We start from the raw sequence: 65,410 nt of genomic DNA, 5'->3' as shown, positions 1-65,410 counted from the left end.
CCTCATGTTTTACTCTTTTGTTGTAGATTTTGATGTATGTTATGATGATTTGAGCTTAATTTTAGTATTTATATGTGTAGAAATTGATTTGAAGTAAAATTGAGCAAATGCATACGAGTGGAAGTGTAAAGAGAAAAAAAAATGGAGTAGTGCAAATTTCGGCATCCAGGCCACTAACCAGCGGTGCCTAGAGCACCAAACTCAGTGAATAAAAGAAGAGAAGAATAGTCCAGTGCCCATTCCACTTACTATGAATTTCACATAATCCATATACTATGGTGCGTGATCATGTGTGATAGCAAAAAGATGCTAATCGTGGAATGCCTCCTTGATCTTTCCCCTATCTTCAACATGTTCATGGTTCTTCAACTTTGAAAAGTGATCAACTACTTGATTTTCTATGCCATTTTTATCTCCATCTCTAAAACAAATTCCTACAACAACAACCATCCCATTAGACTAGCTTTCGACTCTTTCTTAGAAAATAAATACATGAGCGTTGCACGATCGGTCTAGACTATGACTTTGGTTCCCACCAAACAGGATCATAATTTATCGAATGCCCATACAACTGCTAACAACTCCTTTTTTGCAGTTTTATAATTCATTTGTGCATCATCAAGGGTCTTACCAGCATAATATATGGAGTGAAATACCTTGTATTTTTCTTGGCCCAATACTGCTCCCATAGAAAGATCACTAGCATCACACATCGACTCAAATAACAAGAGCCGATCTGGTGCTACAATGATTGTTGCAGCTACGAATCATGACTTGAGACAAGCTTCATCAAAATTGAAAACTACATCTTTTTCCAGCAACCTGCACAAAGGAGTAGCAATTTTAGATAAATCTTTAATAAAATATCTATAAGAACCTACGTGTCTCAAAAAACTCTGAACACCCTTCACAAAAATTAGTGGTGGAAATATCTCAACCGCCTCAACCTTCACCTCATCTACTTCAATTCCATTCTCAGACACTCGATAGCCCAACACTATGCCTTCTTGCACCACGAAGTGATATTTTTTTCAATTTAGCACTAAGTTCATCTCTTCACACCTCGCTAGTACCTTCGCCAGATTTTTCAGGCAATTATTATAAGATGACCCAAAGACTGAAAATTTATCCATGAAAACTTCTATAATTTTCCACCTTATCGGTAAAAATAGCCATCATGCACATCTGAAAGTGATCGGTCCATTGCAAAGTCCGAATGATATCTTCTTAAAAGTAAAAGTACCATAAGAGCAGGTGAATGTCATTTTCTCTTGATCTTCCCAGATTTATATCAATCTATTCTACCCCAAATAAACATCTAGGAAATAATAATACTCGTGTCCTGCTAGCCTATCCAACATCTGATCAATAAAGGGAAGGGGAGAGTGATCCTTGCGCGTAGCTTTATTGAGCTTCCTATAATCAATACATACCCTCCAGCCCGTCACAGTTTGAGGGAGGATCTCATTCTGCTCGTTTGTCACAATAGTCATCCCACTATTCTTATGTGCACATTATACCTAACTCACCCGATTACTATACAAAATAGAAAGAATGATACCAACATCGAGCCATTTGATAATTTCTTTGTTCCTTACTTCCTTCATGATAGGATTTAGCCTTCTCTGTTATTTAATACTTGACATGTGCCAATATTCCAACAATATTTTATGCATACAATATGAAGGACTGATTCCCTTAATACATGTAGTGGTCCACCCTATAGTTGTCTTATGCTCTTATAGTACTTGCAACAACTTGTCCTCTTGCAACTAAGATATACTAGATGAAATGATGATTGGTATAGTTTCTGAATTTCCCAAGTAAGCATAGCGCAAGTATGATGGTAAGAGCATAAGCTCTAATTTTGGAGCTTCTTTAGTAGATGACTTGGGTGGTGCCAATGTCAATGATCTATCAATTTCTTCAAACCGTCCCAACCCATGAACATGTACATGTCATGTTACATACTTGCTCAATTTCCCCCACTAGCTCATCTTCACTTTTCTCTTCATCTCATAATAAAGATCTTCAAGGGGATTTACGGGAGTCATATATGGTATCACAATAGCGACATTATCCTCCACAACTGAAATCATGGCTAAGTATTCATCATGAGCTGGCAACTTTAGTGCTCTATACATATTGAATACTTCTACTCATTCATTCATATCATAGTAATCTGGCCTTCATAAACATTAATGGTGGTGCGACCAGTAGATAAAAATGATCGTCCCAAATGAGACTTCTTGATCAGGTTCATAATATAAAATAATGAAGTCAGTTGGAAATATGAATGACCCCACATGAACCAACACATCTTCGATCACACCTTCCAGATTATCTAGAGATCGATATGCCAACTGTAAGATCACTGTTCTAGGGAATACAGACAAGGGCATAACATTTGATACTTTCCCCAAGATAACACTAGTATCGCTCAACTACCTGCTTACCCATTGAAATCTGAATAGTGAAGCTCACTGGATCCTTCAACTTTTGTAGTAACTGCTTTGAGTTCTCGAAATACATTCTTCCTTGAGTGCTACAGTTCCGAACTCAGCTAACCTCCATTTATTTTCTACAATCTCCTTGATGTATTTTGCATATTTTGTCACTTCTTGCAAGATATCCACCAATATAATGTTGATTTTCACCTATTTTAGAATATCCAGGAACTTTTTGTATGCAACACTGTCCTTCACTTTTTGCAATCTCTAAGGGAAAGGCAGTGGTAATTAGCCACTGTAGGTTGTGGTGAATTTTCCACTGCCTCATTCTCTGACTTCTCTTGTACACTTGCAGTGTCTTATCTTCCACATGAGCTTGTTTCTTATTAAAGGTTACTTGCTTTCTCTTTTTAGATGGTACTTCCACAAATTCTGTCCCATTTCTCAACGTCACAACTAACATGAGCCTTAATAATCGCCTCAGTGTCACTAGTAAGTGTCCCAGCTGGCCGTGTCATGCCCCGAACCTGGGCCTGGACGAAACATGACACCCGATACCTGACTACATATGACCGAGCGAACCAACTGGCTGGCTGAATCAATATGTGATATCATAACATACTGAATGCCGAAGAATAAACTAACACATGCTGATATACTGAAAGTCTGAATGATATAAATCAAAGTACGAAAATATTAATATAAGTCTGAAACATATCTGTAGCCAATATTGCTTAACATGAAAAGCCTGCGACTCTGTCTAGCGCTTACTCTAGTCTATGAAGCTTCTAATGAAGTACTAAGGACACTAACTGTCTGTAAATACTAAAATACTATAAAGTAATGATAATGCCCCGAAAGAACTGGGGATCACCAAACAACTAGTACGAGAATCCTAGCGCTCTGAATCGTCAACCTGTAAATCATTACCTACATCGTGAGATGCAGGCCCTAGGCGAAAAGGGATGTCAGTACATTTGAATTGCACTGGTATATAAAGCAACTGAAAGAAAGAACTATAAATACTGACACTGAAACTGAACTGATAACTGATAACTAAGAATTAAACCTGTTGATACCCTATTTTGCCCTCATATTTTAAAGCATTCCATATACTTTCAAAATATCATTTTGTACTATTACGCAATTTATAGGGGTCATATAAGTATTTTCTATAATTTTTAAGGCTTTAAAATTGATTTTCTTGCATTTAAATTATTCAAATATTTATTAATTATCCCTTCAAATTATTTTAGGGTGACTTAATCATCCAATTTTATTATTTGCACCCACATTAATTTTATAATATTTTACTCCATTTTATGTAATTATATTTGCATTTGACCTATTATCTACATTATTTGCAATAATATCTTATATTCTCATAGTAATTACATTTCATTGTATTATTTATGTCTAAATAGCATCTTTATACTTTTATAACTCTGATTTATTATTTTTAAGTATTTAATGTATTAAATAATATTTTTATTTATTTAATAGCCATTTTATAATTTATTTTAATGAATTTTGTGTATTTTAAATTATAGCCCAATATAGGGCTAATTTTCGGACTAATTAAGGTCCAAATGAACAAGTCCATCCCTTATTTACCCCAGAAGCCCAAAACCAAATGACCCAATCGTTCTGCCCCATTAGCGACCCGTTTTACCCGACCCTAGCACCCTCTAATCTCGGTCGTTGATCTCAAATGATCAGCGACCCATAATAAACTCTCACTCTCCTTATATCCTTTACCCCTGAACCCTAGATACACTTCTCCGCCTCCGCCGCCTTCATACACTCTCTCCCTCCCTAAGACCAAACCCTAGCCAACCTGGGAGATCCTCCATCGCGCTTTTCTTATATGCATTCATACGCGGATCTTACTTACCTTCTTCTCGCCCAGTTATGGTAACTTTCGTTACCATTTCACTTATGGCAAGGCCAATTCTCTTAGATATAGCTTCGACCCTATGGATCTGGGTACGATTGTGTCTTTACACACTAAGAAAGAGGAAATATCCTCTTGATTATGACGTATCTCCGTTGATTCCTTCGTGATTAGGTCTTGTGGAAGATTTTCCCTAAATCCGATTCCAAATAGGGCTTGAAATTTTACCTCCTTTACTGGTTCAGGTGTGCATGAGATATATTCTTTCCTTTATTATGTTTGATTGGCTGATTTCCTTATTTGTTTGTTTAAATTTAACTACTATATAAACCCCTTCCCTAATTCCCATACGGACACTAATTACTATTATTCTCTCATTCTCATTCACTCTATACTATTCTGAAACTCTTGATTTTGGTCGGCTAAAAGCCAAGGCCACTGGAATCCGCCCTACTGACCTGCCTAGTGCGAGCACTGCTCGGGGCTCGTCTGAAGCTCCTGTGAACTCTGACGCATTGGGGTTTGGGGTCCTGTTGTTCTCTCTTTGCTATTGATTCTCGAGTTGTTACTGGCACTTGGTTTTCTCCTTTATTTGCTTGTTAAATCTGCAAACTGGTGAGTGCTTAGACTTTTGCAATTCTATTCTCTCCCTGTTTGTATTTATGCTTCTGTACATTTGTGTTACTTGAACTTTTGTGAACTAATATGACATTATGTCGACCTTGGCCTTGAAGTTCCCCTGTAACTCTGCATTTTATCAAAATTTGTACAATTTTGTATATGTTCATCTTGTGTATTCAATTCAGAAAACTTTTGACTTTTAAGCTCGTTTAGACTATCATGTTTATGTATGCTCGAATCCAATATTGGGTGATTGTTATAAGTTTTTTCTCATATTTAGCTTTGGGTTCTTGTACTGAAACTTCTAAGGAACTCGTCCTTGCCCAGAATTTGCCTTAACAAGTCTCTTTTCTATTGAATCCTTTATGTATGATCTATTGCTTTCCCTGATCTATGCCTACATGAACCTAATGTGTCAAATATTGTGTTAATATTTAGCCAAACATGTTGCTCTATTGTTGGTAACTCTGATGATTGTACTCCTCGACTTGTTAATCCCACACTATTTAGCAGTGCCTAAGACTTCTAGGGTAAATTTCAATGTTTAACTTCTTTTCTTATGTATGGTCAACTGGCATGAGTCCTGATGTCTGCATGTCCTATTAGCCTAGAGTCGATGTGTTCTTTTTCCCACCATGAGTCCTGATGTCTGCCTGTCCTGTTAGCCTACAATTGATGTGTTCTTTTACCTACCATGAGCTCTTTGGAATCTTTGTGCCATGACCAATGCTTAGAATGTTAAGTCTCATGTTCAACTAAGTAATATGTTTGCCAAACTGTACCCACTAGCATGTTGTTATGCTGTTTGTAACTACATTCTCATTAGGCTCTCATGTTAAAACCTTCATATGGAGATTGTATTCTACCTGCTTCTTATCTATGATTCGGCTAGACTGTCATCTAACTAGGTTGGTTCTAAATCATGCTTTACTCTTTGAAATGGTTTACTATCCTATGATGGCCAATCCTGTCACTATCAAATTTTGTTTCAGGAATTACAAAGCATAAATTTTCCTCATATGTGTCTTGTGTGTCTTTCAATTTAGCATGATCCTGTTTATATGTCTTGGCTAGAGCTGGTGATGGCTATTGCTCTAAGAAATAAGTGTTTAAGCTATTCTATGAGTATTTTGTCCCCTGTATAGCTAAATATGGCATCCATTTGGGTAATTAAGTTATTCGTTGGGCCTGGAATTGGACCATGTGTATTGTTGGACCTGGGCACTAGATTCAGGTGCACTCTAGTTGTCCTTGTGAGCCTGTGATTTGGGCCTGATGTTTGTCCAGAGAGTAAGGCTATTGAAGTCCTGGGGATATCCTTGGGTTACTTTTGTGTTGGGCCTATAAATGCTTTAGTGGGCTTGTATTTGTTTCAGTCTGTATTTTGTCATCTTCAAGTCAGTATTATTTCATTCTTGGGCCTGTAATAACTTGTAACAACGAACAATTGGGGATTAGTGAAAATGGGAGGGGGGGGGGGAACTGGGATAGGGAACTGGGATATTTATTAGAAAACATGCCAATAGGATCCTAATTGCTTTGTTTTCCATAACTCATTCTGTGAAACTATCTGTGTACATGCTATTCACTTAGAAAACATGAATTAAGGTTAAATGACTTGAAACGTTAGATAGCTTGCCTATAGGATCTAAAATTAGACTTGTTGCACTTAGATGTTATGCCTATAGGAGTTCGATACAAACAACTGAAAATGCATGCTTGTGCTACTTCTTTAAATTATGTGACTCACCTAGATACCATAGTTGTAGGCTCTCAACTTGAGTAAAAAAGCTGTTATTATCGCTATTCTCTTCTTCTCGTACTACCACTTAGACAACATGCCTATAGGAATAAATAAAACAACTGTATGTTCTCAATTACTTTGCTGCCCGAATATTATTGTCTAGATATCATGCCTATGTGATGTTACTACTCATTTAGAAATCATGTCTATAGGATCAAAGATGAATAACTATGCATTTTCAATGTGCTCACTGCCCAGTCGTAAGTCGCCTAGAGATCATTCCTATATGGTCTTAATAAACCATGTATTAAAATCAGCAGCTTGGTGGAAACAGTCTGCTTGTAGAATTCTATATCAACCCTTGAATCGATCAATCATATAGAATCATGTCTATAGGTCTTTCACCATTCAACATATTCAGACTTCAAATCTGCCCATCTACAGTCGCCTGTTTAATAATTTGGAATGTTGTTAGCCTAAGCTCATAACTGTCTGTGTGCATATGTATGTATATGAGGAGGCCAACTCGAGATCTTAATTGTTAACTATGTGCAGTCCTAATTGTTTTGGTTGTGTGCCTAGTTTTATCATTTTGAGCATCCTAAGGAAGTCTAGAACCGCCGTAGTAGTAGGTCCAAAGCCTCCTGGACCATAGGCATGGGACGGTTAAGGAACGCATAGGGCACACTTTAGAATTGAATTAGAACGCTTTTAGGTAAACAACTTTTAGATAGTAATTGGGTGGCAGGAGATAATAGTATGTGCTTGCTGAATAATATGATCAACCCTTACATCTAAGGGAGTTACGAAATATTATTTATATTGTACGGGGTGATTCTTTAGGCTGAAAAACTTAGGACCCCCACCCCCATAATTGATATCTATGTACCTATTTATGCAAAGTTAGACCAAACCAGGATATATCTTGTGACCCACTTCTTTACTTGTTCGAATCCCTTGTTGTAATTCATATGATCACATAGGATAATCCGCACAGAGTATAGAATTTGGCCGGGACCCATAGTTGTGGACCTCGAAGAGTGCCTAACCCCTTCTCTTTGAGGTAATTTGAGCCCTTACCCGATCTTTGGTGACACGGACTAGTTCAAACAGAGTTATTTACACCCTAACGCACCTCAAAATTGTTAGGTGACGACTCTTCTCTTTTAATACCCATTTAAAAGAATTATCACATGTCGAAATCCGCTTTCGTGAGAAAACGGTGTGCGACGGCATGGCGACTCTATTGGGGATATATTTAGGCTCTTACCATAATGAATTTTCGCTTGTGTGGATTGTTGGATCATTTGACTTCTTTCATCCCTTTTCCTACTCCCTTTATTTGCTTGAAATTGCTATATCATGGATTCCCCATCCCTTCTCCTCTATTTGCTTCATTTTATTATGTTCTCAATTTTTTTGTAAACTATGCTAACTTCTCTCCTCCGTCTTTCCTTTTTCCCTTCTTTCTCTTGTTTTTTTTATCGCTTTATTTACTACCCTTACGTGCTTTCACTATGCAAAATATCTGTCAACATGTTATTAAATTTACATATAATTGCATGCTTTCAACATCATACTCCACTCGTGCCTTCAACATAGCGACGCTTGATGAGTTTTAGCGCTTTCCTAAAACACCCTTTTTTAATTGGAAAGACTTATTAGCGGCAGACTAGTTGATCAGCGGTGTAGTCGACGGTCCTATGCCTTTCCCTCTTAAGTCATCCACTTGGGAGTATCCGTCTAGACCCTCTTAGAAACCTCACTCTGATTTAAAATGTACATACATCATGTTAAACCTAGTATGGATTAAGACGTCATCGACGCATTAATCTACTCAAACAAGCCTTATCCAAAGTCCAATAGGATTTCCACAATCCCAAAGGACGCAATCATGCTATGTGCATTACTTGGAAAAAATATTCCAACATGTTGACCGTTATTACATAAATAATCGAATCAGGAGGGGGAAAGGGCTAACTTTTATTTGTGTGCAGAAAATGAAGTATGAAATTCCCAGGTTTGGCAGAAATAGAAGGGATCGAGGGGCAGAAATACACCATCATCCCTATGACACTAGTTGAGATGTACCGAGCCTTGGATCGGTGTAAACATGGGTTTGGACATTTCGAGGGTTGCAATCTTCTACTACATGTTTGGCTGCTTGAGCATTTTCAGTTTGGAAATTACCGTTAGGAGCTCTTGCGTAGACCACTGAATGACTATATCGCCAGTAATTATCCAAAGAAGATGACATTTGCTTCGGATAGGTTTGCAAAGCCCGAGAATTCTGAAGGGTGGGTACGTTTCTTCCGTAATCTGACTAACGAACAAGTTCATTGGATGTTCGAGTGGTTTCCTAGTAGAGAGTTCATAATCAGATCCAAAGGGACCACTCGTCTGGTGTTGATTGAGTTTTGAGGCATTTACCCTTATGCTCCTATAAGGGTAATGAGGGAAGTTGGGAGGAAGCAGGTCATACCTCAGGTTTCGAATATGGTTCAGTATAAGGTAGGCTTCAAAGGTGACGTTATTCTATTCAGGTTCGAGGCCTAGCACATGTGGAACCAAAAGATCATTGTAGACAGAGAGACTATCGAACCAGACAAGTACCACACCGATCATATGTATTACTACCTTTCATGGTTGGAGGATGACATAACCGGGGACGTTAAACTAGGGGTCAATCTTAAATACACAATCATAGATGAGGTGGTTGAGGCTCAGGTAAAGTACAAGAGGATACACAAAAGAGTGTTCGAATATGAGGCCAAGCATTTGGAACAACATAAGATGGATATGGAGGCGATCAAAGAATGGAAAGAGATTGCGAATAAGTCGACAGAGAGGTTGGATCACCTAGAGCAAGGGTTGATAGAGCTGGAGGGAAATATGATAAATGGGCTTTGGGATTGCCAAGGTGAGGGCTACGATGAAGGAGGGAAGCTGGCAATGGCTTACTTTCTGCTCGACATGCGTGACCTGGGAAGTATGATTGATGGAGTTGAAAGAGCAAAGCATGGAGAAGGTTCTTCTGGGACCAAATAGATTAGAAGGAAATTTTCTTTATTGCTTTCTAGTTAGATTTCGTTAGATTTTGATGTAATAAGGCTTCATGCCCTTTGTGACTTCATATTATTATTTCGATTTAGTAAAGATTGGTTTGATTTATTTTTTGCATTAATGGAATGAGGCAGTGTTGGCATAAGTTTTCTCCAAGACTACTTGTCGCTTAGGCCTACCTCAGGCACAATGAGGTCCCCAAATTAGGACGCAAACTATTGCATGCCTTACGTGTTACTTGCTTAAATATTGCAAACACTCTTTTATTTCGTCCTACTGACTTGGTTACCTTTTGTTTTTCTTTCTTTTAATTATTCCCATTCCTAAAGGTTGGTTCGTGCATTCTGGCATCGTCAACATACCACACCAAATCCATAGGTCCTCCACCTAATGACCCCAAAAGCAAAAGTAAAAAAAAAAGATAAGATGGACAATTTGAGTAGTAATCGAAAAGACAACGCTACTATAGTAGAGAATGTTGAGACTTTAGACGGAAGAAGTATTTCAGGACAAAATGCGGTTAGAGCAGAAAGTCTTGGAGTTACAAGGCCAGCTTGAGCAGGTCCGAAATCTCGCAAACCTCTCCCTTACTTTAATTGTCCCTGACATCAACCATCAGAACACCACCACCCAAAATCAAACGCCACCCCAAAACACACAAACCCAAAATTCACCACCCTTAGCTCCACGAAATCCTCCCGCAACACATCAATATCACAACCCCACACCCCCTCAAAACCTTAACCCTCCACCATTAACACCCCTATTCAACAATACCATCACACGACTCAGTACCCACAAACAACTACTTATCATACCTGTCAAAACGTGCCACAACATACCCCCGATCCACCTCAAACCTCAATCAATGATCACCCATATACTCAAGTCCCAGGAACGTACCAAGGCAACCCGATATATGTGGAGACCTTACCACGTACCCCACAACAAACCCCTATACATACCCGAACCAACTGAGAAGGACCTGCTCATCCGAAATATGGCTGAATTGTTAAAAAAGTTGACAGGAAGAGTAGAGTGTCAAGGAGGAAAATGTGTCGAAGGGTTAAATTATGAAGATTTGTGTATCCAGCCAGACGTGAAACTACCGGAGGGTTATAAACCTCCTAAAATATTTGATGGCACTGGTGATCCCAAGGTGCATTTGAGGACTTATTGTGACAAATTTGTAGGAATGGGAAAGAGCGAACAAATTCGCATGAAGCTGTTCATGCGAAGTCTTACCGGGGATGGTTTATCCTGGTATATTCATCATAATCCAAAGAAGTGGGATAACTGGGTAAGTATGGCATCTGACTTCATGGATAGTTTCAGGTTCAACACAGAAAACGTGCCAAGCATTTTCTATATCCAGAACCTCAAGAAGAAGCCAACAGAGACCTTCCGTGAGTATGCTACTCGCTGGAATTAGAGTCCGCCATGGTGAGGCCTCCACTAGAAGAGCAACAAATGAACAAATTCTTTGTCAGAGCTTAGGATCCACAGTACTATGAAAGATTGATGGTTATAGAGAATTACAAGTTCTATGACATCATCAAGTTGGGAGAAAGAATAGAAGAGGGAATCAAGAGTGGTATGGTGGCTAAATTTGAGGCGCTTCAAGCTACCAATAAAACCTTACAGTCTGGGGGCATTTCGAAGAAGAAGGAAGCGGGTGCTGTGATGGTAGCCCAGGGCCCTAAGTCTCCCCTTACCTAGCAGACACCTCCACCAACATACCAACCCTCACCTGCCACCACTTACCACACCTACAAATACCCAGCCAACATACTACCATTCATCTCTTCCCCCCACCAAAACTACCCAAAACCCCGACCAAGCTTCGACCGTAGAACTCCCAGACAATACACCCCTATCGCCAAACCCATAGCCCAATTATATGAGAGACTGAAGGCCTCTGGTTATGTCACTCCCAATATTGCAACTGCTATTAAAAACCCTTCTCAGTAGGTCAACCCCAACAAGACTTGTGCCTACCATTCAAGCACGAAGGGACATACTATCGAGGATTACCGCATGTTGAAAGAAAAAATCCAGACACTGATTGACACCAAGGTTATATACGAGAATGACTCTACACTGAATGTCCATAATAACCCTCTTCCTGATCACAAGGGTGAGGGAGTGAATGTGATAGAAACTGATGAAGAATAGGACCAATAAGGATCCATCAGGCTTATCCGAGAGGGAGACACTCCCAAAACATCTCCTATCACACTTTCGCCGATTGTGGTGTAGACTAAGGCACCATTCGAGGTCGAGGTAGCTACGTCCTTTTGTCACACCCCAAACCTGGGGAAGCATGGCTGGCATCTGGTGTCGTACTGGCCTGAGCGAACCACTCTGTAACTCATGATTGTTCGACAAGAATGACTGCATAACTGATCAGTGTTAGCTGCCCAACCGGCCGTACCTCGGTGGTAAATGCATAACTGCCACACCGACCATAGCTCGGCGGTAAATACCTAACGTCCCAATCGGTCGTAGCTCGATGGTAAATACATGACTGCCTAACCGACCGTAGTTCGGTGGTAAATGCATGACTGCTCGATCGGCCGTAGCTCGGTGGTAAATGCATGACTGCCCGACCGGCTGTAGGTCGGTGGTAAAATATGTAACTGTCCAACCAGCCGTAGCTCAGTGGTAAATGCATGACTGTCTGACCGGCCGTAGCTCGTTGGTAAATGAAGATGCATGACTGCCTAACCGGCCGTAGCTCGGTGGTAAATAAAGATGCATATAACATTACACTATGAACATTAACATCTTTATCTTATGCCTCAATAGGGAATTAGAAACATACTTAGACATGCTTGAATATTATTTTACAGGAATGAATAATGTAGACATCCTTAACTTCTAAGAGTAGAACCACTTATAGAATAACATTACATTTTGTTACTTAGATCATGCCAAAAGAAGGAAGGATTAGCCTTAACATACCTTTATTATCAACTTCCTACTTGTATATGTGAACAATCTCCTATACGCCTCAATCTTGTATGCCAAAACTAGTCTTCTTCCACCTTACTTCACTACGAAGAAACCTCTAAATTGCTATCATCCGGAGGAAATCGATGTGGGTATAACATCTATGTCGTTCTTCACGTTTTGCTTCAGTGCAATGAGATATCTCTACCTCCACACCTTGTAGCTCAAATTTCTCAAGGGGACATGTTTCAAATCTATGTTGAGAAGAAGCAAATATGTATTTTCTCCATACTTGCTAAAATGTTGCTTGTGATAGCTATACATATATTTTCAAGACATAAGTGTATCCATCAAAAAGTAAATGTAATAGTTGTAGTTAGTGGACAGTGGGGTCCACCCTCATTTGCCACCACTTTGAAAATCATGATTTGTCCTATAGATGTCACCCCCTAATACATATTAGTCACCTAGTGCTTATGTTACCATTTCTGCGTTATGAACTGACACATTATGAATTATCATCTATTCCTTTAAGTAGGTTCCACATGAACGTAAGACTAATCTCTCTATTTGTAATTAGACACACTCCCTCCCGCGTAAATATTGTTAATTAATTACTTGTCCCTACACTACTTCAATATTAATCATTTTTAACACACATCCTTTACAAATTATCACCATCATATGGTATAACACTAGTCCATAAGCCCTGCACACCCCAGAATATTATTTTCAACCATCGTCGTCCCACTTTTAAGTCTAAAATCATTTCGGGACATTATATTCTTATACACCGTGCTCTTTATTTACATACTTGAATATGACCAAAATTCTTTGTGGCTCGGATCTTCTTACATATGTCGAGCGACTCAATCAATAGCCCGAAAGCATGGGGTATCATATTGACTTGATTTGTTGACCTCTAATCCTTACGACACTTCCTCAATACTTTCTAAACTTAGCATAACCATTTATAACCTCAAAAATAATCTTGTACTTGAATTTATGTCAATTATCTTAAGACAAATCCAACTTAGAAAAGTACGGGATCTAACACCTTCACTGTGATGGTAGCTTCACGTGAGTTATTCGTGCAATTATGAGGTTATTTTTAATTGTATTGGCACGTGTTGTCCGTGCAGTACGTGAGTTGTCCGTGCAGTTGTGATTGAAAGAGTAGGCACAAGATGCCATGCGATTATGATTCGTGATTTGGGACCTGTGATTTGTGATTATCGTATGTTAGTCTTGATACTTACAAGTTACCATTGTGGTGTACTAGTGATACGCTTCTACACATTTTTGTGCAGATCCAGGTACATTCGCCCGTGTCGGATGCCAGTGACAAACCAGCTATTTTGGAGACTTCAAGGCACACCTGCTTGATGCTCGCAGGCCTCAGGGTCACCTTCTGCTTTTAGCTGTATTACTGCTTATCTTGTGTTCAAAACATTATTGTATTTAGAGATTATTAGAGCACTCTCTGTAGAGCTTATGACTCGGTTCCACTAGGTTATGGGAAATTTTGACAGTTGTACTGTTTGGATTTTATTATGATAGATTAATAGTTTAATTTTATATCTAAGATACATATCTTGTTAACTCTCATTGTATTGTTGGCTTACCTAGTCTTAAAGACTAGGTGGCATCACGACATCCTAAGGTGGGAATTCGGGGTCGTGACAGTTCTGTTACTACTGGATTTTGGGAGACTATGAGGTAGATGATATGCCGTCCGCAGACCTTGAAGTTCTCTTTTATTATTTCTACTATTGTTGTTTGCTATTTAGATAGTTGTATTGAGAATTTGTCCTTGTATTTTGATGCTCAATAGTGCTCATGTACTCGTCGACACTAGATCATTGGGATGGTTGTAGATGTATTGTTGTTGTTTTCATCAGTTATTTAGCATATTTCAGCTATTGAGTTTATTAAATTGTGTTTATTCAAACTCGTTCTTATTGTGTGATTGTTGGCTTGCTTAGCAAATAGTATTAGGCGCCGTAGTTGCTCCGCTGGGAGTTTGGTCAAGACAAGTTGGTATCAGAGCACTAGGTTGCTTAGGTCTCACGAGTCATGAGAAAGTTTAGCAGAGTCTTGCGGATTGGTACGGAGACGTCTGTATCTATCTTTCAGAGGCTATCAAATGAGCCGAAGAAGCCATAACCAACTCATAAAGGAGTCAAACTTGAACATAAACCAAGTCTGGACCAATACTGTGGAACGCGGACAGCGATAGAAAAGGGCGGCCACAAAATTATCATCGCTGAGACGGCCATTATCCCGCGGACCGCGAAATAGAGATTCAGAGAGGCTGTTTTGAGCACTAAAATTGAGCGCTGAGAGCGGCAGAAAGACGCGACCGCGAAGTGACTGGCGCGGCCACGGTTGGAATTTAGCGGACAGCATTTGTCGAGGTTCAAAGACTTTGCAAGATGGGCATAAATGAAGAAGGCGGTCCGCGTCCAAATTACGCAGCCGCGAATGAATCTCACGCGGACGCGGTGAACATTACGCAGTCCGCGAAACGAAGATCTACTCAGGCCCAGATATGAAGAAACGCGGACTGCGCTCACTATTACGCGGCCGCGAAAGCCCAAGCGCGGACACGGTCAGAATTACGCATTCGCGAAACCTCCATGGGGGCATTTTTGTCCGAAATTTTCGGCCTAGTATAAATAGATCCTTTTATCAATTTTAGGTTAAGTTTTGTTTAGTAGAGCATGTGAACGGCTGGTTTTTCCCTTTTTTGGGCAATTTTAGAATAGATTTATCTTCAAACTTAAGATTTTCATCTTGTACTTTAATATTATGGCTTATATTTTATCTTTATCTTTGATTTCTGGTGTTATTATGAGTAGCTAGACCCAATATCTAGGGTTGTGACCCAACCCTAGTGTGGGTATTTAATGGGTCTTAAATTTTAGGGCTTAATTGTTTATGGGTTAGTGATATTTAGCCTATTTCATACTAAAATTATAAAATTAGTGGTTGCAAACACTAACTCATGCCTTTATGACTTAGGCTCTTCTTGAGAAAGAGGGACTAAGGCCTTATTTGTTTGCACTTAACGGAGGTCTGAATCTTAATCATTCAGATCTTACACATTAAGTGCGTTTGTTTTTAAAGCCTGAATCTTAATTATCCAGATCTTAATCATTAAGTGTGTTTGTTTTTTTAACTTCACAACCACTTAATGGATCTAAATAGGTTTGTATGATTAAGATCCATAATAGAGACTTAATTTCATTAAGAGGCTATCATCCATATTCATTATTAATTGTTGACACCGCCTACCATTATCAACTACCACCATGCCGCCACCACCATACTCAATTACCATCACCACCATCATCCTCAATCATAGCCTCCACCATAATCGACTACCACCACCCACCATCCGCACCACTCACACCACTATCATTCTCAACCACAAATACTCATCCACCTCAACTACCACAACTAACCACCCCATCAGCATCAACAATCATAACCAGCACTACCCATCATTATAAACTACCACCACCCACCACCTTCCTCAATCACAACTACCACCACCACCCGTCATTATTAACTATCACCACTCACCACTACCATCCTCAATCATAATCGCCACCACTACTAATCACCACTACCTACTACCCTGAACCACCACCATCAACCAAACCTACCACCAACTACCGCCTTTAGTCGGCATTCACAAGCACCACCGTTAGCCATCACTACCAACAACTACTATATTTTAAAGAAATTATATATTTATTGATAGAATATTAGATTATGTAGTATTTCATTTGAATTTTATGTTTATTAATTTTCAAATAAAGATAGATTTTATACATTCAGATATTAAAAATCAAATAGTTTTAATCATTTAGTATTCAGATCTTAATACACATCTTAATATTCAGATGTGTATTCAGATTTAGATGTCTTAATCTTAATACACATCTTGATATTCAAATGTGTATTCAGATTACGACGTCTTAATCTTTAAAAAAAACAAATGAGGCCTAAGTCTAGGAAAATTAGGCTAACAAGGAATTGGAGTGAACTCAAGAGATTGATAGCCCCAAGTAAAAGGTTAAACCTAGAGATAGTAATACCCGACTTGAGCCAATTTTACATGTATTGTATGAACACCCATTTGGGCTTGAGAAAGCCAAATCAGGCAAAGTCACTCAAACTACCGAGAGGTATAGAGTGAGCACTTATGTGTGATGGTTATATCACGACCCCAATCATAACAAGCTTGTCCTATATTCTTGATACCCATTAGATACTCACCTAGGCGGAAGTCACTTCCCTAGTGCCTTTTAACACTTGAAAGCTTTCACCAAAAATATTATACTTAGCTTACACTCAGCATACAATAGTATAAAATTAGAATAGAATCAATCACAACAATATTTGGAAGTGCAATTAGGAAGAACACGCACATCTAGATTAGTTAGATACCCAACTCCAAGCCAAATTAACTCCCTGTGGAAATCGATCCCGACCTCGTTGGGTAAAACTGCATCGACCATCCTCGCTGCTCTATAGTGGTGTAAGTTTGGCCTCGATCAAATCACACCCGGGTATGTACATGGTAAGGTTACACAGTGATTTGACGACTTTCGAACGACTCTTGGCATATTCGAGGACGAACGTATGTTTAAATGGGGGAGAATGTAACGACCCAATCGGTCGTTTTGAGCAGTTGCATTCCATTCAGCGGTTTGAAGTCTTTAGTAGCTTCATATGATATATTATGACTTGTAAATCGTCGGTTTTGGTTTTCAGGTGATTCGAGATTGATTTTGAAGAATGATTCTCAACTAAGAAGTTTTAAATTGGAAGAGTTGGCCAAGTTTGATTTTTGTGTATTTGACCACAGATCGAAGTTTTGATGATTCTGTTAGGTTCGGATGGTGATTTTGGACTTGGGCGTATGCCCGAATTTACATTTGGATGTTTCTAGAAGGTTTCGGTACTATTTGGCGAAAGTTGACAATTTGAAGTTTTGGAATGTTCATAAGTTTGACTGGGAGTTGACCTTGATGATATCGAATTTGGATTGTAGTTCCGGAAATTATAATAGCTTCGTTATGTCATTTGGGACTTTTGTGCAAAATTTGAGGTCATTCCGAGTTGATTTGATATGGTTCGGCACGAGTTTTTAAAGTTGAAAGTTCAAAAGTTCATTTAGTTTGATTTGAGGTGCGATTCATGGTTTTGATATTGTTATGTGTGATTTGAGGCCTCGAGTAGGTCCGTATTACGTTTTGAAACTTGTTGGTATGTTCGGACGGGGTCCTGAGGGGCTTGGGCGAGTTTCGGACGTGATTCGGATCAGTTCGGATGGTTTTGATATTGATGATTGCTGGTGTTTCTGTTGTTCTTCGCGATCGCGAAGTTGAGGACGCAATCGCGAAGTGACTCCTGGAGCTAGGTGTTTACTTCTTATTCGTGTTCACATCAGGATTAACGCGTTCGTGTAGAGTTAGTACTGATCTTCATCGCATTCGCATCTACTTCTATGCATTCACGTAGTGATTGGGCTGAGCTGGGCAAGATGATGGTTTCTTCTTCGCGTTCGCGACGTTGTTCCCGTGTTCGCATAGTTTTTTCAGCTTTGTGCATTGCGTTCGCGAGGATATTTCCGCGAACGCATAGTGTTAATTGTGGAAGCGTAATATTTGTGTATCGTGATCACGAGGGTACTACGGCGATCGTGTAGAGTACCACTGGGCAGTGCATATAAGTACTCTATTTCGGACCTATGAGTTATTTTATCACATTTTGAGTTGGGGAGCTCGGATTTGGGCGATTATGGAGGTGATTTTCACCACATGGAATGAGGTAAATGTTTTATACTTGACTTTGGTTATATTTCGTGAGTCCATCTTCATTTTTGGCATTTAATTGATGATTTTAAAAGAGAAATTGGGGGGTTTTGTCTAAACTTTCCTAAAGTGAATTTTTGAGTTTTGAACATTGAGTCGGAGTCGGATTTGAGTGAAATTAGTTTGGTTGGACTCGTAATTGAATAGGTTTTCGGAATTTGTGAGTTTTGTCGGGTTCCGAGGTGTGAGCCCGGGTTTGACCTTTTGGTAGACTTTGAGTAAATGAGTAAAAATTCGACCTTTATCATTTGGGATTGTTTCCTTAGGAATTATTTGATATGTTTGAGATGCTTTTGGCTAGTTTCGATCCGTTCAGAGGTTGATACGCGCGGGATAGAATTTCTAGAGTGTTGTTTGGCTTTCTCGGTATTGGATTTGGCTTATTCAAGGTAAGTAACATATCTAAACTTGGAATTTAGGGTATGTTTCCTTGTGAAACGTGTTGTTTGTGTTGTGTTGGGGTGACACACATGCTAGGTGACGGGCGTGTGGGCGTGCACCGTGGTAAACATGAACCGGGTTGATTATTGTACCGAGCTGCTATCCGGTGTTGTTTTATCTGTGAAATTCCTACTTGTTAGAGTAATTGAGCTTTGATTCATGCTAAAAATCATGTTTAGGCTATGTGCTTATTTGGTTGAGACCTAATGAGGTTGTTTATGTTGTTTTGAGTTATCTACATTAACTGCAATTATATACTCAGTCATGGTTCAACATTTGCATATCATATCTCAGTCTCTATTTATCATTCATTATTACATCGTATGTTATCATTGTTTGGGCTGAGTGGTATGAGATTGTGAGCCCTTGAGAGTTGAGAGGTTGATGACTGAGGTAAGCCTGAGAGCCATGTTGTGAGTATTATTGTGGATCGGGCTGCACGCCGCAGCAGGCCTTAATGGCTTATTTATTATTGTGGATCGGGTTGCACGCTGCAGCAGGCCTATAGGCTTTTGATTAGCGCTTGGGCAGGATCCGCCCCTTCAAAGTCTGACATACCAGTAGTGAGCGCAGGCACGGTGATATATATATACACGTGCTTTGGTGAGGGGCTTATGAGCCAGGACCCGTACAGTGCTGAGTGATTGTGTGTGTGTGTGGTGAAGTGGGCATTTGAGATAGACAGCTTGAGTATGTTTGAGGGTGAGAGTACCCGGGAATATCATCGTGAAATCATTCATATGACATGCATACTTGGCATATAGGCATAGAGATGCATTTTTCTCATGTTATACGGTATTGTAACATTCATGATTTGACATGTAGGCATTGAGATGTATATTCCTCATCCTAGACAGTATATGGTAATTGATGACTTCACATGCATATTGACATGTAGGTATAGAGATGTACTTTCGTTATGCTTTCTAATAATGAAATATATTATCTGTTGTTGAAAGTTTGGGAAAATCACAGTTTTCTTATATACTCATATTTTGGTGATTCCGGTGAAAGATTTGGGTTTTACTGTTATACCTGACAAACGTATCTATTTTTCTATAACTGCGAACGAGCTGAGCATAATATCTTTTGAGTTATTACTTGTACTACTTTCATTATATTGTTACGAGTTGTTTTTGGCTATTGGTGTTGGACTCTGACCATTTTTCGAGCTCGTCACTGCTTTCAACCTAAGGTTAGGTTTGTTACTTATTGAGTGTATGGAGTCGGTTGTACTCATACTACTCTTCTGCACCTTGCATGCATATTTTGGAGCTAGTGTTGCTGTGTATGGCGGGAGTTGGCATTGAAGATGCACCTGTGCTCCGATATAGTTGCCTCTTGTTCTTAGTAGCTTTAGATTTATAAATCTATTTATGTATATTTCGAACAGATGATGTATTTATTTCATACTAGCTTTGTAAATTCTAAGTCTTAGAAGCTCATGACTTGTACTACCAATCCTTGGGATTTTGTATAGAAAGCTCAGTTATTTTATTTATTGATTCCTGTTATCCTATTCGAGTTGTGTTGTCTATCATTTGGCTTACCTAGCGGGTTGGGTTAGGTGCCATCGCGACTAGCTGGACTTTGGGTCGTGACAGTTATTGGTGTTGGAGTTGTAAAAGTCGTTTCACATTTGGGTGAAGTTGTTAATTGTTATGGTATCTTCCCTTGTTGAGTATCCCCCATTCATCTTGTTGCTATTGAGATTACTGTACATATTGTGACTGAGCCATGGGCTAATTGTTGTGAAAATATTGGTATTGTTAATTTTGGCAAGTCGTGGCATATGGGAACTCATGGTGCGAGTTGTTATTGTGTTGTGACATTGATACGCATGCGGTGGTATAAGGATAGGGGTTGATGCGCATGCAGTGAGAAAAGGTGGGAACTTATATGTGTGTTGTTAGTAAGGGAATTACTTGAAGTCACGTAGTGAGATAAGGGGGCTAAAACGCGTGTAGCTATTTCGAAAAAAATAATTTTCAAAATTAAATGTAAGGATCACGCGGTGATATAGGACAGATTGTGATTGAAGTCGTGGAATGTGGAAACGATGTGGTACCTCGATTGTGATTCTTGTTGTACACTCTATGTTAAAGAGGCTTGTTGGTTGCACTGTTTTGTTATTTCCTTATTTGTTTCACTTGTAATTGTCCGTATTGATTTCTTGATTTTCTTAACATGTGTTCATTCATTGTTACCTTTTTTGCTTTAGATTTCGTTGCTAGCTTACATTTCGGAACTACTTTATTGTCATTTATTTTCTCGACTTCGATTATTTGACTGTATACCTTGTTCATTGTCTTTTATCCTAGTAGGTGTCTTGACCTGGCCTCGTCACTACTCTACCGAGGTTAGGATTGATACTTACTGGGTGCCGTTGTGGTGTACTCATACTATGCTTCTGCATATTTTTGTGCAGATCCAGATACATCATCCCGTTCCAGACGCCAACGATTGATTAGCTACTTTCAGAAACTTCAAGGTATATTTGCTCGACGTTCGCAGGCCTCGAAATCACATTTTGTTTTTAGATGTTCTACTGTTTATTTCCTGTTCCAAAATAGTATTGTATTCGAGACTATTCGTACATCCTTGTAGAGCTTATGACTCGGTTCCACCAGGTTTTGGGGAGTTGTTGACAGTTGTACTGTTGAGTTTTATTGTAATAGTTTAATGGTTTTAATTGAGGTTTTATTATTGTTTCTGTTATTTCTCAATGTATGTTAGGCTTACCTAGTCTTAGAGACTAGGTGCCATCACGACATCCTAAGATGAAAAATTGGGATCGTGACAACTAGTCTTGGATTTTCGATGAAAGATTTTTGTTCTCTGGTTAGAGGTTGTAATGAAGTGAAATCTGACGGTATTTTGTATGAGTTTTATATTATTGATATGGATTTTAAGCTATGGTCTGTATTCTTCCATAAAATAATTTTATGAGCCACATGTATCTTCACTCATAAATTGAGAATTTTGTGAGTAATAAATAGTTACCACTAAAGTGGTTTGTTTATTTGAACTCATGGTGTAATGACCCGGCCGGTCGTTTTGAGCATTTGCATTCCATTCAGTTGTTTGAAGTCTTGAGTAGCTCTGTATGATATATTATGACTTGTGTGAATCGTGGGTTTTGGTTTTCAAGTGATTCGGAATTGATTTGGAAGAATGAATCTCGTGTTAGAAGCTTTAAGTTGGAATAGTTGACCAAGTTTGACTTTTGTGTATTTGAGCCCGGATCAACATTTTGATGGTTCTATTAGGTTTGGATGGTGATTTTAGACTTGGGCATATGCCCCAATTTGCATTTGGATGTTTCTTGAAGGTTTTGGCATTAATTGGCAAAAGTTGGCAATTTGAAGGTTTGAAAAGTTCATAGGTTTGATCGGGAGTTGACTTTGATGATATCGGGTTCTGATTGTAGTTTTGGGAATTGGAATGGCTTCGTTATGTCATATGGGACTTGTGTGCAAAATTTGAGGTCATTCTGGGTTGATTTGATATGGTCCGGCACGAGTTTTGGAAGTTGAAAGTTCAAAAGTTCATAAAGTTTGATTTGAGGTGTGATTCGTGATTAATGTTGTTATGTGTGATTTGAAGCCTCGAGTAGGTCTGTGTTATGTTTTGGAACTTGTTGGCATTTTTGGACGGGGTCCCGAGGGGCTCGGGTGAGTTTCGGATGGATTTCGGATCATTTCGGAGCTCCATGCATAGCTGGTTTACTGTTGTTATCTGGTGTCACAGTTATTCTTCGCGATCGCGAAGATATAGACGCGATCGGCGTAGGCTAAATCTGGAACTGGGCACTTTCTTCATCGCGTTCGCATCTAGGAGACTGCGTTTGCGTAAGTTGTGGGGACTTGAGAATCGCGTTTGCATCAGTGGAATCGCGGTCGCGTAGTATTGAGCTGGGCAGCTAGGAGCTGGTGAATCCTCTTTCGTGTTCGCGTGGAGTTGGTCACGTTCGCGGATCGGTGGCATCTGTGGGCATCGCGTTCGCATGAGTAGACTCGCAAACGCGTAGAGTGTATCAGGGTACTGTGAGTTTTTCTTCTTCGCGATTGTGATGGTATTTCCGCGATCGCGATTCATATATCTGAGCAGTGATTATAAGTGCTCTATTTCGGGCCCTTGAGTCATTTTATTATATTTTGAGCTATAGAGCTCAGATTTGGACGATTTTGGAGGCGATTTTCACCACATGGATTGGGGTAAGTGTTTAGTATTCGGTTTTGATTTTATTCCATGATTTCATCTTCGATTTTGGCATTTGATTGATGATTTCAAAAGAAAAATTGGGAGTTTTTGTCTAAACTCTCCTAAAGTGAATTTTTGGGTTTTGAACATCTATTCGGAGTCGGATTTGAGTGAAATTGGTATGGTTGGACTCGTAATTGAATAGGTTATCAAAATTTGTAAGTTTTATCAGGTTTTGAAGTGCGGGTCCTAGTTTGACTTTTTAGTTGACTTTGAGTAATTGATTAAAGATTCGATCTTTATCGTTTGGGTTTGTCTCCTATGGCATTATATGATGTTTTTCAGTTGCTTTTGGCTAGTTTCGGGCCGTTCGGAGGTCGATTTGTGCGGGATGGAGCTTATAGAGTATTGTTTGGCTTGCTCGGCATTTGATTTGGCTTGTGTGAGGTAAGTATCTTATCTAAACTTGGTTAAGGCACTAGTTGCCTGAATTATTTGTGATAGCTACGTGCTATGGGTGCGCATACGTGTGGGGTTTGAGCCCATGTGCGAGCACCGGGGTAATTATTCATGCTCAGGATAGTGCTTAGGCTATGATATCCCTAGAGTTGACTGTTAAGCTTTAAGCTGTAATGTTTATCATATTTGTATCATTTTTGTGAACTATTTGAGCTATGTTTGAGATCACAAGTGGCAAGCAATTAGTAGCTACAGAATGTAATTAGCTAAATTATAACTACGACTTGCAATAAGCGATCAAACAATAGTCATTTCTGAAAACTCTCCATCTTACAATAATTAGAACTTGAAGGTTAATTAGCAATTCAAGTTTGAAAGTGGGTCATGTGGCCAAACATCCCAAGTAACAATATAGCAAAGGGGCCTTGGTGATGGAGCACCTTTGCACGAGAGAGGGCGAAACATAAGCTAGAATGCTCCAGGAGCCCATATGTATAAGCTTGATTCATCTAACAAAATTGCCAAATTTTGTATAGAAACAAAACTAGAATGCATATGAATGAACATTGATAACTGAAAAAGGAAATTCAAATTCTTAAGAACCTTCACATTTATCTGATATCTTCATTTAAATTTCAGGCCAAAATAACAATGGCAATCAAAAAGTATTCCAGCTTCTAGGGTGGGCATAATACCGGCCGAATCGAAAATTTCGATTTTTCGGTTTCGGTTATTCGGTCGGTATACGGTTTTAAAATTATTAAATTTCGGTTTTCGGTACGGTTTACGGTTTTGGTGTTTCGGCCAAAGTTATGAGACACGAGTTGAGAAAATCAGAAATATGGCTCATACTCACAGGATATTAATATATTAAGTTTGAACATACCTTTGCACTTTCAACCATCTTCATCCGAATCAACTGGTTAACGTTAATTAAAACTAAATCAGTAGCATATATTACATCTCACAATTTAATTTGGCTATGTTTTACCTGTTTCTTAAGAACATCCAAGCTCTTAGTATGCATAGGGGACTGTGGCAAGACACCATTTGAAGGAGGCAATCCAATCAAACCACATAGCAAAGTCTAAGGAGAAGTTTCAACACATGTCAATATTATTGCTCTTGATTATTAAAAGTTAAAACAGCAACAGAAAATGACGGATGATAGAGGATCCAATAATTAGCTGCTGCCTACTGAGGCGTAGAGTATGCAAGATTTCCAATGTTACAATGTAACAGAAAAGCAAGCAGTCTATGAGTCAACACATAAAAATTTTACACCGTAAATAACCGAAAAATTAAATCAAAAATAACCGAACCGAACTTTGAAAAAACCGCACCGAACCGTAAATACTTTGGTTTGGTTATTAATATTATAAAACCGAAAAACGATAAACCGAATCCGAACCGTAAATACTTTGGTTTGGTTTGGTTATTAATATTATAAAATCGAAAACCGATAAACCTAACCGTAATTTCATATTAACTGACCGAACCGACCGACGCCCACCCCTACCAGCTTCTACCTGTGAAGGAAACCTGGAGCACGGGGCTATGGAAACATATAATGACTTGGTCAGCGTTCAGGTTTTGCAATTTATATACCTAGCATACTTGGTCACCACACTTCAAAAAATTGGTTGAAGTCAAAACCTTACATGTTTATTACAATAAAAAAATTTAGCCACAAAATAACTAAATAACGAAGGCAAAAGTCTGTAAAAACTGATTGCAAAACTATCGAAACAAATATAAACCACAGATACAATCGCATAGAAAGCATGTCCTTGATCACTCATGCCTAAACTTCTAAGACGTAGATTTGGAATCATCTAATGACATGGCCGAATATAACTGCACGAGAAGCTGAAATCACCTTATCTGTGCTGGCGAGCAAAGCAAGCCAGACGCATCTGCTCCAACAACTGCAAGATCACAAACAGTACAAAGCTGCCCTTGCTGGGACGGTACAAAATGAGTACCACAGTAAGGACAAGTGACATCCTTCTGGCCCCGGTATATCGGGACATATGTTGCCCCACAGACGACAAAAGGATTTCTGAAATCATAATTTAACTGTGAAATATCTCGCATATTCTTCTCAGCTGCCTGCAGAACCTGGCGGGCTGTTCTGGCTTGGCTTTCATTGGTTGGATTTGTCTCCAAGAGTCTCCTAGCAAAGTTGGAGGCTGAGCTAAGATTTCCTGCCTTGTAGCAGATAGACATAGCATTCTGTAATGCGAGTCTCAAGTGAGGAATCTGCAGATTACAGTGTGTGAAATAGGCAGCCAGCTCCTGCTGACGAATGGGATTATCTTTCAATTCCTTTCTCTTAAGCTCCATTTGCAAACCCAAAACATACTCCTTCACTATGACAATCAGTTCCTTGACCTCATCCACTTCCCGCCTCGACTCAACCACAATCAGAGGAATGGTGTGAAGGATGCTCAAAAATAGTCTAAGAGCATCAGAAAATTTCCCACCAGTTGTCGCCTTATAAGCAGCTTTAAGTTTTTCCTCCAACTGAGAAAAATTGAATATAAGAGCAGGTGGACCTCGAACATTAGGACTAGCTGACTCGCTCCAGCCTCTCTCAATCGCCACAGAGATGACTGGCATTGAGGAGAAGGCAAGCAGATGAGTGTGGCTTCCCACATGAAGATCAATAAACGATGCTTTTAAAGGTGAGAAATTCCTAATCCCTAGTTGTCGGCTCAGCAACCGCATAGCAGTGTCAAAATTGCCAGCAGCTGCATGTTCAGCAGCTAGAGATGATTTTTGGACCCAAATCTGGCTCACAGGCATGCCAGGTGTTGGGGTGACAAACACAGAAGAGCGAGCATTGGAAGTAGTCTTTGGTGTGTCGGTATCAGGTGGCAGATCCAGATCCTCAAGATCCCATCCTACCTCCTCATCATCATTTCCTTCTTGCCCTTCCTCATCACCAAGCACCATACTGATGTCCCCATTCTGAAGATTTTCCACCTCACCAATGTCCAATGACTCACCCCAGTCTGCATCTGCAGCCTCTTCATATTCCTCTTGTCCTCCCCTGCCTGCAATGTCCAGACCACCTTCAAATATCCCTTTCGTCACCATCAACAAGGGCCAGTCACCACCACCCAAGATGGGAGTTGGGGGCAGCAATAGTGAAGCTTTCTTCCCCTTTGGCAATGATGGAACATTATCTCCCAGTTCCTCTGCAAGATGCTCAGCAGTATCATTGAGCCCGTGGGCAGTAGCTGTGATGTATGCAAGGGGCAGATGACCAGCATTTTCCAAAATTTTAACACGCTCACGGACATCACCAAGGTACAAGGCATCATGGAACTGACCCATTACTTCATTTTTTACCTCAGCAATTTTCATCATTTTAGATAACTTTTCCAAGTTTCCTGTTATTAGATATAGGAAAGACAACCTCTCAAAATTTTTCGTCTTCTGGTAGGCATATTCAACAATACCTGCATTACCCTGCCGAAGGGCTTCCACGCCAAGCCTATACCAATGATCTTTTTCATCAATCTTTTTGGCAGATTCAAGAGCTATCTCAATATTCCCACTTTCAAGTGCTAAGTTGAAACGAGTGCGCTCATCCTTCACAAAATGAAGAGCAACTTCTGGAAAACCCTTCTGCTGCAAATATGCAATCATGGCTTGACCGCAGAGCTCCGAGTTCCTTATCATACTCATAACTTGGTCGTATCTCTTTCTAAGCAGACACAACTTGAAAACATATTCAGTTGAATCAATAATAATAGGACAGTTTTTGCCATCTCGATCCAAGCAAAAGATAGTGTTCCCATATATTTTTGTAATATAGACAGGGACATCCAGGGTTTTGATGATTCCACAATCCCCGTTGGGAAGGCAGTACTTAATGTGGGTAAGTGTTGTATATATGAATACACCATTGTCATCCCAGCCACCGCTCTTGACACGAATAGTCTCATGAAGGGTGCAGCGGTGCACAAGCGTCTTATCAGCTATAACTATGGAATGCTTGCTAAGCAAAGCGACACTTTCCATATCAGGTGACCAAACAACATACCTGACAAAAGAAGTCTGAAGTTCCCCAAGAATAATTCTCTGCTGGAGATCAAAAATGACAACTCTATCCTCTGCCCTGCATAGTAAGTTTCCGGTGCCAGCATAAAATATTGCATCAGTAGCCATAGGAAGAAGGCTTTTCTTGACAATTTCATTTTTGAGATTCTTGACCAGGACTTGATTAGTGCTCTTCTCAAGCACCGCAAACCTGTTTCGGGCAACAAATACAGCTGACCCTCCGCTTCCTCTTTTTGCATCTTGAACAGTATCACCCCTACCATAACTATCTTTAGGTACAACATAAAGTTCATAGGAACCGCCATCCGTGTCAGAACATATCAAGATAGCATTTTCTGTAGGACTGTATGAAAGTGTTCGTGGACCTTGGTTCACACTGTTTGAACCGGGCCTTCTAATTGGTATCAACTGTGTGTCCTTCTGAGTTGAATACTCATACACTCGGAGAAAGCGATCCTTTACATAAAACAAAGAATCACTACTCACAGAAAAAGCAGGACGTTCTCTCTCCAACTTGAATACTATCATCCCACTATCATGACCAGCCGCTAGAAGATTCATCTCAGGATGACATGCAAGGATCCAAAACCTATCATGCTCCCTGCGGAAAGTCTGAAGACCAGTCCTTTTTGTAGCATCCCATACTCGAATGCTCTTATCCTCTGAATTTGAAACAATAATATCTTGCCTTGGATGAAACAAAACACATGAAACATTGTTCATGTGGCCTCTCAATGTGTCCACCTCCCAAGCCTTTGTATCTAGGAACAACAAGGCACACTAGCAATCAGAAAACACTTAAAATGTAAGATTCCTTCAACAAAATAAGCAGTCTTTCAACCAGCAAGACTCTGTTCAACAATTCTGCTACCAAGAATAAATAGTTTTACAAGCTGAACCAGCAACTTTAATCCAGTTATTGCTTCAAGGTGGAAAAAAACCATTCTTGCTCTGAAGAAGTATTTAAAGTTAAAAATATGGTTCTTCCGGGGATAGGGAAACTTTTGCCTCATTATAGATAGTAAGACACTGAACTGCAGTACAACGCAAATCAGCTTCAGAAAGGTTTTACCCCCCCCCCCCCAAACCCAAAAAAAGAGGGGGGGGGGGGGGGGCGATGAACAGAATGCAGCTTTTCATTGTAACATCTTCAGATGTACACAGTATAGAAAGATGCAGGTAACAGCATTTATATACTATAGTAGTGATATCACCGTCTCAGATTTTCAAGATAACAACCAATTTCCAGTGATTAGGAGATCCTAATGGATGATTTCTGAATATAAGCTGAATGGAAGACATAACATACTCCTACTTCTAAGGGACAAATGAACAGCACAAAAGCCTGTCTTGCAGCTAGACTGATGTATAACTGAAAAATATGCAAATAGCATGAATTTTGCAAAGTATCGTTTGACAGGACACGAAAACTGAATGTGGAATAAAGCAAAGTAAAGATGGCAATCAAGTACATAAAGGATTTCAGGAGCATACCATTCATGCGCCAAATTTTCACTTGGCGATCATCTGCACCAGAAACTATAAGGGGGAGTGTAGGATGAAACGATGCCCAGTTAACCCCTCTATCATGACCCTCCAAGACATACTTCACCACAGCATCCACTCCACCAAAGAAATCAGTATTCATCTGACTTAACCGCAAGATATCATCAGCAGGAGAAACGGTTTTCTTTCTTAGAGCACCAATATCCCAGACACGAACAGTCTGATCCAAAGAAGCAGAGACAACCAAGTCCTCTTTGTGATGAAATGAGGCGCACATTACATAATGATTGTGGCCAGTCAAGACGGATATACAAGTACGAGACTGCCAGTTCCATATCCGGATGGTCTGGTCGTCACTTGCACTAACAATCCAGGGATATTCATGGTGAAATTGAACAGTTCGGATATAATCAAGATGTCCTAGTAGGGTAAACAGGCAGCGATGCAGCTTATAGTTCCAAACCTTAATCTTGTAATCATCTCCTGCAGTAACAAGAATTTAAATACACAAAAGGAAACAGTTCTTAGTCGATTTGCATTATGCATGCGTAAAGCAACATATACTCTAAGAAATGTTACCAGTAAACCAAGACAATAAAGTGTCGCAATAATGGACTATAGGAAAGCAGCCTTCATAGTTTAGAAATTAAAAAAACAGATAACATAACAGAAACTACCCATTATATTTGCCATGATCGTGCAAAGTTAACAAATATGTGTCCCCAAAAGTACGTTATTTAGACACCAAAACTGAGGCTTCTGATAATGCAATATTAGCAATATGCCCTGATTTCTATAATAAATTCAATAATGGACAAATTAAAGAAGAAACTACACTAAATTAAAGAAGAAATATGCCCCCCAGCCCCAACCCCCCTTGGTCTAGTGGTAAGAGTGCAGCGCATGTGTGGGCTAGGCACATGTCACGGGTTTGAATCCTACTGCAGATGAGCAATATCTTAAGTGGAGAAGGGTAGAGGGGCAGGCACATTATCCAAGGAGTTCTGAACCATGCGCCACTGGCCTCATGGATTTCGTGTTTATCAAAAAAAAAGAAAAAATCACACTACATTAATCTACGAATCAAAACTCACTCAACAGATCTTTGATAAACTATCAAAAAGAGAACGAAAACATGAGTAGAATCATACCCATGCTTCAAAGCTTCGGAGGCAAAGAGAAATAACGGAAACCACAGCTAACAAAGTGCATCAACAATTATAGAGAACCAACAAAGTTAAAAGGGGAAAAAGAGGTTTTAGTCCCTAATTTATTGTTTTATTCCATTTGTCCCTATGTTATTCAATTTAACACATTTAATTTCAATAAAACCAAACATTCAATTATGTTCCACTTGCATTGTTGCACATATTAACTGGAACTATCATTCAGAAGATGAATAACAAAAGTAACTTCACAAATTCATGGATCACACATATACTCATCCACATACTTTAGCAGATTCAGAATACATCACACTGTGTGGACAAGAGTGGGTTGCTCTAGTGGTGAGCACCCTCCACTTCCAACCAAGAGGTTGTGAGTTCGAGCCACCCCAAGAGCAAGGTGGGAGTTCTTGGAGGGAGGGAGCCGAGGATCTATCGGAAACAGCCTCTCTACCCCAGGGTAGGGGTAAGGTCTGCGTACACACTACCCTCCCCAGACCCCACTAGTGGGATTATACTAGGTTGTTGTTGTTGTTGTTGTTGTTGTTGTAGAATACATCACACTGCGATGCAAATAGAATTTTAGTCCCTAAATAATCTTCTATTAAGGTTTTGGTTCCTCCAATATTCAACATAGCACATTTAAGTATTTCAACTTCAGTTAAAACAACTATGTTCTTATGTTTGAATTACCCATACAAAGTGAGACTATCATTCAGAAGATAAAAGCGAAAGTACTTCCTAAATTCACAGATCACACAAAGCCTCATCCATTGTTTACGCCAAGGAATTTAAGGTTTTGTGACGCCGAGGTAGACTAATGTGCACGAAGGTTGTAGAGCTCGCCGCGGCACGAACTTTTTGTGGTTGAAGAATGCATGGAGGAGTTGGTGGAAATTTTTGGCAGAAGAAGGCAATTATGCGGTCAGTTTCGTGACCGCAGATCTGTTCCGCGGGCCGCATATCCATCGCGGAGTTGAGCAGAAAATAGTTGAATTTTTAAGGTTGTTTTGCGGTCCATTATGCGAACGCATACCTGTTTCGCGGTCCGCACTTCTGTCGCAGAGTTAGCATGAGGAATTTCGTTGGGCCATTCTACGGTCCATTCTGCGGCCGCATAAGTGGTATGCGGACCGCAGACCGGTCCAGGCCATCCTAGTTTTTGGCATCGCTTTCGCGGTCCATTTTGCAGGCCGCATATCTGTTCTGCGATCCATTCTGCGACCGTAGACTTGAGTTCGGAGGGTCCATTTTTCTATTTTTATAACCCGACCCTATTTTGATAAATAACCTTTGGGGCTCATTTTGAAGCAAATGTCTGATGCTTTTAGAGAGAAGTAAGAGTATTTTAGAGAGAGAAGGAGAAGACCTAGCATTCTAATCACCCATTCTTGCACCAATCTTAAAGAATTATAGAAGTCACTCAGTAGACCACCATCTATCCGGGTAAGTTCTTGTCCTACATCACTCATGCAAGTTTGTTTAGTGTCTCTAAGTAGATTGTGGAGTTGGAGATAGGTCATGCATGTGCCAATAGGTGGTAGAATGTGAGGTTGTTGAACTATTTTGGGTAGTATCTTGTTGAAATTGGTTGGGGGAGGAAGGGATTACCATTGTAGAGCTTTGTAATCGATTTTGCGTATTAGGTGTGACAAGATTCCTAAGAGAGTTACACAATGAGAACCCTTCTAATTATTGTCGTGTTTCCGCTATCTTGCTATAGATTAATATTTCTAGAAGTGTTGGGACGTTGTAGTAACTTAAAGAAAGCTCAAACAAGGTATGAAGGCTAACCTCTTTTTCTAGTATCGGAATTCCCGTATTCTTACAAAGCTCCATCACGTGTAGTTCAAACTTGAAACGCTACTGATGTGGGATATTCAAGCTAGTAAATTGATCCCCGAATTGCATAACGTGTCAGAACCCTCATGTGTTAATGATTCTCTATTTTGACTTAATTATGTTATAACCCCCCCCCCCCCCGGGGGAAGAAAGTTTTGTACGAAATCAATGTGATCAAATTCTTATTTCTCATATGATTGAAATCTTATGAACTTATATTTGTTAAGGCCAAGGGTGCCAAAGGGTTTGATTTGAAAGGAAATCTTTTGTACAAAATATTCTCGTTTGGAGAATCCATATTGTGGCATTGTGATTACACCTCCACCCGCACACATTGGGATGAGGTGGCGGGGCCACTTTGTGTAGAGGTTGCTACAGAGGATCCCCAACTTGAAATTTATAAATGTTATTGAAAGCTTTTAATGAATTTGCTATGGTTTTAACGGCTATTTAAGCTCTTTTATTGCTTCCATGATTCGTCACATTCATGTTGTAATTCCAATTCTTGAAGGGGTGTTTGGTTTTCATACTAGTACTATTCCATATGTACTAACGTCCCTTTTGTCGGGGGCGCTGCATCTTCACTGCATGCAGGTGGTTCGTCAGCGGGCAGCTTTGGTCCTTGTTAGCAATTACTCTCTATTCAGCAGGTTTTGGTGAGCCCTACTCTGTTCCGGGCCTGATTTCACTTGATGTTGTACTTTGTGTTTTGAGGTATAGCCGGGGCCTTGTCGTCGGCACTTCCATATTACTCTTCCGTTGTATTTAGAGTCTCCGTAGACAGGTTGTGGGTAGTGTTTGATGTTGGGAATTAAACTAAAAGTGTTGGTATTGGACAAATATGTTTTTTATCATATCTATAAACTAGTAATATTTTGAAAATCATAAATGATTATCCTTTGAGTAATGGAAAAAGAATGTGGAACACACCTTTCTCATGTCTATCACTTGTACTGATTCTTATATTGTTAATAGACAAGGCTGGGTAGAAGGCATCTAGCAGACTTGCTAAACCGGGGTATCTCGGTTGAGCGCCAGTCGCGCTCCCCGAGGTCGGGGCGTGACATCCATATTATTATTAGATCCACGCTCTGTCATACTGTTATACAAATGGCAACTTAGTCCCTGAATTATTGCTTAATTCCATTTTTGGTCCCTGTATTATTCAACTTAGCACTTTTTTTTTGAGAAGGTAACATTTGTTGTATATATATTAACTGCACCAAAGCTAGTGCAATCATTCATAGTTACAAAAGGTGGAACAAAAGGGTATTAAACCTTAACCTACTTACAATGATCCTAAAACGTCAACAAAAGACTCTAGATCTTCCATGTATTAATATTATTGCTTACACCAAAAATAGAAAAGGGATAAACATTGCATTTTCAACTTAGCACATTTAAACTTCAATATAACAAATAACTATTATTATGGTCCAATCACGCATACAAACTAGAAATATCATTCAGAAGATTTTTTCCTTTTTTATATAGGATTCAGAGACCCTTTTTTCTATAAAAGCGCTAAGATAAAAAACAATAAAAGCAGCCTTCTCAAGTAATAGACCACACACATGCTCATCCACATACACCAGTAGATCCAATTCCAATACTCATCCCAACAGACCAGTATATTCATATTCCATCATATTTTGATGCAAATAGCATTTTGGTCCCTGAATTATCATTTTATTTCGGGTTTTGTTCCTTCTATTATTCAAATTAACACATTTAACCAAATGTGCGTTTGTGGTCCAATTGAATATACAAACTGGAACTATCATTCAGAAGATAAGCTAGATCATCCTTCTCAAAATAAGCCTTTGTCATATCAAGTAAATGAATCCTATAGCAAGGGGGCCTTCACTCGGCAAAGCTAGATCATCCTCCTCAAAGTAAGCCTTTGTCATATCTGGTAGATGCTCTAGAGCAAAGAGCTTTTAAAAAAACCAACAAAAAAATTATAATACTGAAATAAAAAGAGTCGTACAAAGCATAAATAACAATTACTTACCTGGATCAGCAAATGACTCAGATTTGTGCCTCCCTCCTTTTGCAACCCAAATAGAGAGTAGGTTCAAACTACTGACCCCCATGCAAAATCATTTACTTTTCTATATCCTCCAATGCATATAAAAAATCTACCATTACAGCATCATTTGAGGACACGGGGCAGATTACAATGCCTAGGATGTAGAGGTAGTACGCCTTAATAAATGGGTCTAAATTATCGCAAGGTTTAGATACCAAAGAGAAATTTTCATATAACCAGTCTAAACTTAAAAAAGTACTCACAAAGTTCTCATCACCATCTGAGTTATCCGATAGTCGAACTCGGTGTAACAAATCTCGACATTTCTGAAAAGAAATTGTTGGTTACTACCTATTCAAAGTCGGCGAAACCAACAAAATTGTTCAAAAATGCCGAGATTTGTTACACCGAGTTCAGCTACCTAATAACTCAGATGGTGATGAGAACTTAGTGAGTACTTTTTTAAGTTTAGATTAGTTATATGAAAATGTCGGAACCGTGTCATTTATTAGGGCATACTATCTCTACATCCTAGGCATTGTAATATGTCCCGTGTCCTCAAAAGATGTTGTAATGACAGATTTTTTATATGCGTTAGAGGATATAGAAAAAGTAAATGATTTTGTGTGGGGGTCATCAGTTTGGACCCTCTCTATTTGGTTTGCAAAAGGAGGGAGGCACTAATCTTAGTCATTTGCTGGTCAAGGTAAGAAATTGTTTTTTATGCTTTATATGTCTCATTTTTGTTTCAATGTTTTAACTTTTTTATTGGCTTTTCTTTACCGTTCTTTGTTCTAGAGAATCTACCAGATATGAAAATTTATTTTTATTGTGGTCCAATCACGCTTACAAACTGGAACTATCATTCAAAAGATCTTTTTCCTAATTATATAGGAGAGACTCTTTTTGTATAAATGTATTAAGGTAAAATAATAAAAGCAGCCTTCTCAAGTAATAGACCACACACATACTCATACACATACACCAGTAGATCCAATTCCAATACTCATCCACATAGACCAGTATATCCATATTTCATCACATTTTGATGCAAATAGCATTTTAGTCCCTAAATTATTATTTTAATTCAGGTTTTAATCCTTCTATTATTCAAATTAACACATTTCACCTTCACTAGAACCAAAAGTGCAATTGTGGTCCAACTGAATATACAAATTGGAACTATCATTCAGAAGATAAGCTAGATCGCTCTTCTCAAATAAGCCTTTGTCATATTAGATAGATGAATCCTATAGCAAGGGGGCTTCACTCGACAAAGCTAGATCATCCTTCGCAAAATAAGCCTTTGTCACATTTGGTAGATGCTCTAGAGCAAAGAGCTTTAAAGAAAAACCAACAAAAAAGTTAAAATATTGAAATAAAAAAGAGACGTACAAAGCATAAAAAATAATTTCTTACATAGGGTGCAAATGACTAAGATTACTGTCTCCATCCTTTTGCAATCTAAATAGAGAGTGGGCTCAAACTGCTGACCCCATGCAAAATCATTTATTTTTTTTATATACTCCAATGCATATAAGAAATCTGTCATTACATCAATCTTTTGAAGACACGGGGCAGACTATAATACTTAGGATGTAGAGGTAGTACGCCTTAATAAATATGTCTAAATTATCGCAAGGTTCAGGGACCAGAGAGATATTTTCATACAACCAGTCTAAACTTTAAAAAGTACTCACTAAATTCTCATCACCATCTGAGTAATCTTTTAGTTGAACTCAATGTAATAAATTTCAGCATTTCTAACAATTTTGTCAATTCTGCCGACTACTAGTTTAACCTTAATAGGTAGTCATGTTAGACTAGTAGTCAGCAAAAATTTCTATTAAGGGTAAACTAGTCGGCAAGATCGAAAAAATTGTTCAGAAATACTGAGATTTGTTACACCGAGTACCAGTACCGGTAACTCGAATGGTGATGATAACTTAGTGAATACTTTTTTAAGTTTAGACTTGTTGTATGAAAATTTCACTTTGGTCCCTGAATCTTGCGATAATTTAGACTTATTTATTAGGGTGTACTACTTCGACACCCTATGCACTGTAATCTGCCCCGTATCCTAAAAAGATGTTGTAATGGCAGTTTTTTTATATGCATTGGAGGATGTAGTAAAAGTAAATAATTTTGCGTGGGGGTTAACAGTTTTGGCCCACACTCTATTTGGTTTGCAAAAGGAGGGCGGCACTAATCTTAGTCATTTGTTGATCCAGGTAAGAAATTGTTTCTTATGCTTTTTATATCTCTTTTTTAAAGCTCTTTGCTCTAGAGCATCTACCAAATATGTCAAATTTTATTATAGCCCACTCACGCATACAAACTGGAACTATCATTATTCAAAAGATTTTTTTCTTTCTATATAGGATTCAAAGACCCTTTTTCTATAAAAGGGTAAGATAAAATAATAAAAGCAGCCTTCTCAAGTAATTGACCGCACACATACTCATCCATATACACCAGTAGATCCAATTCCAATACTCAACCACATAGACCAGTATATCCATATTTCATCACATTTTGATGCAAATAGCATTTTAGTGCCTCAATTATCATTTTAATTTGGGTTTTGATACCTTCTATTTTCAAATTAACAAGTTTAACCTTCAATTAAACCAAATGTGCAGTTGTGGTCCAATTGAATACAAACTAGAACTATCATTAGAAGATAAACTAGCAAAAGTACTTGTAACTTTCTAAATCATGGGTCACAACACATACTCATCCAGACACATCAGTAGATCCACACTCCATAACATTGATATAAATAGAATTTAGTCCCTATATTGCTGTTTTCTTCGAGTTCTGACAATGTATTATTAAAGTTCGCTCATTTAACCTCATAAAACTGATTTTCCCATTCAGAAGCATGGATCACACATATAGTCATCAACATACATCAATAGATCCACGTTCCATCACATTGTGATGCAAATAGAGTTTTACCCCCTGAATTATCATTTTATTCTGGTTTAGTCCCTACTGTTAATTTAAAACAAATGTGCCGCTACAGTCCAATCACACTTAAATGAAACAAAAGTAAATGTAAAGCCATGGATCACACACATACACTCACCCAGATACATCAATAGATCCACACTCCATTACCACAAATTCTTATACCAAACAAAGGAGAAGAAGATCGAACCTCCGGAAACAAAGAGAGGCTGAGATTTATGAAAATGGACGCCGCGAACGGGGCCATCGTGCTCATCAAATCGATCAATGAGAGTTCCCATACGGTAATCCCACAGCTGGATCACGCCGCTGTGTAGACTGGCTAAGATCCATGGCCTTTTGCTGTGAAAACTCAAACCTTTCACTCTATTACTCTTCGTCTCAAACTTTGTCAACATCTTATCTATGCACACACACTACAGAGAGTGAGTAAAAAAAATTTGATTGGAATCTGAAACCCTTAATGGATTGTGAGATCGATTTTGAATCAGATCTGAGATGGAATGTGCATTTTTTTAAAGATTGAAGGAAAGCGGTGAGTGGGGTGCGTAGGTTAAGCGCAAAGTGTGTGCGCAAAAATAGATCGAGCTTTGAGAGAGAGAGAGATAATGGGAATTAGAAAGAGAAGAGCTGCTGCTGCTGTTTTCTGGATCAACTTGATATGTAATTGGAGAGACGAACCCGACTTCATATTAAGACCCGTTTTTATTAATTCAAAGAAGATACTACAACCCTTTGCAGATTTTATTATCTTGACTTCCATGCTACCTAAGATAGGGTTGTGCGAATTACCATATCGAAATTGAATTTGGTATATATTTTTTTTTGATGATCGAGAAATTCATTTGGGGCCAATTCTTTGGACTAAACGTAATCTTCGAAACTAGATGGATAATGGACTCGTCCCTCTACCCTTCTCCACTTAAATACCAGGCTTTGCTTTGCATGGTGTGGGGGCTTGAACGTGTGACCTAAGACACAAATCCACCACCATTTGCCACTTGAGCTAGGCCCTAGTGGCAACGAATTTAGTATATAGTATTCATATTTTGATATTTGGTATGGTATTTGATTTAAATTTTTAAAATAATTTGGTATTAGGTATGATATTTGGTATTTAAAAAAATAGTACCGAAATATATACTAAATTACACGTTACAGATATTATTGATTAACATACTAAGTTACACAATACTTTTCTTTGGCATTCATGTTGAGGTTGGTAGTGAAGCTCATGTACTTTTTTAGGAAAATAGAGTAACAAGGTAGGATGCAGATTTTAATTCTTACTCTATAGGTTGTCAGGCAGTAACGTAATATTTCAACGATTTTGGGGTGTTTCTTACTCCGTTACTCTTGTATTATTGTTGCATATGTTGGATTAGTCCTTGTCGTATTCTCTAATTTCAACAACTAACTTTAAACAAGTAACATGATATTTTCAATGATTAAATGTATTCCTTTATGTACCTTTTTTCTCTTAGTTGATACTTGATGGTTTTGGACAAAACTTTTGTCAACACTTAGGTGAGTTTGTTTAGAACGTTTTCATTGAGTACTTTAATTAAGAATATTACAGTTTTTGGCTATATGGACTAGTTAATATTCAAGTCGAATAAACCGAAATTATCGAACCAAATAAACCGAAACCGGAAGGAGAAAAACTGAACCATAGCGAATGTAATTAGGTATGGTATTGGTATAGCATTTAAGAAATCGAATACCAAAAATACCGAATTGAAATGACTAAATATTATACCGTATCGTACCGACGGACGAACACTCCTAGCCTAAGGCCCTCCCTCTCTTTTTTTCCTTATTTTTTATTTTTTTCACCTTTTTTTGTCTTTTTCATTTTCTTTTATTTTTTCCATTTTATTATTATTTTTCACTTTATTTTTTCTTTCTAATTAAGCACATGTATGTTGTTCCTTATTTATAGCAACTAAAAAGATTATGAGTAAATCTATTATATTCCTACTATTAATAAGCGGGAATGAGACATGCATCCGGTTAAAAAAATGGTTAGAAAACAAGTCAGGAAGGTTTATTGTAATTTAATCAAAATAACTAATGTTGTAGTTCGACACGTGCTGTTCCAGGTTTGACACGTTGTTACCTAGCAAGATGTGAAATTATTCTCATCGGCTTCTTCTGTTTTGTTTGTGCAAAACTTTGATGATTTTTCATGTTCCTTCTCTTCTTTGCTCCGTCTTTCAGTTTGTCGTTGCACATATGTGCACTAGCTATTCCAAGTTTTTGCTATTTGGCTCATACACAGTAAAGGTATGAATACCACCATTATTTAGATTTAAGATTCAGATGGGTTTTAATCTGAACAATATTTTCTTCTCATGTTTTGAATACGGGTTTGCATTAGAAGTGTCTGTGAAATTGCCCGAAAGAAACTACGATTGACCTAATTTTTTTTTAATTTGCTGTTTCGAGAAATCTTGACTCACACCTTCAAATGTTTTAAACGTGTGTTTTACCTTTACAAAATCAGCTTTTCCTGTCAGTTCTTGCGATCAATTTGACAACCCTATTTCTTTAAAATTTAAACTTTTTGCTTTTTGGGTCTTTCTTTTTTGGTTGAAGTAGCTTTATGTCAAAACTAATTAATTGGTGCATGAATATTGATTGACGAGTGTCTGAAACCATGAAGACAAATAGCATATGAATATTTGATATTCCATTAATAGAGTATAATTTAGTTGATGATAAGTGATTAGTTGGCAATCGCATGGAATTGTTTACATGTTCCCCCCTGATCTTCAATGGGGTTGAGTTCGTTGTTTGCAAGAAAATTATGTGTTTGAAACATCTCTGATATATGTGTGTATGGACTATGGAACGAGAATGTGACTTGTTCATTCAAGGAAGAATTTTATGTAGTTAGCCATAATATGTTTTTGTTCATCATGTTTAATCTAAATTAGAAGGATAAACGAGCGAAAGAGAGACAGAGTTTGTGACTATAGGTATCTATATATTTCTGTGTGTGTAATTATACTTCCCAGACCCCACTTGTGGGATTACAGTGGGTTTGTTGTTGTTGTTGTTGTTGTTGTTGTTGTTGTTGTTGTTGTTGTTGTTGTTGTAATTACAAAATTGTTCCTTTACAACAAGGATTCCATAAGCATCTTCTACAATATTTGGATGCTTATGCAATACAAGACAAGAGTTGTACTATCTTCATTGGCAAGAGACAACATTCACAAGTGTGCTCCTTGATCTGATCAAGCACCTAAAGATATTGTCCAGGCCATCCTCAATGCATTCAGAATGAGCTTGCAGATTTTTCAATCTGTTCTGTGCAAACTGGATTGAAGATTTAGATTACTTTTGTCTAAAATATTAAGTTAAATGGTGATATTAGTAGAAGTGTTTGCAAAAGATATCCAGAGCAGTAACATCAAATTTTGATATCCTTTAAAATATTTCGAATATCGACATCATGCTAAAAAAGTGTTCAATATTGTGAAAAGTTCACATTAGAATGTGGTTCAAGGGATAAAACTTATTGCAAGTTTTAACTATTAAATGGAAGAAGTAGGATAAAAGAGAATTGGAGATGAGATTTGAATCCTTTTTAATAATTATGAAGCAATTCCCTAACTTTTTTTAAAATTTGTTGAATGAGGATTTTCAATATAGGCTGTGTTAAGCATACTTCTTTGACAGAAATATAAAGGAGAAGACTGGCCTTGTAAATTGCTAATTAGCTTAGAATGTTATTCCTGATACCCTTGTAGCTCTTCTCTAATGATGAAGAGTACCTAAATTTTTATTTACTATCATTTTTAGATGCAAATTATGAAATTTTCTAGGTATATGTTGAATGCTTTCGGAATATATATAACACAACAAGAAAGACTAAGAATTAAAACGGAGATGATGGTAATTTGGAAGTTCTAGATAGTAAAATCGATTCAAGAATTTTTGTCATACAATAAATTTTTACCGGTGAAAATAATATTTCCCTTCCACTTTCTGACTATTGTTTCCTTAAACTTCAGAAGACATCTATGGGATTATTTCTCTTTGCAAGATAATTACTTATGTCTAATTCTCACTACTTAACAGACACACAATCACTCTGTCTCTGATGTTAGTTCATTCGTTAATTTGTATTTGACCACTGCGCACCATTGGTTAAAGCAGCTTATTAGATAGACAACTCTTTTGAATTACATGGCTTGGTATACGTTGATATCTTCATTTACGCTCAGTTGTTGTTTGTACTATGATATCCTATTTTACAATGTAAAATAGCTCTGCTTTCACTGATTGTTACTTAATTGTTGCTTCCTCAGCATCTTTTTCTATTTGGCAAAGAAAATTTAATTGTAATGTTGCAGAAAAACGTGTAGGCCCCTAGAGTATTGACATTGTGAAAAAATACATTAATGAATAGTCGACAGTCAAAAAAAGGTCCTCGCTCGGTGTAGGAAGTTGATGATAAAAATGCCAAAGGAGGAGAGGCACTTGAAATATAATTGCTATTCTTTTCTAAGGCTTGGCGTACATAGAAATCACGATATTTAGACGCACTTACCCCAAAATAAAAATAGAGACATTCATATGGAGCTTTAGCTTTCCTATGACGTGGTGTCGATTAAACGAAAAATTTAATAGTTTACCTGTTATTCGACATCAATAGTTATTGCAAAGGAGAAATAGGTGAATTTTTCCAGTTGTTCTAGGTAAAATGATATTTTGTTTAGAGCTCAACTAACTAAATTCTTGTAGGGATTGAGTGTAGGATATTTATTACCAAGGACAAGAGCTGAAGGACTGTCCAACCCCAGTTGGGTATCAGTTTTTCCTGGAGTGTTATGTAGACATATTTTTTACATTATCATCGTATAATTAGAAAGCTTTATCTACTATTTGACATTATAGCACTGGAGGTGCTCACTATAGTAGCAAGATAGTTTTCTTCGCCAAAATTTTATTTAAAAGAGCAAGCCAGAGAAAAGAAGCGTTTAGATAATATCTTTTATCCTACTCTCATCTATTGAAAAAGGGAGCCCCTTGATCACCTGAAGAGATTTTTAGGCAGAATTGGCATAATTATTACTGTGAGGATTGAGCTGCCAAAAGAGATTATCCTCCTTTGGGCTAGAAGAGAAGATTTATGCAGTCCATAGAAAAATAAAAAGAATAAAGTATTCTGAAGCCAAATGCTCTTGGATGGGTAGTTTCTTGGATGGGTAGTTGAATAGGAAAAAAGGCGCAAAATATGGGTAGTACGTATTTCACCGTTGAGCTTCCTTTAAATGATTCCTACATGTATTTAAGGAAGTTTATATTGGGGGAATTATTTAGTTTACAAATATTCGTTGAAGCTTTAGATTAATTCAGTTTTATTTAAGCATTTAATCAAAATATGGGTAGTACGTATTTCGCTGTTGAGTTTTGGATTGAGGCACAATTTAATGATTTGATTGATTCCTGATATTGTGTATATTAACAATTTCACCTCTTAATCTCTAGGCAGGAGTAGCTGCAGTAGGAAGGACTGAATTAACGCAGATACATCGGAGTCGAGAAGTTAGTCAATCATATGTTACCTCCATTGGACGACATTTATTGCTTTGGCGCATGCGTTCTGGTTGATGATCAAGATTAGACTCAAAGTGGTAAAAAACAAACTTAGTTCATATTACTTTCTCGGAAACCCCCTCTCCCAACACAACTTTTTTGCATCTCCAGATTCTTTTTTCCTTTTAAGATCCTGCTTAACTTATTTATATATTTTTGATATCCCATATCTTGTGCAACGGCCCAGGAACATGTACTCCAATATGTCTAATTGCCTTCTTTTTTAAGGTTCGTATTTTAGGGAGTGATATTTCTGTTTTCCTTTTTCGATTTGCCTCAGTATGACTGAATTGCATGATAAAAAATGCTTGATCCAAATCCCAATAAGTTTGAGGTTACACATGGATCATATCTGTTACTATATTTCTGATTTGGGATATCAGCTCATCAGAGCTTGATTCAGAATGCATCTCACTTAGCTTTTAATTGTACAGAGGCGATAAAAGTGTGCATTAATCGTTGGACCATTTCTATATTTCTTTTGGGGCATTATGGTAGGTGCTATTAGGAACTCTATTTACCAATAGTCGAGCTTATTTTAAGAATCCTATCATATTCCTACACCATTGGCCCTTCCTTCAAATTAAAATTAATAATAAAAGAAAACTAAATAAGAACAAATAGATGAAAAAGGAGAGAAAAAAGTTAATAAACTTAGCGAGAAATAAGATTTGGTAAAGCTACTTGATTTTTTTATGTGGAAAGCATTTTAAGAATCACGACACTTTCTTTGAGTGGTTTGCTTCTTTACAAGCTACGCATGGTTGATCAGTTATTTGTCCAATGGCCACTCATTGTGTGGGTTCTCTTATGTAAATAGAGTCGTTTCCAAGGCACCACTCATAGTCAACCTCCTTTGTGCGATCGGAGGAACTTAATAGTATAATATTAGGCCCTACTTCTCTTAGATATTGCTGATATGCGCAAGATTTGCTGGGTGGTGTTGTATTTACCATAGGTATAATTGATATAGTGGTTTTGCCAATTAACATGGGTACACACACTATACCTGATGTAACCTTATGTTCTCATAGCCAAAGGAACCTATATTTATAATTATCATTCACTTTTAAACTTTTACATTTAATGTTGCAATGATTTGTGTCACCCTTTCTTTAAATGAAAATCACATTTGTTCAAGAACTTTTAGAAAAAACTTAAAACAGATCAAAAGCTCAAAGGTGAACTGCAATGGTCCATAGGTAAGGGAGATATCCTATTGACTGCCAAAATCGACTTAATATTGTAAATTCTTGGCCGCCTAACCGAATTATATTAGTGATGTAGAATGGGGTTGATGATAACTAATGTGTATATTTTTGTTTTGATACAAACTTCTTTGGTGGGTTGAGGGCACGAGTATATGATTTTGAGATGACGAAATGAGGTTCAGGAACTGGAATTGAAGCTATTGGGAACAAACTTCTGAACTCTTTCGACGGACCCCCGACTTTTGAGCAACCAAAAATGACTATTGAGAAGCTCCTTGAGTATGGTAACATGCTCAAGAACAAGAGAATGTGAAGAGAATTCAGTTGGCAGACATGCATCTTAAAGAGGAGCACTTAGAGATGCAAATGTTGATAGCATTAATACTGAAAACTTATAATGTCATCAATCTAAAGTCTAAATAAGAGGTTTTGATTTCCTATTTCAAAAGCTTTGATTAATAATAAGTTTGATGATTAGAAAAGAATTTTGAAAATTTTGCATTACTGTATGGATGCAGGGAAGAAAGGACAACAATCTAATTGTCCTGTTGCTGAAGTTTCTATTGAATCAAGTACTAAAAAACTTGATTCAACTTTCAAGAGTGATGATAAAACTTATATCTTCAGTTCTTTGAGATATTTTGCGAGGGTAGCTATAGAATGTGACTATAACTTTGTAATATATAAAATCAGTTGCATTCCATTCATATCCGAGTACAAACTCCAAATAATCTTTTGATTCAGTTACAATCGAAAGGATAACAGTGTATAATAAAACAATATACCTTTATTCATGTTGACCCCGGGCAAAGCCCGGGCTACCCCCACTAGTACCTTATATATATATATATATATATATATATATATATATATATACATGTTGACAATGTGGACATGGTTAGTATTGTATAGTACCTTATATATATATATATATATATATATATATATATATATATATATATATATATTCAGCTCTTTTTATGGAATTTTTTCTTTCCCAAAAAAGTTATGCACATAAGCACAGGTAGTTTTATGGCACGTGTTTTACGCGTGTATCCATGTCAATGAGTAGATAAATATATATATATGGATGGTTGCACCTTACATATAGTTCATTGCAAACAAAATCTTTATCAAACTTACTCTAAGGCCGAAAAGGCTACACACGTTAATTATATCAGCGATATTGGGTACCAAAATGAGTTGGAATTTGAAGGTTTGAATTGTGAGATTATATCACGTTCCAGAACATGAAAAACCAAACAACATTTTCTCACCTGAATTACTTATTCAAGATGAAAAGGTTAATGTTCTTTTATGTACTATTATTCTTTTCGGTATTTCGGCTAAAATCTTCTTCTTTTTATTTGTACTAGGGATTTGGAGGTTCAAGTTGTATTGTATTTTCATCAAATAATGCGTGTGTGCAAGTGTTTTTGTGTTGGAAATAGAACTAAAAGAGCTTTACTGGGTTTTCACGTTTTTTCCTTTTAGTTCAAAACAAAAAAATAGTTTAAAAAAAATTTAACAAGAAGAGTTAACGGATAAATAAATAACATACATACTGATTGGGCATGGGAAGAGAAAGATATCAAGATGTATTAAAACCATCACACAAATAGAAAGGTTTGTGTGATGGAGTCAATCAATACATGTATGGTTTTACTAAATCATAGTGCTTAATTTTTTATGGACTACAAGCTGATGTAAAAAATAAGGAGAATGAATACGGCAATGATCTGTTGATGCTTAGGCTTCGAACTTGCTGTATATATATTTGTGAAGCAGTTTTTTATAGTGTAATAGATTTTGTGCTCCTTTAATCTTGTGTTCTTATATTATGGGGTTTTCCTTCAATTTATGTGTTTTCTATTCCGTATATTTCAAATGATAATTTTATTTATTTATTTATTGGGTGATAAAAGCTAATTTGTGATACACTTGACCATGCAGAGTTATTCCTGGTGTTGCTAAAAAAGCAGGACCTGAGTATATGATTTAAAGACCCGTATCAAGAGGAGTAGATCGTATAATGGAGCATCAATGTCACGACTCACATCTCCCACTTTAGGATGTCGTGATAATACATAATCTCTAAAACTAGGTAATCCTAACATACATTGAAAAACAATAGAAATAATAAAACCTCAATTTAACCATTAAACTATCACAATAAAACTCAACAGTACAATTGTCAACAACTTCTCAAAACCTGGCGGAACAGAGTCATAAGCTCTACAGGAATGTACTAATAGTCTCGGAATACAACACCGTTTCGAAACAAGAAATAAATAGTAGAATATCCAAAAACAGAAGGTGACTTAGAGGCTTGCGAATGTCGGGCAAGTATACCTTGAAGTCTCCAAAAGTAGCTAATCAATCACTAGCGTCCAGCACGGGCAGATGCATCTAGATCTGCACAAAAATGTGCAGAAGCGTAGTATGAGTACACCACAACGGTACTCAGTAAGTATCAAGCCTAACCTCGGTAGAGTAGTGACGAGGTCACGTCAAGACACTTACTAGGAGAAAAGAAACTACGCAGAGTATAACATAATCTAAATATGGGAAACGAGGAAGTAAATAATAAGTAAACAGTTCAATAATGTGAGCTAACAACGGAATTTAAGCAGTAAAGGAAACTAGGAGTAAACACATGATGAAACAACAAGAAGACAAATACGGATAATTACAAGTAAAACAATGAAGAAATAACAAAAACTGTTCAACCAACAAACCCTTTTCAACATGGAATGTATAACAAGAATCACAACCGAGGTACCGCCTCGTATTCACATTTCACGATTTTAATCACAATCTTTCCTTATATCACCGTGTGAGCCTTGCATTTAGTTTTAAAAATTATTTTTCCGAAATAGCTACACGCATTTTAGCCCACCTTATCTTACTACGTGGCTTCAAGTAATTCTCTTACTAGCAACATGCATATCAACCCCATATTATCTCACCGCATGCGTATCAACCCCTATCCTTATACCACCGCATGCGTATCAATTTTTTAACACAATAACAACTCGCACCACAAGTGCTCGTATACCGCAATTTGCCAAATCAATAATACCAATATTTCCACAACAATAAGCCCACGGCTAAATCGCAATATGTATAAGAATCTCAATAATGACAAAATGAATGAGAAATGCTCAACAAGGAAAGATATCTCAAAATCAACAACTTCAACCTCAATGTGATAATAGCTTTCACAACTTCAACGTCAATAATCCAACAAGAAGATAAATCCCACGAAATAATAACTACAAGTAAGAGTAATGCAACAATAAGGAAGTAACAAGACAATAAGTAAGGTAGCAATTTCAACTAAAGCATATGAGAGCAAATATAACAAGTAAGAGATAGAACAAGTGCTAACAATCAATAAAGCATGTCAGAGTAGATTAACACATGTAAGAGTAGATTAACAATGAAAGATATAACATGTTATGACAATTCAATTAAAGGCATGGAAAGAGTCTAAATAACCTAAACCGGTCAAAAACCACATATAGCCTGTGTACGCACTCGTCACCTCGTGTACACGTCTTTCACATAACACAAATAGCACGATCAACCCAAATCCTATGGGGTAGTTCCCCCACACAAAGTTAGACAAGATACTTATCTCAACTAGGCCAAATCAACCCTCAAAAATAGCTTTTCCACTAAAGTTCACCTACACACGGCTCAAATCTAATAAAAATGACTTAATATCATCAAATAATGCAAGGAAAATCAATTACAATAGATAAAGTTATGATATTTACACTTTTTCCAAAAAGTTAACAAAAGTCAACCCGGGATCCGCCTAGTCAAAATTCGGATCCAAGGGTAGATTCCGACTACTCATAACCCCACGAGTCTATATATGTGTTTTGTTTTCAAATCCGAGCCCAAATAGACTCTCAAAACTCAAATCTTCATTTTTCAAAACATTGACAAAAATTTCCAATTTTCCTCTTTGATTCTCATAAATTTGATGTTAAATCTAAGATATAATCATGAAATATTGTTGGAAATTGATTAGAATCACTTACCCAAAGTTTGTAGGTGAAAACTCCCTCTTCAAATCACCTCCTACCGAGTCTAGGATTCTAAAATGAGAGAAAATGAAAAATCCCGACTCCCAACCCCTTTGTTCAGTTGCAGATGCCGCATTTGCGATACTAGGTTTGCATTTGCGAAACCTCGCAAATGCGGAATAGGGATCGCAATTGCGAACCCTGACAAACTCTTCAGAAGTAGCAATTGCGACAAAGGCTTTGCAATTGCGAAGCTGACATCCCTCGCAAAAGCGATCAAGTGATCGCAAATGCAACCCTAGTCCAGGCCTACTGACTTCACAAATGTGAAGGGAAAAAGTCGCATTTGAGACATCTGACCATCCCTGCCCACTTCACAATTGTGAGGATGTTGCTCGTAATTGCGACATCAGAGCGCCAGCACACCAGCAATCCTATTTTAGTCCAAAACCATTTACGACACGTCTGAAACTCATCCGAGCCCCCGGGACTCCAAACCAAATATCCACACAAGTCCAAAAATATCATACGAACTCTTTCGCATGATTAAAACACAAAAATAATATCTAGAACTAATGAATCAGACATCAAAACACATGGATTTTAAAGAAAAGTTCAAGAACCTCTAGAATTGCGACCAAGCATCCGAATCATATCAAATCAACACCAATTGACACTAAATTTTGCAGATAAGTTCTAAATAGCATAACAGACCTATTCCAAGTCCCAAAACCAAATTCTGAACCCGATAGTCAAAAGTCAACCTACGATCAAACTTCTAAACCTCAAATTGACAATTTCGGCAAAATAACACAAATCAACCTACGGACCTCCGAATTCGATTCCGGGCATACGCCCAAGTCTAAAATCACAATACGAACCTATCAGAACCATCAAAACACCATTCCGAGGTTGTTTTTACAAAATTGGTCAACATAATCAACTTAGGCTTCTAAGCCAAGAATCAAAGGGTCCAAATCAACCCGAAATCTTTCCGGAACGAAACTAACCAATCCCGCAAGTCATAAAACTATGCACATGTGTGAAGAATCAAAAGGGAAAACAGGGTGCAAATACACAAAACGGTCGGTCTGGTCGTCACATTCTCCCCCTTTTAAAATAAAAGTTCATCCTCGAACGTGCATAGAGACATACCTGAAGTGATGAAAAGGTGAGGATAACGACTCCGTATGTCGTACTCGGTCTCCTAGGTCGCCTCCTAGACCGGATGACCCCTCCATTGAACCTTCACTGAAGCGATGTTCTTTGATCTCAACTTCCGGACCTATCTGTCCAACATAGCCACCGGCTCCTTAACATAAGTCAAATCCTTATCCAATTGGACTGAGCTGAAATGTAATACATGGGACGGGTCACCATAATACTTCCGGAGCATGGAAACATGGAACACCAGGTGAACTGCCGATAAGTTAGGTGACAATCCAAGCTTATAGGCCACCTCACAAACTCTCTCAAGGATCTCAAAAGGATCAATGTACCTAGGGATCAACTTGCCCTTCTTTCCGAACCTTATCACACCTTCATAGGTGAAACCTTGAGCAAAAACCTCTCTCCAACCATAAATGCTACATCACGGACCCTCCGATTAACATAACTCTTCTGCCTAGACTGGGCTGTACGAAACCGATCCTGAATCAACTTGACTTTCTCCAAGGCATCTCGAATCAAATCCGTGCCCAACGATCTAGCCTCACCCGGCTCAAACCAACCAATTGGAGAACTACACCATCTCCCATATAGGGCCTCATAAAGAGCCATCTGAATACTCGATTGGTAGTTGTTATTATAGGCAAACTCTGCGAGTGGCAAGAACTGATCCCAAGAACCCCGAAGTCCATAACGCATGCACGTAGCATATCCTCTAAGATCTGAATAGTGTGCTCGGACTGTCCATCCCTCTGGGGGTGAAATGTTGTACTCAACTCCACCCATATGCCTAACTCATGCTTCACGGCTCTCCAGAAATGCGATATGAACTGTGTGCCTCGATCGGAGATAATGGACACCGACATACCATGGAGACGAACAATCTCACGGATATAGATCTAAGCCAATTGCTCGGAAGAATAGGTAGTTTCCACTTGAATGAAATGTGCTGACTTGGTCAGCCTATCCACAATCACCCATACTACGTCAAATTTCTTCAAAGTCCATAGGAGCCCAACAACGAGATCCATGGTAACACGTTCCCATTTCCACTCGGGAATCTCAAGTCTCTAAAGTAGCCCGCTCAGCCTCTGATGCTCGTACTTCACCTGCTGACAGTCCAGGCACCAAGCCACATACTCCACTATATCTTTCTTTATTCTACTCCACCAATAGTGCTGCCTCAAATCCTGGTACATCTTAGCGGCACCCGGATGAATGGAGTACCGCGAACTATGGGCCTCATCAAGAATCAACTCACACAACCTATCTACATTGGGCGAACATATCCGTCCTTGTATCCACAACACCCTGTCATCTCCAATAGAAACCTCCTTGGCATCGTCGTGCCGTACTGTGTCCTTAAGGACAAAAAAATGGGGGTCGTCATACTAACGCTCTTTGATGCTCTCAAACAAGGAAGACCGAGAAACCATGCAGGCAAGAACTTGGCTGGGCTCCAAAACATCCAATCTCACGAACTGGTTGACCAAGGCCTGAACATTCATGGCTAGTGGCCTCTCTGCTGCCGGTAGATATGCCAAACTGCCCATACTCTCCACTTTTATACTCAAGGCATCGGCCACCACATTGGACTTCCTGAGATGATACATAATAGTGACATCATAGTCTTTCAGCAACTCTAACCATCTCCGCTGCCGCAAGTTAATATCTTTCTACTTGAACAGATGCTGGAGACTCCGGTGGTCAGTATAGACCTCACATGGGACACCGTACAAATAATGCCTCCAAATCTTCAATGCACGAACAATAGCTGCCAATTCCAAGTCGTGGACAGAATAATTTTTCTCATAAATCTTCAGCTGCCATGACGCGTAGGCAATTACCTTACTGTCTTGCATCAATACCGTTCCAAGCCCAATACGCGATGTGTTACAATACACAGTGTAAGACCCCGAACCCGTAGGCGATACTAACACTGGGGCTATAGTCAAAGCAGTCTTGAGCTTTTGAAAGCTCGCCTCACACTCCTTGGACCATCTGAAAGGAGCACCCTTCTGGGTCAATCTAGTCAAAGGTGTAGCAATTGATGAGAAACCCTCTATGAAACGGTGATAATACCCGACCAAACAAAGGAAACTCAGAATCTTAGTAGCTGAAGACGGTCTGGCTAACTCTGAACTGCTTCAATCTTCTTTGGATCTACCTTAATCCCCTCACTCGACACCACATGACCCAAAAATGCCGCGGAATCAAGCCAGAATTCACACTTGGAGAACTTTGATATAACTTCTTCTCCCTCAATGTCTGAAGCACGATCCTCAAATGTTGCTCATGATCCTCTCGACTGTGGGAGTACACCAAGATGTCGTCAATAAACACAATGACAAATGAGTCAAGATATGGCTGGAATACACTGTTCATCAGATGCATAAATACTGTTGGGGCATTGGTCTACCCAAATGACATCATTAGAAACTCGTAGTGACCATATCGAGTCCTGAAAGCAGTCTTAAGAATATCCGGATCCCGAATCTTCAGTTGATGATATCCTAACCTCAAATCAATCTTCGAGAACACTCTGGCACCCTGAAGCTGGTCGAATAAGTCATCAATGTGCGGTAATGGGTACCTGTTCTTCACTGTAATATTGTTCAGCTGTCTATAATCAATACGCATCTGCATGGAACCACCCTTCTTCTTCATAAACAAAACTGGAGCACCTCACGACGAAACATTCGTCCGGATGAAACCCTTATCAAGCAACTCCTAAAGTTTTTCCTTTAACTCCTTCAACTCCGTTGGTGCCATACGATATGGTGGAATAGAAATGGGCTGAGTGCTCGACAACAAGTCAATACCAAAATCGATATCTTTATCGGGTGGCATGCCCGGAAGATCCGCTGGGAATACATCTAGGAAGTCTCTCACTACAGGAACTGACTTAACGGTAGGAGTATCAGCACTGGCATCTCTCACAAAGTCTGGATATGCTTCGCACCCTTTCTAAACCATCCGTTGCGCCTTCAAAAAGGACACAACTCTATTAGAAATATAATCCAATGTACCCCTCCACTCCAAACGTGGCATAGCAATGCCACAGTCTTGGAGTGATAATCCAGAATAGCATGATAGGGTGACAACCAGTTCATGCCCAAGATCACATCAAAGTCTACCATATTGAGTAGCAATAGATCAACTTTGGTCTCAAAACCACCAATAATAACAACTAAACATGACCAATACACACAGTCTATAACAATAGAATCTCCCACAGGCGTGGACACATGTTGATACCCAATTTTGCCCTCATATTTTATAATGTATTCCGTATACTTTCAAAATATCATTTTTGCACTTACAAGGGTCATATAAGTATTTTCTATAATTTTTCATAATTTTTAAAAGGTTTTAAAATTGATTTTCTTACACTCAAATTGTTCAAATATTTATTAATTACTCTTTAAAATTATTTTGTGGTGACTTAATCATCCGAATTTATTGTTTATACCAGTATATATGCCTTATAATATTTTGCTTCATTTTATATAATTATATTTGCATTTTTATGCTAATTGCATAATTTTGCAATAATAGCCTATACTTTTCAATTAATTGTATTTGTCATTTATTTAAGGTCAAAATAATTTTTTTATAATCTTCAATTAATGTTTTAAGCATTAAGTTTCATAAATAACATTTTTATATTTTTATTTAACTATTTTATTAAATTATTTTCCCTTAATTCCTTGTATTTAAAATATAGCCCAAGTTATGCCAATTTTCTGACCACATCAGTGGCCCCAAACACCCCAAATCCCTGGCCCAATTTTTCCAGCCCAAACCAGACGACCCCTTTAATTTTTAACCCGGCCGGGACTCATTTTCCAACTCGCCCCGCCTCTCATTCAATCCTGGCCGTTGATCTCAAAGGATCAACGGCCCATAGCCTCTCCCTCACTTTTAATTACTCCAACCCATGAAACCTTAACCCATTTCCCCTCAAATGGCCGCCCCAAAACACTCTCAACTCCCACTTTCTTTAAAGAAACCCTAGCAGCCGCCTCTCCTAATTCCCTCCCTTATTCCCGTTGATAATGGGATTCCCTAGCAGCCGCCTCTCCTAATTCCCTCCCTTATTCCCGTTGATAATGGGATTCCACTATTATTTGCTTACCATATCAATGTTTCTTCGCAACTGGTCATACGTTTATGGTATTACTTAGGTACTTGCTCAATTATGGCAAGTGCGATCTCTATATCAAGCTGGAATCAACCTCAATCTTGGAGATTTGAACAATATTCCGTCCATATACATGAAGGAAGACCTGATTCTTTATACCAATTGGCCGAGTTTTGAGTACCGAACCCTAACTAGGATTTGGAGTTTGATTTCTTTCCTTTTCGGTTACTCTACTGATTGCATGTGACTTTTTACTCGTTCTTGTTTGTGTTTGCTTGATTTATTTCCTTATTTACTCCCTAGATTCAACACTATATAAACCCCATCCTCTAATTCCTTTGATAGAATTTTACAATCACTGCATTATTCTCTCATTCTCACTTATTATACTCTAAAACTTGAGACCTTGGTCGGCTGAAAGCCAAGGCCATTCGAATTCAATTGTGTTCTTTCTCAGTGCGAGCACTGCCCGAGGTTTATTTGAAACCCTTGGGAACTCTGACGCACTGAGATTTTGGGGATTCTAATGTTCTTTGCTACTGCTAATCGAATTGCTGCTGGAAACTGTTCTTCTCATTTGTTTGTTCGTTAATTTGTAACTGGTAAGTGCATTTGACTCTCGCAATTTCATTTTCGATGAACCAATATGCTACTATATTGTCTCTGTTTGTAGTCCTCTTTGCTTTGAAGTTATCCTGTAGCCTTGTGCTCCCTAGCATCAGAACTTGCCTAAAGCTCTAAAATTTTGATGCACGCCCATGACCTCTGACTATCTTAAACTGACTTAGCCTAATGTATTTATGTATGGCTGAATACTATCCTGCTGCTTGTCAGGAGTTTATCTCCCTGCTTGTTTTAGATTCTTGTGATAGATTAATTCACGCCCAGAATTTGTACTAATGCATTACTTCCTATTGAGTCATTCCTGTACAACTTGTTAACTTCTTTATGGTTGATCTATGCATGTAACTTCCAAATGCTAGTGTTGCCTGAACTCTTGAACCAACATGACATGTTTTCTTGCTACTTGTAAAGTATAATGTATGCTCCTCATTTGTTCAAGTCTGTGTTCTTCAAATATTCCTAAGATTTCAGTACATAGCCTTTTCTTCTATGTTTAATTGGTCTAAGTCTTGATGCCTACCTATCCTGTTAATCTTGGTAATGTCCCTGAACTTTGGTATTATGATCGATGCCCAGCATGTTAAGTTTTCTCATGTTCAACTAGGTGATTGCTTGTCAACTATTGTAGACTATGCCCACTAGCCTATTTGTCATGCTCGTATCATCACTAGGCTCCCATTTGTTCCTATCCTTGATTCTGCTAGACCCTCATGTCAAAACTCTAATGTCTAAAGTCCTTTAGGCTAATTCTGGATCATGCTTACTTTGCAATTCTCTTTGGAATGGTTCATTATCCTATAGTGGTCAATCCTGTCGCTCTTAAACTTTCTCTCTGGAATTACAAGCCTCAACTTGCCTCATATGTATCTTGTGTTCCTTAACTAGATATGTTGTTAGCTATAGCTTTAAGAATTAAGTGTTTAAGCTGTCTAGTTAAATTCTATAAATAGTTTGTCACTTCTATGGCTGAATTTGGCATCCATTTGGGTAAGTAAGTCATTCGTTTGGGCATGGTATGTTGGACCTGCTATGGTACGGAAGTCTAGAATGCACTGTTCGCCTTGGAGTTTGGGCATGCGGTCCATATGAAGTCCTAAGCCTATTTGAAGGACCAGATGTGTTACTGGGTTATTCTGTATTCGTATTTGGGTCTATAATCATTCAATATGGTCTGTAATAATTTGTAATAACGAATGATGGGGAGATTAATGAAAGGGGCTGGGGTATTCTAATACTAGAATGAAAGGGTAGAAAACATGCATATAAGGTCTATGTGTTCTATTTGCTATTACGTCTAGCATGCCTTATTTGTTATTTTGTTTAGTGTGTGTTGCATACTAATAAGAACCATGCCTATATGAATCATGCACACACTTCACTTAACCTGTCAAAAATATGTCGACTCAAGTAATTACTACTCTGTTTCCAGGTCTACTACTCAGCGCTTTTAGATAATATGCCTATAGGATACAATAATGCCATGCCTTTGCTAATCTAGATATCATGACTATAAGGTTTTAATGATTGATCAACTGCTTTCTGTTACTTTTTACTGCCACACTTAGATGACATGCCTATAGGGATAAAGTGTTATAAAATCAAGTCAAATTGTCAACTATTAGAAATCCTGCCTATAAGATATTTATCGACGCTGCTAATCCTGTGTTTTCAAGCAACTTCACTGCCTTGTTATGCAACTATTAGAAATTATGCCTATAGGATATTATCACCTGCCTAAGATGCATATCTATAAAAATCAGTACTGGTAATTCAGAGTTCTGGGTTTGTTTTCACTACCTTATCACGCAAACAAATTAGAAATCATGCCTATGGGACTTGTAACGCTTTGATCCACCTATACGTTAGTCCAGAAATTGTAGCACTGCCTGTATAATACTGGAATCATATAGAAAGCATTCCTATAGGACTTAATGATTCAAATACTCCTTAAATATTCTACCGCATAACCAGAAATCTAATCGCGTGCTTTTGTGCTTATGTGTAGAGGTCAACTTGAGCCTTTCATTACTATTATGTGCAATCCTATCTGTTTTGAATGTCGCCTAGTTTTATCATTTTGAGCAACCTAAGTAAAGTCTAGAACCATCAAGTAGTAGGTCCAAAGCTTCCCGGACCATAGGCATGGGACATGTAGTACACGCATAGGATACGGTTTAGAATTGAATTAGAGCGCCTTTAAGTAATAACTTCAACATAGTGATTAGGTAACAGGAGATGATGGTCTGTGCCCGCTGAATAATATGAGCAACCCTTACCCTAAGGGAGTTGCGAAGTATTATTTATGTTGCACGGGGTGATCCTTTAGGCTAAAAAACTTAGGTCCCCATCCTTTTATATACTTGTCGTTCACACTTAGTCATATATCAACGCAATTGTATTTCTTGTGATTTCGTAAGACTTGTATCAATTAGTCATATAGTTAATTCTTATGTTATAATAGAGTTTTCAACTCCTACATCTTTCTTTGTTTATTTGATCACCTAGCTTAATTCTCTAATCCACATAGTTTAAATTTTGGCCAGGTACCACAGTTGTGGACCTCGAAAAGTGCCTAACACCTTATATTTGAAGTAATTGGAGCCCTTACCCGATCTTTGGTGGTGTTGACTAGTCAAATAGAGTTATTTACAAATAGGTCCCCTAACGCACCTTAAAACCCGTTAGGTGGCGACTCTCTTTTAATACCCATGTACGCGACAATATGGCGACTCTGCTGGGGATATACTTAGGCTCTTACCATAACGAAATTGAATTATGTGGATTATTTCCCTTATTCTTTTATATTTGTCTAAGTTGCTATGACATACACATCCCTTCTCTTATTGTCCTTTATTTGTCTAAATTTCTATGACATGTACATCCCTCCCCTTATTTTCCTTTATTTGTCTAAATTGCTATGACATGCACATCCCTTCTCTGTTTTTCCTTTATTTGTCTAAATTGCTATAACATGAACATCCCACCTCCGTTTTCCTTTATTACTATGACATGTACGCCCTCCCCCGCTTCTTTCATCTTGTCTAAGATTGCTATATCATGACTCTTCCGTCCCTATTTCCCTATTTGCTTCATTACGTTCTCGAACATTTTCATAAGTTAACTGACTTCTCTCTTTTGCCTTTCTTTTCTTTTATCTTCTTTTCCTTCTCCTGTTCATCTTTACCATATTATTTACTGTTTTATGCACTTTTATCATGCAAATACTTGACAACATGTTACTATTTCTTCATAAAGCATGCTCCACATCATACTCCACTCATGCTTATTATCAACAGAGCGGCGCTTGATGAGTGTCTGCGCTTTACTGAAAACACCCTTTTAAACCAGAAAGGCTTATTTGCGGTAGACTAGTCGATCATCGGTGCAACTAATGGTCCCGTGCCTTTCCCTCTCAATTTGTCCACTTGAGAGTACCAGTCTAGACCCTTTTAGAAACCCCACTCTAATTTGAAATATACATGCATCATACTAAACCTAGTACGGATTGAGGCGTCATTGATGTAACAACCCGCTTAGATAAACTTTTTTCAAAGTCCGACGGGATTTCCATAATCCCAAAGGACACCATCATGTTATGTGCATTACTTGGAGAAAATATGCCAATATGTTGATCACTATTGTGTAAGTAGTCGAATCAGGAGGGGGAAAGGCTAACCTTTGTTTGTTTGTAGAAAATGAAGCATGAAATCCCCAGTTCGGTATGGTAAAAAATATCCTGCCTTTGCTAATTGACTGGTGGAAAGACCTTGCACCTTGTGATAAAAATCATGTGAGGAGAGTACTTGGTGACCTGCTATCTTTTCTCAACATTCGACCAAATAGGGAACTGATCGAGGATGCTACCATGTTTTGGGATGAGAAAAGAGCTGTTTTTCGATTTGGCAATATAGAAATTACTCCTCTCCTGGAAGAAATAGGGGGTTTCGCCAAGTTACCATGGGTTAGTCCGGGATTACTGGTGCCAGAAAATCGCACTCCCCTCGGTTTTCTGAAAATGTTGGGTGTTAAGAAGAATGATGAACTGCTATATCTAAAGAAATCATACATCCCTTTTGGGTTTCTCTACGAGCGTTATGGGCATAGAAAATCGTATCGCCTTCATCATGATAAACTAGCTATTACCTCTTTGGGATGAGTGCACCGTCGACTTTATGTTTTCATTGTCTGCTTCTTGGGATTGTTGATATTTCCAATGCAAGGAGGAAGGATTCATACTCGCTTAGCCATGGTTGCCAGGACCTTAATGGATGGCATCAAAGGACAGACTTACACTATCATCCCCATGATCCTAGCTGAGATGTACCGTGCTCTGGATCGGTGCAAGCATGGGTTCAGACACTTTGATCTATTGCTACAAGTTTGGCTGCTGGAACACTTTCAGAGGGGAGAATATCATCAAGAGCTTCTATAAAGGCCACTGAATGACTACATAGCCAACTATCACCCAAAGAAAATGACGTTCATTCCAGACAGGCTTGCAAAGCCTGGAAATGTTGTAGGCTGGGTGCGTTTCTTCAGCAAACTGACAGACGAGCAAGTGCATTGGATGTTTGAATGGTTTCCTAGTAGTGAGTTCATCATCAGATCAAAAGAAACTACTCACTTAGTACTGATCGGGCTGTGAGCCATCTACCCTTACGTTCCTATAAGGGTAATGAGGCAAGCTGGAAGAAAACAAGTCATACCTCGGGTTTCCAACATGGTTCAGTACAAGGCAGATTTCAAGGAAGATGTCATCCCATTCAAGTTCGAAGCGCAACACATGTGGAACCAAAAGATCATCATGGAAGGAGAAACTATTGAGCCAGACAGGTATCACGTCGGCTATATGTACTACTATCTATCATGGTTAGAAGACGATATAGTTGGGGACGTCAAACCAGGAGTCAATCTGAAGGATAGGATCATAGATGAAGTGGCTGAGGCACAGGTGAAGTACAAGAGGCTACGTAAAGGGTGTGCGAGTCCGAAGCTAAGCATCTGAAACAACATAAAGTGAACATGGAGGCGATAAGAGAATGGAAAGAGATTGCCACTAAGTCGACAGAAAAGTTCGAATACTTGGAGCAAGGACTGATGGAGCTAGAAGGGAAGATGAGAAAGAGACTTTGGGATTGTTAAGGCATGGACAATGATGAAGGAGGAAAGCTGGCAAAGCCTTACTTATTACTGGACATGCGCGATCTGGGAAACATGATTGATGGGGTCAAGAGAGCCAAGCATGGAGAAGGTCCTTCAGGGACCAAGTAGATTAGGAGTGATGTTCTTTACTACTTTCTAGTTTAGATTAGATTTTGATGTAATAAGGCTTAATGCCATTAGTGATTTTATTATTATTATTGGATTGTTTTGGCTTGTTTCCACACTAATGAGATGAAGCAAACGTTAGCATCAATTTTCTCCAAGTCTATGTGTTGCTTAGGCCTACCTCAGGCACAATGATGTCCCCCAAATTAGGACATGAATTATTGCATGACATTTGTGAAACATGTTTAAATATTGCAAACACTCTTTTATTTCACATTAGTGACTTAGTTACCTTTATGTTTTTTATTTTTTTATTTATTCCCATTTCCAAAGGTTGGTTCGTGCATACTAGCATCATCAGCATACCACACTAGATCCAGAGTCCTCCACCTCCTCCTCGACCTAGCGACCCGAAAAGTAAAGGCAAGGGCAAAGGGAAGATGAATGACTTAAGTGGTATCCGGAAAGATAATGCTACTACGGTAGAAAATGTTGAAACTTCAGATGGTAGAAGCACTCTAGAACAGAATGAGTTGGTCTTACGTTTGGAGCAGAAAATCCTGGAGCTACAGGGTGAGCTTGAACAAGTCTAAAATCTGGCAAACCTTTCCCTTATCTCAATGTTCCCAACATCAACCAGCAAAACCCAACCACTCAAAACCAAACACCACCACAAAACACACAAAACCAGAATCCACCACCCATAGCTCTGAATCCTCCCGCACCGCACCAGTATCATAATTTTGCGCCTCCCCAAAATCTTAACCCACCACCAGTGCAAACCCCTAAACACCACCACCATTACCCAATTCAATACCCGCAAACCACTACTTATCACACTCCCCAAAATGCACCACAACCTACTCCAAATCCCCAAAACTCAACCAATAATCACCTACATACCCAAGTTCCAGGAACTAATCAAAACAATCTGATATATGTGGAAATCTTACCCTATACCCTGCAGCAAATCCTATACATACCCGATCTAACTGAGAAGGACCTGCTCATTCGAAACATGGCAGAGGAACTCAAGAAACTTACAGGAAGAGTCCAGAGTGTTGAAGGTGGTAAAGGCGTTGAAGGTTTAAACTATGAAGATTTGTGTATTCAGCCAGATGTAGAACTGCCAGAAGGTTACAAACCTCCCAAGTTCAAAATGTTCGATGGCACTGGTGATCCGAAGGTGCATCTGAGAACCTATTACGACAAGCTCGTAGGAGTGGGTAAGAATGAACAAATTCGCATGAACTGTTCATGCGCAGCCTTACAGAAGACGCTTTGTCTTGGTATATCAGTCAAAACCCAAAGAAATGGGCAAATTGGGTAAGTATGGCATCAGATTTTATGGATAGATTCAGGTTCAATACAGAGAATGCGCCAGATGTTTTCTATATTCAAAACCTCAAGAAGAAGCCGACAGAAACCTTCCGCGAGTATGCTACTCGTTGGAGATTAGAGGCCGCAAAGGTAAGGCCAGCACTTGAAGAAGAACAATTGAATAAGTTCTTTGTTAGAGCTCAAGATCCACAGTATTATGAGAGGTTGATGGTCATCGAGAATTACAAGTTCTCAGACATCATCAAGTTGGGGAAAGAATAGAAAAGGAATCAAGAATGGGATTGTGACTAATTTTGAGGCGCTGCAAGCCACAAATAAAGCCTTGCAATCAGGAGAAATTTCAAAGAAGAAAGAAGTGGGTGTTGTGATGGTAGTCGAGGGTCCTAAGTCTCCCCTCACATACCAAAAACCTCCACCCACATACCAATCCTCACCCCCAAAATACCAATACCCTACCACCAACTACCATACCTATAACACTCAACCTGCATACTACCATTCACCTCCACCCGCCCACCAAAATTACCCAAAGCCATGCCCAAACTTTGACCACAGAACTCCCAGACAATACACCCAAATTGCTGAGGCTATAGCCCAACTTTATGAAAGACTGAAGGCTGCTGGTTACGTCACCCATATTCCTGCTGTTGCTGTCGAGAACCATTCCCAGTGGATCAATCCCAACAAAACTTGTGCCTATCATTCAGGCATAAAGGGTCATACAATTGAGGAGTGTCGCATGTTAAAAGACAAGATCAGGCATTGATCAACACTAAGGTTATACAAGCAAAGGAAGACGCACTAAATGTCCGTAATAACCCTCTCCCAGATCATAGGGGTGAGAGAGTGAACATGATATAAACTAATGAGGAGTGGGATCAGGAAGGATCCATCGGACTCATTCGAGAGGGAGATACTCCTAAAATATCTTCAGTCACCCTCACACCAGTTGTGGTACAAACCCAGGCACCATTTGAGGTCGAGGTAGCTATACCTTTCATTGTCATGGTAACTCCCACACCATCTTACAAGTCTGATGCCGTCTCATGGGATTATGTTGTGGAAGCGAAAAGAAAGGGAAAATCCAAGATGGAAGAGATAGGTTCAGCGCAAGGTGTGACCAAAACTGGCACAGTTTACACACCTGAGAATCTGGGAGGAACGAGCAAAAAAGCTGCATCTAAGTCGCCTGTTGTTGAGACAAGCACTGACGATCTTTGGAGGAAGATAAAAGTAAGGGAATACTCTGTTTTTGACCACCTGAACAAGACTCCGTGCAGATATCCATTTTATCACTGTTGCAAAATTCAGACGCACACAAGAATGCCTTGATGAAAGTGTTAAGTAAAGCTTATGTACCCGCCGGCATCACTAGTGGAGAGATGGCTAACATAGTCGGACATGTACTGGAGAGTCACAAAATTACTTTCCATAAGGATGAGTTACCACCAGAAAGGTTGAATCACAACAAAGCATTACACATCACAGTGCAATTTGAGGACAAGTTCATTGTCAAGGTCCTGATAGACAGTGGTTCGAGCCTGAACATATGCCTACTGACCACTCTGAAAAGATTAGGTAAAGTCCTGCATGAGATACAGATGAGAAGCATGAATGTGAAAGCATTCGATGGATCTCAGAGAACCACTATCGGAGAAATCAACCTTGATTTACAGATGGGTCCGACTTGGTTTGATGTCGAATTCCAAGTACTAGATATATCTGCTACTTACAACCTATTGTTGGGACGACCATGGATATATGCAGCTGGGGCAGTGGCTTCTACTCTGTACCAGGCAATGAAGTTCGAGTGGAATCCTCAGGAGGTGATCATTCATGGAGACGGAAACAACCCTATCTGCACCAACCAGACCGTTCCAGTCATCGAAAACAGGAGGAAGTTGGGCGGAGAAACATATCACCGCATTGAGCGGGTTAACGCAATTGAAAATGATCGATGGTAGAGCAATAAGATAGAAAGTATATTGTTGTGGACGAGATATGAACCAGGCAAGGGTCTTGGCCGAAAGCTTCAAGGGATCACAAAACCCATACAACCACAATATCATGGCACGACCTTTGGACTCAGATATGAATATACCATGCAAGAGTATCAGGATTGGATATCGCCATGGCACACCAATTATTATCCGCTGGAACAACCCATACCACCTTTGCACCAGACATTCCGTCAAGCTGACATGATGTGGGGATCCGAAGAAGATGAGATTTTGGCCGGTATGAGGAAGCTGTTTCTGGATGAGGAAGACATGGACTGCAGTGTAATTGTGGGGAAGGAGAAGGAGCTATTCTCAAGAACTGGACCACTGCACCATCCCGGGCTCGCCGAGTACCTGGGTAGCCTGGCAAAATTAGGATGACTTGTTTTAAAAATTGTCTTGAGCATTTAAGACATTTTCAGTATTTTGTTTCAAAATAATCACTCGAGCCATCGAGTCGTACTTGTTGACAATTTTAAGCTTTATTAATGCATTGTCGCTTTTCGTATTTATTATTATCTTTCTACATTCTTTTCAGCGTAATTATTACATATCCTGATGAACCTATGACTGTGACATATAATGAGATAACGTAACATAAGGACAGTGATTCAGAAGATCTGGAAGATGATATAATACCTGAGGAAATTGTCAAAGAAGTAGAGGATTTTGAAAACAAACCAAAGTCTAATTTGGAGGAAACTGAGGCCGTTAACTTAGGGGATTCTGAAACAGTCAAGGAAACTCGTATAAGCATTTATCTATCGCTGGCAGAGAAGGAAGAGTATATCAAGTTTCTAAAGGAATATGAAGATATTTTCGCATGGTCCTACGATGATATGACTGGGTTAAGCACATCCATAGTAGCTCACAAGCTACCTACCAATCCCATGTGTCCACCGGTAAAGTAGAAACTCAGAAAGTTCAAGCCAGATATGAGTCTGAAGGAGGAGGTCACCAAGCAAATCAAAGCGAAGGTTCTTCGAGTGGTCGAATATCCGACCTGGTTAGCCAACCTTGTGCCGGTTCCGAAGAAAGATGGAAAAGTTAGAGTATGTGTTGTTTACCGAGATTTGAACAGAGCAAGTCCTAAGGATGATTTTCCATTGCCTAACATGCACATATTGATTGATAGCTGCACCAAGCATGAACTCCAATCCTTTGTGGATTGCTTCGCAAGATATCACCAGATTTGGATGGACGAAGAGGATGCCGAAAAGATAGCCTTTATCACACCATGGGGAATATATTGTTACAAAATGATGCCGTTTGGTTTGAAGAATGCTGGTGCCACCTACATGAGGGCCCTGACGACTATATTCCACAACATGATACACAAGGAAATAGAGGTGTACATGGATGATGTTATCATTAAATCCAAAAAGAGTCGGATCACATAGCAGACTTGAAAAAGATTTTCGACCGACTTCGAAAATATAGTTTGAAGTTGAACCCCGCAAAATGTGCCTTCGGAGTCCCTGCTGGAAAGCTGCTAGGTTTCTTCGTCAGCCGCCAAGGTATTGAGTTAGACCCGTCAAAAATCAAAGCTATCCATGACTTGCCACCGCCAAAGAACAAGAAAAATGTGATGAGTTTTCTTGGACGCCTCAATTATATCAACCGCTTTATAGAAAAATCAACGGTGATATGTGAGCCGATCTTCAAGATGCTGAGGAAAGATGCTGCAACAAGCTGGACTAAAGAATGCCAGAAAGCCTTCAACAAAATCCAGGAGTATCTATCTAAACCACCCGTGTTGGTCCCGCTAGAACCAGGAAGACCTCTGCTGCTTTATCTATCTGTGTTGTATGGAGCCTTTGGCTGCGTTTGGGACAACATGACTAAATTGGGAGGAAAGAGCAAGTGATATATTATCTGATCAAGAAGTTCACACCTTACGAGGCCCGATATTCTCTGTTGGGACGCACCTGCTGTGCTTTGACATGGATAGCCCAAAAGTTGAGACATTATTTCTGTGTGTACACTATATATCTCATATCAAGGATGGATCCACTAAAATACATCTTTCAACAACCCATGCCTACGGGTAAGTTAGCAAAGTGGCAGATATTGCTAAGTGAATTCGACATCATCTATGTGACTCAGAAGGCAATCAAGGGGCAAGCATTGGCTGATCACTTGGCAGAGAATCCCGTAGACGGAGAATACCAACCACCGAAGATGTATTTTCCCGACGAGGAAGTGTCATTTGTAGAAGAAGCTATTACTGAAGCATACGACGGTTGGTGGGTATCAGAGCTATTTTAGTGTCAGAAACCGATCAACATTACCCGGTATCCGCAAAACTCATGTTCCTGTGCACCAACAATATGCCGGAATATGAGGCCTGCATCTTGGGACTCAAGTTGGCCATCGACATGAACGTTCAAGAGTTGCTGGTAAATAGAGATTCTGATCTGTTAGTACAACAGGTACTAGGAGAATGGGCTACCAAAAACGCTAAAATATTGCCATACTTGCACTGTGTACAAGAACTGATCAAGACGTTCACAAAGATAGAATTCAAACATGTTCCAAGAATTCAGAATGAGTTCGCAGATGCATTAGCTACCTTGTCTTCCATGATACAACATCCAGACAAGAATTTCATCGATGCTATCCCAATAGGAATTCACAAGTAGCCAGCTTATTGTGCTCATGTTGAAGAAGAGTTTGACGGAAATCCATGTCTCCACGATATCAAGG

General features: G+C 38.7%; 1 protein-coding gene and 1 long non-coding RNA gene across 2 annotated transcripts; one reads left to right on the top strand and one right to left on the bottom strand.

Annotated features, from left to right (window-relative positions):
- Positions 1-25,345: 25,345 nt before the first annotated feature.
- LOC107817576 (coatomer subunit alpha-1-like) lies at positions 25,346-38,044 on the bottom strand. Its single transcript, XM_075221708.1, has 3 exons — positions 37,496-38,044; positions 29,281-29,775; positions 25,346-28,547 (listed from the first exon to the last, which is right to left on the bottom strand). Exons 1-3 carry the CDS (start codon positions 37,701-37,703, stop codon positions 25,591-25,593), a joined length of 3,660 nt encoding a protein of 1,219 aa, XP_075077809.1. The 5' UTR covers positions 37,704-38,044; the 3' UTR covers positions 25,346-25,590.
- A 1,249-nt stretch (positions 38,045-39,293) lies between these two features.
- LOC107795118 (uncharacterized) lies at positions 39,294-44,900 on the top strand. Its single transcript, XR_001650042.2, has 3 exons — positions 39,294-39,591; positions 42,805-44,549; positions 44,642-44,900. It is a non-coding gene; the product is annotated as an uncharacterized LOC107795118 (long non-coding RNA).
- The last annotated feature ends 20,510 nt before the right edge of the window (positions 44,901-65,410 follow it).

The sequence above is a fragment of the Nicotiana tabacum genome, chromosome 9 (assembly GCF_000715075.1).
Source record: "Nicotiana tabacum cultivar K326 chromosome 9, ASM71507v2, whole genome shotgun sequence".
Lineage (NCBI taxonomy): Eukaryota > Viridiplantae > Streptophyta > Magnoliopsida > Solanales > Solanaceae > Nicotiana > Nicotiana tabacum.
This window is presented reverse-complemented; position numbering and strand designations above follow the sequence as displayed.

Coding starts and splice junctions, on each gene's coding strand:
- LOC107817576 (XM_075221708.1), bottom strand. CDS start 37,703: ATGTTGACAAAGTTTGAGACGAAGAGTAATAGAGTGAAAGGTTTGAGT. Junction 29,776..37,495: donor GCCTCTCTTTGTTTCCGGAG/GTTCGATCTTCT, acceptor TTGTTACTGCAG/GAGATGATTACAAGATTAAG. Junction 28,548..29,280: donor GAAAATTTGGCGCATGAATG/GTATGCTCCTGA, acceptor TGTTGTTCCTAG/ATACAAAGGCTTGGGAGGTG.